Source organism: Galendromus occidentalis, unplaced genomic scaffold (assembly GCF_000255335.2).
Source record: "Galendromus occidentalis unplaced genomic scaffold, Mocc_1.1 scf7180000077514, whole genome shotgun sequence".
Classification (NCBI taxonomy): domain Eukaryota; kingdom Metazoa; phylum Arthropoda; class Arachnida; order Mesostigmata; family Phytoseiidae; genus Galendromus; species Galendromus occidentalis.
The window spans coordinates 227504-295911 of record NW_003805502.1 but is presented as its reverse complement, the minus strand read 5'-3'; the positions used below and the strand labels follow the sequence as shown (position 1 = coordinate 295911).

Genomic DNA, 68408 nt, shown 5'->3' with positions numbered 1-68408 from the left:
GTTGACGAATGACATCAAAATCTACTTATTACTCAACCGACAAACTTCAATCGGATATACGGTCCGATATCTGCACCGAGTGCGGCGTCGTTTTCCGCTTGGCAACCCGCAATTCGGACGGCAACCGGTTCATGACCGAGTGCCACGCTTCCTCGTGGAGGATATAAGGATTAAAGAACATCGCGACTATGCGTATGGAACCATGACCATGTCCGCCTAGGAGAAACGCTGCTACATGATCTGCTCTCTCGATGAGATCTCATATTGCCGATCCCAAGGAACAATCATTGCATGTCCGATGGAGGATTTTTGGAGTATCGCGAGGCCGCGCATCCGCATCTAGACGATGATGGGGATGAATTAGTTGAAGACGAATAAAATGAGGTTCTTAATGGAATGTCGAAACCTTAGAATGATCATGATTCGGCATTGTAAGGATGGCTTCCCTTATCCTCCTTTTCGAGACCATCACTGGGCGGCGGCACTCGAAAAAGAGAGCTCTTCATTCTGGAATGATTTGTCCCAACGCCGGACGACAGCACCGTCTAAAAAGTTTATCGTTGGGTGAACCACTCCCTCCCAATCGTCCGCTAAGCCGTACGGCCCGCCGTGGCTAGATTCTCTAAGCACCACGTTGCGTCCTGCCTGACAGGTGATTTCCTGAGGACCACTTCGGTTGAACTGAACTACGACTTCTCGCCCTTGTTTGCTACGGGAATCTGCTTCTTATCGCTTGTCTGAACACTGTTCGTTTTCTTATGTCGGGATTATGGCTGACGATGTATTAGGCGCAACTCGTTCTTTTTTCTTCACGGAGTCCGGCATCCTTAGCTTGCTAGTCAGAAGGTTCTCCGCCGGTGTCCTTCCACGACCATCGACATCGACCAATGAGGGAAGGAAACGCACGAATGTAGTAGCCAAGGCTAGAATGAACGACGAGAGTCCATTCTCATAAGAGGAGATATGAAAAATGAAGAACGCGCGCACATCGTTTTCGCTGTCATTGTACAACCTCAACCGGAGGTGTTAGTTGTCTTCAACATCATCGCAGGGTGGAGGGAGAATCGAGGAAAGTTTCAACGATTAATTTAGCAAAAACTGAGGCGATCCTGAAGAAATAGATCCATCTCTAGCGGAGGAGAGATTCTCCGCCAAATATATGTTTAAAATCAGAAACAGGGAATTTCTGGGTCCATCAATGGACATAGCGTTTCCAGAACAGTTGATTAGGACTAATCAAGGTATGCTGAGGGTTTCTTGCCCTCAGTTTTTTCAGCCTCCGAGTCTTCGTTCCGACGTTCTGCGAGAACGAGCCTACTTCTTGGCCTGTATTTTATGAAATAATCAAGATAAGGGGGAAATTGATTAGCATGAACGGTGCCTCATTCTCAGCCGGACATATTCAGCCATCACCATTTTCATTGTCAAACGCTCTGTTTCAGAGAAATAAGCTCGACAAGTTTGTTACACGGGTGACTCGCATGGAAAAAGTGCGTAAGCCTCTAGCAGACGGCCCCAGCACATACGCATGCTATCTCCGAGATTCGAATTTTTTCGAGCTTTGGCCCCCCAATACTCCCCATTGAAGTTGGTGCCCGTTACCGGGGGCTATAGCGTAGTTCTACGCTAAAATGAAACAGGATTGATCGAAATCAGCAGAATCTACGAAGTACGAGGGAAACTGGGTGGCGACAAATCGGAATTAACGAGATAATCAAAACACACGTCAGAATACACCAGCGCATCCAATCCGCGCGCTGACAAGATGTTCCTCACGCCGTTCCGTGTTCGACATCTCCACCTCTCGCTCTGCTAATGAATAGCTTTCGAATCCCTCTCTTCGAGAAGCCTCAACTCGACTAGACTTCGAAAAGAGCGGCTCGATCACTCATGTGCGAGTCTTCAGCGAGCGGACGCATTCGGAGATAGCTCACAAATCACAATTGAACGCCAACGATCGTAACCCGGTCGTCGTGTCGTACATCGATCGATCGCGAGATCGATCGTAATCCGTTGCTGCCGATCGCCGAGTAAGACCTCAAGAGCTACGAGGGATATCTGAAACCACCTGGGTTCCACTGTTGCTACCCAGCTCCGCTAATTGGCGCAATCTCGCGCTTGGTCTAGGAACATCGTTCTTCACACAATGAGGAATTCGGGAGCGGATCTCGAGAATGATTCTCATGGAAAAAGTCACCGGGGCAAGTTCCCCAACGGACCGACGCGAAGTAACGACAGGCTCGTATCATACGTCTTCTGGTATACGCAACAAGACGATCCACCCGCGAGGGATCCACTGAGAGCGCTCTGGATCCCCGACGACGGGTTCCGTGAAGGTCCCAGAGACGGCGACGAAAGCGTCTGGGAGACGATTCCCACACGTTTCGGAGAAGAACCCGGATGAAAACGGCTGGAAGACCCACGAGGCCCTCAATTCCGTAGAGCAAGACACATACATGTGAATTAGCAGCTGAGCGTAGTTAGACCGATTTAGCTTCACCCCTACGAAATTCCGAGTTCTTCCGAAGCGATTCTAGCCTTCTTCGGAGGTTAGCAGTGACCTCACAGGGGCTTTGCCGCGGACTCGCTCTGCGTTGAGCCTCCGAAGTCAGGGCGCTTTCTCTCGTGACTCGCTTAGGATTGCGGGTGTGGAATGTTGTCTCATAACCTCTGAATGGGAACAGAGGATGAATGAACGGATTTGGGTCTCTCGTTTGTCCGTTCGTCCGGTTGCCCGGTTGCCAGCGCGCTATTGTTTGCGAGTTATTATTTTTTTCCCGCTGTTTACTCGAGCCATCGAGCGGCGTCCAACTAAGCACTTCGCGAGATGACGACGACACAGACCTCCATACCTCCCCGTGGGACCCCATCGTTAGTCGCACATAAGTACATACATATGTATATATATATACACTTACATGCATATGAATACATATATGCCTATATTTACGCATAAATACATATACGCGCGTATATAATACACGCGTCTGCGGAAACGTCCGCCCAACGTTTGCACTACGCGCGTACGCCGCTCGCGTAGAGCCGACAGGAGGAGGCCCGCTCGTGGAGCGCGCTAGAACGGCTTTTACGGCGCTGGCAACGACAGCCACGAAAGCTGATCCTGTCACTGCTGTTCGCAATTAAAGAGCCGGAAGAGCCGATATCTCATAACCCGTAGTGTTGTCAGAGCCATCAGTCGGTCACTGAGTCGCGTGCGGAACGCTTACAGTCACGAATCGGAGCGTCACATATGGGTGAGTTCCATTCTCCGAAGTGTACTCCAATAATAATAGCTCACGGTCGTAGTCTCCCAAGAAAAGAGTCGTGACCCGGGACCGCGCTTCTCCGGGCAATTATTTCCCGGAGATGTCGGGAATAGATTAATTCGGGCGTGGTGAACGGAGACTTGCTGTCTGAAATTTACGCATTCACCCTCCGAGATCCACGGGCCCGCTGTCTGGAAGGGCAATTACTTCCCTGGAATGAAAAATGCGCGGTCCATACGCAGGGAGCGTTCAGCGGAGAATCATCAAATTTCCAAATTCAATTTGCGCGATCGTTTCCAGTGCGAGTGACAAATGATCGACTCTCGTTCTGATGATTTGATTCGTTTCCCTCTTTCTTTCTCTCGGTCCGATATGATATTTGCGCTTGTAATTGACCGCAGCTCAAAGAGAATTCAGCTCAAAGTGGATCGCCCGATGAATTCTCTTCTCTTAGCCGCTCCCTGCTAAAAATAGTGTCGATCGGTTTCAATTATTCACCAACGCTGAGGGATCCGCCAAACAGCTGCGTGGTGAAGAGCTCATCCGAGAACTCGAGTTTGCGTAGGCAACTAGGTATGCTCTGCCTATGGTGGTCGTAATCGTTGCCCCTCTAACGCGATGCTTCTCGAACGGCGGTCCCGTTCGAAACATCGCTTGGATCTCGCGAGCCCTGGCAGAACCCAGGAGCCGGGTCGATGTCACCCACTGCCCAGTACCCACCTCGATCTGACCCATTATCAGTCCTCAGGATCGGGAGAGAGATTCTCCGGATCGAGCCCCCCCCCCCCCAGAGGGACAGTCGATCTCGGCGCTTGAATTGTCTGAACGCGGTAACGGTTCCCGTTCGCATCGCGGACCGCTCCGTCACGCGATGCAGTACATTCGTGGTTGTTGAGGACCTTAGGTGATCATCATGAGAAGCCAAGTCGTTTCCTTATCCTCGCCCTCAATCTACATTCATGTCGGCCGCCCCGTCCTTGGCATCATCATCTCTGCCGTCGTCATCGCCGTCCTTATCTTCTTCTGCCCACAGGCCGGCCCTCGACATCACAGGGGAACGGATCCCTCAGAGCCGCGGGCTAGAGCACGCACGAAATCTTCGTCGTGAAAGTTTTCCGACGCGTTTAACCTTCGCGGTAATCTGCGTTACTGCTTCTCGGCCGTTCGGTAGCAACTTGCTCTTCGCGGAGAGACTAGAAAAAAAACAGCACGAACGTACGACCGTAAACTTCGCTATTCGTGGGAACAGCTCCGAGATCCGTACGGTGGCTCCTTGGGTCTCGAACGCGAGTATTTCCCTTCTAAGGAGAGCGCGCGTGGCATGGAAACGCCCATTTTAATTCGTCCGAATTTCGGGCGCAGAATTCCTCCCGGGCTCGGCGAATTCATCCCCGCTCCGGGTGCTCAGGTGGCTCCCGATCGCGAGAATGGGGCTCAGAGCTCATCGTTCCCGACACTGAATTCATGATTGAATTGCTTAATCGGAAATCGTGAGTTTCCGGGATTCCTCGCGCGGGGGGGGCGGTCGCTGCTTCCCCCTCGCTACGCCACTGGTGCCGAAATCGAGCTGAGAATCCAGCTGAGCGCAGAAGGGAGTCACTGAACGACAGAGATTCCCACAAATGCTCGATTCCTCAGCCGAGATCCTCCGCGCATCGGCGACTTATCGTATCGGAAGTTCTGCTAGAAGGCCACGAGTCAGTGAGAGCCGCACGCACTTGCGACCTGCTGTTGCCGTCATCGCACAGCAGTTTGCGACCGCCGAGGACTACGAGAACGACAGAGAGGAGAGAAACGAGAATAGGAATGAGAACGAGGAGAAAGAGGTATATTTATACACTACTATTAATATCCGAAGCAGATAACGCACGAACGGCCGGGAGACCAACCCACTGAACGAACGCCCGCTCGCTCGCCCATTCCCTAGTTTATCCACGCCAACGGGCTTCCAAGTGAGCAAACCAGCCCGCGGGGGATGCGGGGCTCGCGACAGATAGGGGACATTGAGCCAGGCCATTCGGCCGCGTATCCACGCGAAGGACTAGATGCCGACATTAGTTGCAAAGAGGAGCTTGACAACGGCAACAATGTCGCTGAACATTGCTTGTCTCTGGAAGGGGTAAACCCGTTGGTCAATCAGAGAGAATCTGTTCGTTGATCGTTGATACGCTCGTCGATGATTGTTGATAATTATTTAGTGGATCTCAAAGTTGAACTCGTGATCGTATTCCTCTCCCGCGCACTTTCTCTCAATCTCTAACTCTTTGGCGTTATCCCGAGCTATCAGAAGCAGGAATGGGATCAGGAGATCGTCGACATAGTCACCAGCGATACCCGAGTTGAAGTTCGGCCTTCTTTCTGACATACGATGAAAAATTAAAATCGCCAAACTTACACACTAATTGAGTAACTCGGGAAAGTAGAAGCCATTTCGGTGCCTGTGTGGAGTTTTCCTGCGGAGAAGGCGCTCTGCGGTGAGCGGCAGAACTGTTCGCTCAGGTCGGCGTCGAGGCGACAGGGATAGCGTCCAACTTTTATAATTGGTCTCTGCACCTCTCTTCTGTCGCGGACGATGGACCGAAAGCAGCTTCCCCCTCCTTGCCTTCTCTCCCGCGCTAAAGGTATGGTATGACGACCTCCTGCCTCGAGCCTTCGTTTTTTTCGGGCCTTTCGGGCCACCACGGGGTGAAAAATGAGTGTTTCAGAGAAGCCAGAATGTTCGGTGCCGCAGAATGTTGCCTCCTCTAAGCATTCGATTTATCGCATATACGTGCGGGCGACTTCGAATGGGCAGGGTAGTTGACGTATCGCAGACCAGCTCCAAGAGTCCGGAAGAGTCCAAGAGTCGTGGTACGTCGCTAATCGAGGAGTCCGGTGGGGATGGAGCTAGGGCCGGCATTGCTCCTGGATGCAACAGAAGAGTATTCTTCCCGCGGGATGGGAACGGGATGTTTTGAGCAAGGGAGTTGATTATGGTAAGACCCGTTCCGGAGGAAAAGACTGACGGAGTCCCTTTCGCATTCCTCATTTGATTCCCACGGATGCATTCAGCGCGTAGGAGGATCATTCACCTCGAGTCGAGTTCATCCCGAGTATTCCGAACGTGGAGGGGATCCCACATGATGATACATTTCCGACTCGGATTCCGCGCTCGAGAGGGAGGAGCCCTCGCTTGGCACCAGACCGGCTTCGAATAATTCCCTCGCATCAGGTGGTCGGAGGCTCCCTCGATTCAGAGTCATGCTGGGAAGGTTCTCATGCTTCGCTCATAGCTCTATCCTCTGAGGGCCGCCTTATCTGGACAACACTCTGGCAGAAACAGCAATAGCGGCGACAGAGCCCGTCCCGTGTGTTCGTGTTCCGGCGTCAGAGTCCTGAGTAGTGCGGGATTCTCTTGGGTGCTGTTGGGTTTCGCTCAGTCTCCCAGAAGAGCAGAGAGTCGACTGGCCGACAATGTCTCGTAGAGCCGGCTCTCGGTACGGCGAGGACCTCGGGAGAAATCAATTCCTCGCTTCTACATAGATGCCTTCGTTCAAACGCTTCGTTCGTCCGGTGCGGGAATGTCTCTGACTGACCGTCTATGTATGTACAAGAGGGTCGGCCGAGGACTAGACTGCAACAATCCGACGTCTCACCACACAGATACCAGGTATCGAGGAATTCGATACAGTATGATATAACGCCCTCAGAATTCATCAGTCACGCCGTGAGCCGGGCACGCGCGGACTAAGTGACTGGCGGTTTCCAAGGCAGCCACCGCCGCCAGGTGAGCTGCTTGCTCACTGACGACAAGTCGATGTTAACGTTACGGCTGAGAGTGAAAATGATGTAGGATATTTCGGTTGGGCAAGGAGGGAGAGGAGCTGGCAGACAAGCGGGTGGGCTTCTCGCTCGGAGAGTAGGCAGGCTGTCAAGCTGGCCGGTTAGCTATCGGTGGCTCTGTGGAGTTGGGAGATCGAGGAGGTTGTTTCCCTCTCTCCGATGAGAAATGCTTCTTCTCCAGAGTGTCTGACTGAGCGGGACGAACATCCAAGCAACGAGTCCGTCGGTTGCCCGCTCGCCCTCGCGAATTCGCTCACGTACGGCGACCTACCCGTCCGCCGTCGGAAAATCTCAACTTCCCGCGAACCCGTCGGAAACGGTCTGACAGACCCGCGTCGAAGCTTAACCCGGGAAGTTTGACAGCTAGTCCTCGGCGGTGGGTTTTTCGATCGCAAGGATTCCCTCTCGATTCGAGACCCGTTTGCCAAGTGATTCTCAGAACTGATTGACCGACTGACCGTCATTCGCTCGGTCCGTCCATCCATTCGTCCGTCCGACGATTTTGATTCCGATTCAGCCTCTGTCGTACGTTCGGATGTTCTCCCCAAGCCTGACTCCCCTCCTGAGCTTGCGGGATATCTGCCCGGTGCGCTCTCCAACGAGAGCAGTCACGATCATGGAAGCTATCGCCCGCCCCATTGACGCCAATGGACTCCAACGGTGGAACGAGCTGTAAAGAGTCCTCTAGCGTCGCGTTGCCTCCAGTCTGTCAGTGAATGAGTGAGGGTTATGGTGAGTGAGTGAGTTAGTGAGTGAGCGAGCGCGGGAGCGAGTGAAGGAGCAAACGGATAACGACTTAGAGACGAATCGAGCCGCTACAGTTCAACTGGGAAGCGTACGGACATTCAATCGGCTAGTCGGCCACCCCAAGCTGACGGCAGGTCAGTCAGTCGGTCGGTCGGTCGGTCAGTCACTGAGAGATCAGCGAGGTCAGACGGTCCTTCATTCGATCGAACGGCTATCAAACCGTCGCTGAGCCAGCCTGTCCACACGTTAGTCGCGAGCAAGAGCCGAGGCTTGCTTGATCGGTCCGACAGTCAGCTCCTCATCTCGTCTGAGCTGTCAGACCTCTGAGGCCAACGGCTGCAGCAGATTCGGCCAGTCCCGGTGGCGGTCCCTCCGTCATCCGGGGAGACCGCTCGATTGGATGGCGGCGATGGCGCGTCGCGACAAAAAGCACCGCGGCAGCAGTGACAGCCAATATAGTCTAAAGTTGCAAAGCGTGCAAACTTCGCTGAGGAGAACTCCGACTCTCATTTTCGCCATTCATTACCAACCTTGGATTGTGTTCCACAAAATCCATCGCCATCATGAAGAAGTCATCAAACAGGTATGGTGATTCGTCCGTTTTTTTTTCGTAGTTTCGTTCTTCTGTCCCTCCGGCTGGACTCGTATGTTCGGCGTGCGTTCAGAGCGCGGCTTCGGTGTTTATTCTGTCCGGAGAACAATGACGCGCAATAACATTCCGTTCTCGCGACATAACGGCAATGACAGCAGTGACCGCATCGGCAATAGAGGCAACGTCCGCTGCTGCAAACGAGCAAATGAGGGGCACTGATGTCAGTGAGCGATATAGCGCTCCTGGAGATATGTCATCCCATCCCATAATGATGGAGTGCGTCTGCAACGAGCGTAACCTATCAAATCGGCAATGACGGAAAGGGCAGATGGAATGCGGATGCTAAAGTCAATGATGATGGAGAGGAAGATAATTGAATGTCTCCGCTGGTGAGATGCGAGCTAACGACTGTGCAGCGCTCGATTTCGAATTCTGATTCACGAACTTGGTCACCTCGCCGGAGAACAAGCCGATCGCTCGGCACGCGTCTCGTGATGTTCCTTCAATTGTGCGAGACCACGAATCTATCGATGACCACCGCGGAACGATCGACATCGCCGAATATCTCGGTCTCCCGATCGGGTATCCGGCGGAGCCATCATCTTATGTATCGGAGCTCGAAACAATGTTTCCAATCGATGATAATCCAGGCGGGAATATTCTTGCAGTTTCATCCTTCCCTCAACCATGAATTGATCCGTCGGCTTGACAACCATTGATGCGACCGATGAGAGGCTTCCGCTCGCTCGATTCGCCTATCGAGCGAGTACATAATGCACGACCGGAATCCTCAGATTTGCTTTCCTACCGCTAGTGAAATTATCAGTCGGCGATTCCCGAAATCTCGTGTCCCGCAGAGGACCCCGAGGAATATGAGGAGACGCGGCAGGAGGTCCGAGACACGAGTCCTCGAACCCGCCGTTGATCTGGGAGTCGGAGACAAGAATCTGAACGCTCATATTCATACATGTGAGCTTTCGCTTTGCTCTCGCTTTCCATCGTCTGCGTAGAGTCGTCCCTTCAGTGTCAGCGAGGGTTTCGAAATCGTGCGAGAAGCCAGTCCGTCGGCACGCTTGGGAGAACCCTCCTTGCACATGACGATTTGCCCTTCCTGACCGGGAATCGCGAACGACCTCGGTGAGGAACGTCTGAACGAGGAAGGTCTTGCGTCGCCTGGAATTGGCACTTTCCGGGATAAAGAGATGACATGCACATGAGCCATGCTTTCCCTCCATCGATTCCCGCTCCCTCGAGGTGCGGCACGTAATTTGTGCATCCCATATATTCTTTCCTTCCCGCTTCTATGATTTCCACATCTAATTCCGCTGAGACTCATCGGGATGATGTCATCGCCTCAGAGGAGTGAAGTCGCGCTCATTCGTGTGCCGTCAAGAGCCAGCGGAATCCAAGTCAACCAACGCCCAGAATTGTCCCAGGACTCCGACGCTGCTGTGGATCCTGGGCGCGTTTCTCACGCGTCGACACGTCGCCAGATCCGTTCCGAGCATCCCTGTATGCTGAGCGGGAATAGTGAAAGCAACGTGGAGGAATCATACACCATCTCAGTGTAGAATCGATTCCTCGACTGACGAATGTTTCTCTTGAGAGACGATGGTCTCGGGGAGAACGTCGTGAACTTCGGCGGACCACTCGACGATTTGTTTATTAAATCGATTGATAAGTGCTAGGTGAGCGGGTAGGCCGGCGTTGACGCGGGTAGCTGAGGCCTAGAGAACGGCAGGATTCGCGGTGAGTCCTCGCCGAGCCTTCCCGGACGAGAGAGCGAACAAACAAACAAATAAACAAAGCGAGCGAACGAGTGAACGGTATGGCTCAATCGGCGCCTTGACTATATAGGCCATCGACGTCTGGGCGCAGGCGGCGGACGGAAAGTCGGCCGGCGGCGGGCTGGCAGGCACACCGACCGCCCGGCCGACCAGCCAGCGTTGAGCATAATGACTATTCGTCGGATAACTCATCTGTCCATCGGCACGTCTTCGAGATCACGTCGAAAGTTCCGATAAACACGGTATAGGAGCCGTATCGCCCCTCATCGCCCCCCCCTGTCGACGAGTCGCGATTGCTATTCGCCGCGAGGGGACTCTAAGCTCCCAGCTACGCGGGAGAATCGGATGAAATCCGAGCGAGCGATCTTGAAGCTCTTCGAAGGAAACCGTGGAGCCTAGACTTTCATCGGCTGAGTGAGTGACATTGCCTTTCCGCGATTCTGGAGAGAATATGGCTCGGGAGAGGCTTTGGAAGAAGTGTGAGGATGCTGTGGAAAGAATTCGCTCTCCACGAACTTTGGAAAAGGAGCTTCGTTTCCTCTTCAATCAATATAGTTACTCATCTCCCGACCCTCCCTCCTCCGATCTGTTCCGCTCGCTTTGGGTTCGTATTGTTTTATTGCTGCATCTGAAGTGTTGGAGACCACTGAACCGAAATGGAAAACGAGGAGCAGCGCTCAGACAGGAAAAGCCCGCGACGGAAAGAGGGAGGATGAACGCAAACCACGCTCGAGGCGATGTGGAGACTTGCAGTGCCGGCAGAAGCCAAAGCAGCAGCATCATCGTTTTTAGCGGAGGCGGCGGTGGCGGCAGGAGAAGCGGCAGGAGAAGCGGCAAACTCTGAGGGCTAGCTAGTTTGGTCCCGAACTCGAATTGTCTCCATTTTCCTCCCGCTCGCGACTCGGAATGCTGAGATTCTCTCTCGCAGTTCGGAATTTTCCTCAGGCATCGCTCGCTCGCGGAACGCCGCACCGCCGTCCAATCGTTTCCCCTTGCGTTTTCCGCTCGGGGAAACTACCTTCGCACCGAAGCTCTTGCTCCCATGACTTACCCCATATTTCGTTATTCTCCTCCCCGCCTCCCGCCAGCTAACCAGATTCGCAAAGAATTCGCGATGTCAAGACTCCTTACCTCCGGGGCTCTGTTTTCATCCTCGATTCTCTGCGTTCCTCCTTCAAATAGTTTCGTCCCTCTCCGGTCGTCCCTGGAAGAAATTTCGCTCCGTGGACTCTGGCCCCTATGCGCCCTCTCCTCCTGACCTGTCCTCGGCATCTCCCCCGTTTCCGTTATCCTGCTCTGCCCCTTTTCCTCCTAATTCTCGAGTCTCATCATCATCATGGCCGTCCGCTTTCTTCCTCTCGTATTTCGTCGGTTTTCCCGATTCCGCGCCGTGTCAGCAGTTTCGGCTAAATGAGCCTTGGATAAACTTTCGAACGAGAACGTTTGCGTAATTTCCGCCGGATCAGCCTATGCAGGTTCTTCTAGGATGACGAACAAAGATATCATGAAGGAGCGACCGAGAACAACAAACGGCCCGGGGCGCTCTCTGTTCGAGGAGCCTCTTCAGGAACGCGGATGCACATGCGTGCGCTAATGGCGATAGTCGCAGACTGACAAACTTGCAAGCTGACTGGCCCGCTCCACGCTCTTTCGAGACGTGTTCGGAACAAGGAGCGTGTTTTTGACGCTCCCCTCAACTCCCAGCGCTTGGCGTTCTTCGGTCCCGTCTGCTCGGCCCATCCGAAGCCAGCGACAAAGCCCCGAGCGAGCGATCGACAAGGAAAGTCTCGACTCATCGAGGGAAGCTTGTGTCGGGGCTAGAAGGAGAATGATATCAACGTGAAGTTCATGTTGGAGGACGAGCACCGGAATGAAATCGAGCGGCATCGCTCCCTCATCGGCGCTCCGATGTCATCCGACGGCATGGACTTGATCGAGGAGCACCTCGAGCCGAGGAGTAGTTTTCGCAGTCGAACACTAATCATCAATCACGCTGCTCTCGCATGATTGCCCATCTATCAGCTCATTATCTCGTGCATCTGTCTCGTTCCGTTGGTGGCGCGTTCGGCATTCGATTAGTGGATCTCGTGGATCGGTTACAGCCATTTGACCTCGCTCGTTCCCTTATGCACTGAGCAAGGGTCTTCGAGATTTCAGACCGGTGTGTCGGGACCAGCTCGAGAACTCGCTGATATGAGCGCCGCCGTAACGGAATCGGCGACGCAGAGCTCATGGAGCCGAACTCGAACGGGAGATTGCTTTTCGAATGAGTGCCGATTTCTCATATGGGTCTTGTCTTCGGTGCTGGAGTGGGCTCCCTCCCCTTTTCCTCCCGAGGCGGATCTCCGATGGCACAGCTCGTAGAAAGGAGCCCGTTTCTTCCTGGATCGCAGCTCGTTGACTGGCCGAGGAAGCCTCGATCGGCACTACGTGTTGATTTCTCTCTTGAAAGCGGAGATGTGGGCGAAACCGTGGAGAGCACTCCGCCATCGACATTCGTGACCGTTCCCGCGCTCCGAACGCGAGCTTCGGAAATGTTCTCTGTCTGGGATTCCAGCGGAGCTGGAGCTCAACTAGGGCACCGGATCTAGGATCCCGGATATACTGACTGAGTGAGAGAGCCCGATGTCAATGAGAGCAGCGATTCCTCAGTTCGCAGGCAGCTCTTAGAAATTGATCTGTCGGATGGGCCTGATGAAGTTGCCGTAATGAAGTGTACGTCGGTAGCTGCTCGAATCGCTGGCTGCAAGAGTGACGAGTCGAACGATCGGTGGATGATGCTCACAGAGTCTCGCTCGGCGAAAAGTCGCACTCACCGTCGTTGCCGACGCCTCACGCTTTTACCTCCGCTCTGCAGCGAGGAAATTATCAGTGAACACATTCTGCGGGACTCCGATGGATGCCTCGATTCCTCACTCGGACTCGACAGCTCCGGATAGGTTCCCCGAGCGCACGATCCCGTCCCAGCGGACTGCGCATCGGAGACTAGGGTCCGACTCGTCAGCGTTTTCGGGCTCGCGCGGCGTGAAGGCACCCAGTCCTAATTTTTTCCTCTTTCTGTCCAGAATTTCAATTAGGCCCCTCGGTATAGCACGATTTGGAGCTGGGACAATTTCGGAACGAGCGAAGATCCGCTGATCGGAATCGTAGTCCGTTCCGTCGGTTGATCGGTTCAGCCGACTCTGAGTGAGTGAGTGAGTCTCATTTAAAGACAAACGGAGCGAGGAAAAGTCTGATCGGATAATCGAGCGTTGAGGATCGGGTCATAAGATTGGCTAGGCAAATATTTGGTATTGGGTAGCGGCATAGTCGCTGGGAGCAGCTACGTCGGTCGTCGGCATTAGCCGACGGAGCGGTAACGTTTTGGACTAGCCCCTCGCGTCGCTCTACCGGCCAGAGCGAAATCAGCCGCCTCAAACTTTGCTTTGAAAAGCTCATGATTGAGAGCAGCTTGCGGAAAAGGCCGGAGCGAGAGCGTAAACACCGAGTGTGTTTAAGAATTCTCGCCCGTCGCGACAGCTCGAATTCTCGCCGCTTCCGGGGAATGAAGTAGGCGATATTTTCCTCAATTGACCTCTGTTCCGATGATCGAGGGTAGAGATGAGGACAGCTCTTCAACACCAGAGTTCAAATCCGTAGGTACCTGATATGCGGAATCCCCCAGACCCCGCTCCGTTTGGCTGAGTGTCTCCTCAAGGCACGGGGAAATACGGCGGCGAGTATGTCCTGAGGAAACGTCTCGATATTCGGGCGTTCCGATTGCGTTTCGAGTCGATCGAGACTCGGCTCCTAATATCACGAATCCCCGCTAAACCTCCCTCTGCGGGACCGATATTGCAGAAAAGTCGTTTCCGAGAAAAATAAGGAGCGAAATCTTTTTATCGCTCCGTATAAGGAAACAGTTCCCTCCGATTTAAATGTCTATAGCGCTCCTTATTCCGTAGTGGCATCTTTTTGTCGTTCGTAAAACTGAGCTCTCGACCCGGCCGCTGAGCCTGGGAGTGAGAGAGGCTGGCCTTGACCCAGAAGCTCGCATGGCCGCCGGTTTGCCCTCATTCTCCTGGGCCGCTCGGCTGAGGACCTGCTCCGTTCGCCAGAGGATGGAGGGAAGAAGGAACTGCATCGTCATCATTCCTGTTGCTTCTTCTTCCTTCTCTTCCCGCGCAATATTCTTCTTGCAGTTGTCGACTTCGTTGTAGACAATGTCGGCGCCGCCGTGGCAGCTCCGAATGTTGTTCACTCGGCCCTCGTCGAATTAGGCGCAATGCGATCAACGTCGATTAGAAGGAAATCTCATTAATTGCACCGTCTTCTCTCTTCGCGTTCCGATTGAGACAGCAATAACAACTATTCATTCGGATGAGACAACGGACAATATGACTGTGTATCAAAGCCCTCGAAGCCATTTTCCCTGTCTGGAAAGCTTGTGCCATGAGTTCGGCATTGACCTCGGAAACGAGGATGAATGAGAGGGCTATCTGATTCGGTAGCTCGACCGTCCGCCTGCCCGCCCGCCCGGCGGCCGCCCGGCCGTCGGTCGACCGAAGGCTCCATCGCCAGGTACAACGACTTCCGTCGACGATCTCGGTCGACTTAGTTCGTGCGGTAATCGGCGGCGTTGTTGGCGCTGGTTGTCGCCGTCGTCGGGGACGACGACAGCGCTTTGGAGCGCCGCAGCGGAGCCTTGAATACGGGAACTTATCGTTCTGTAAAAGCGCAAGGATGACAGGAAGACGGCTGTTTGACGATAGTGCCGCTGCGGACGACGATAGCGTCTGTGTGCGATACCGGAGCGAAGCGGTCCAGGACTTCCGAAAGGCGGTCTGTCAAGCATCCGGAGGAGTAGTCAGCTTGCGCGCCCCCCCCCCCGCCTCTTTTCCCTTAGTTTACTCAGCTTGCCCGCCCTGTTCTACCAACAACAGGAACGAGCCTACTACGATTCAGAGCGAGGCGGGAAGGGATCGGGGTCGAGACGAGGAGGAACCGAGGAAAACAAAGGGATACAGCTCACAATCGGAAACAACCAAAGGAATCCCAACTCTCTGCGCGGGAATTTATCTTCGGGAACAAGTTAACCGGAAACCAGTACTGGCTGGCAGAAAGAACCGAGAGGAACGACCCGGAGACCGACGAACGAGAAAACGGTCGCCTGTTCCCCGCATGCGTCGGGTACTCAACGCCAGCGCTCTCTCCTTCTCCGCGCTACGCGTTCGCCCGCCGGTCCCTGCTTCTCGAATCGAACGGCAATCCTGCCGGCGGGATTGCTGCTCTCGTCGACGTCGCCGTCAACAAAGACAAATACGCATGACATTTCCGCGTCGCAAGGACGACTCGCTGTGCGCATGCGTCATCGGCCGCCGCGGCGGCAGCATAGTGTGCGCAGTCTGTGAGAGAGCGCGCACGGTGTTTTGGTGGCGGGGGCGGCGGCGGCAGCGACATGGCGATGATGATGATGTTGATGATGACGACGTCGACGGCGATGAGGTAGATAGCGGCGGCGGCGGCGGCGGTCGAAGCCGAAGGTAGGAGGCTGTCGACAGGATCGGCAGCAGCAGCAGCGGCAGGATCGGGAGGAGCGGCGGCGGCGGCGGGAAGAGCGGAATCTGCTGCTGTTGGCGAGCTTCTTGCCACAACTCCACCGCTGCTGCCAACAGTGCAACGACGGCAGCAGCCGGCTTTCCAGCATATAGGGGATGTGTGCGGCGGCGGCGGGCGCCGACACCGCTATGCGCGAGAAGGCAGCAGGAAGAGAGGGAGCAGCGCTGGCGTTAACGCTGGCGGTAGTGCTGGCGGCGGCGGCAGCCAGGCTCAGCGGACAAGACCGCTGCGCCGATCGAGGGGAAGGGAACAACGAGTGGAAGCCGCCGCCGCTGCCGCCGCCGCTGAAGCTCGTTCGCCCTGACTGGACGTTCCTTGGCTGGGTTGCTCGCTCCCATTCGTTCAGTTGCTCGCTGAGTCCTGTGATCGGTGGTGGTGGTGGCGGTGGTGGCTGGCTGTGGCCTCCCCATTTGATTTGCTCCTTTTCCTCCTGAATTATCCTTCGAAAATTGGATGTAAAGTTGTCTAACGAGAGAGCGTCGACGCTTTTGCGTTAGAAGCCTACGGGCTGCTGCCTTGGGCGGCATGACGGGGTCCTCAGCCGGTGGTTACGGTGGTGGTGAAGATGGCGGTGGCAACAACGCAACAGCAGCAGCAACTCGCAATCACCGTCAACGAGAACAAGCACCACTAGATCGACGACAATTACAACGAGAAGAGATCCAACAACAGCGACAGAATTATCAACACCAGCAGCAACATCAACCGCCGCCGCCGCCGCCGCAGCAGCAGAATCAACAGCAGCGACAACTCGAGCACTTCCAGCAACAGCAATTGTTTGCGGGAAGTGGCAGCAGGGCGGACTCTGGCGCATCCGTTTCTGAAGACTATAAACTTGTGTGGCGTCGACGACAGAGCGAGAATCCGTCAACCGAGGGTTCGTTGAGGGCGCTTCTGAATAAACTCGCTCCGTCTCGTGTACTGGGTCGACTTGCGACTCAGGTGGCCGACCATTTGGTGGATGACGACGCACCGGATCACTTGGCTCGACAGCTCGTCGAGCGAGCTCAGGCGGAATGCCTGTTCGCGCCAACGTACGCCAAGCTGTGCTCTAATCTGGTCAGGGCCCGGAGCGGTTTCGTTTTCTACAAGCACCTCATGACGAGATGTCGATCGACGTTTTCGTCGAAGGTCCGACTCCTCATCGTCGAGGCGACGGAGCTCGAGGAGCCGTCGAGCTCCGCAGTTGCTGTGTCTGCGAATCAAACGCAGCTTTCGAAAAACTCTTCCGCATTGGATGTTGATCGCCACCGGCTGAATGCGCTCGTGATCTTCCTCTGTCACCTGTTCTTGGAAGAACTGCTCTCGTTCGACCAGCTGCACCAGGACTACCTTCGCCAGTTGGATTGTCAGCTGCCCGACCGCATCGCGCTCGAATGTCTCTGTTCGGCTCTCAAAGTGGCCGGCCGCAGATTGGAAGAGCAGCGCCCCCATTGGGTTCTGGACATAATTCGACAGGCTCAGGACGCTGTTAACGGACTTCAGCAGGAGCGTAATCTCCGACTGACCTTTATGGTCAGGGACCTCGTCGAGCTGCACCAACGAAACTGGCAGCAGCGGGAACCTCAGATTCCCAACCCGCCCATCGAGCACGCGGAACCTTGAGACCCGTACTCCGCCGCGTCCAAAGGGTCATCCCTCCTCTCACCATTGTGCTAACGGATCCTATTTTCAAGCCCTTCCCCACTTCTTCCCTGCCCCCGTGAACCAACCTCTTCCGAAAGGGAATGACAGGACCTATAGAGAGCTTTCCCGTCCGCTCACATCATTGCGAAGCCGCGGCTTCGGTTTGATACAGAAAAACGATTTCCGTCTCCGCGAGGACGCCAGACGAGAGCTGGGCAAAAGATCGGATTCCGGGATCGCGGGACGCGTCAATCGTTCCAGGATGTAACCCGATGGACGTCGGTGCCTTGTTGGCCCTTTCTATCCCGGGGACAAATACTTCGATACGAAGACGAATACAGAGACCACGTGTCCCTGAAATTCGATTGGAGTTCCGACCTCCTTCGAGAATCGCTTGGAGCTTCGAGAAACTTGTGAGAAATGAAGAACTCGTTGCGACTATTGTATTCGTACTGTACATTAATCTTTCGTTTAGGCGGTGTTTATCGATGTTCTACGTACTGAACGGAATCGGTTTTGTTGCAATAAATTATTTCGTTGGAAGCCGTGAAACTCGATTGTTCTCTTCTTCGCAAACAGGTTCCTGTAGTCGGGTAGCCTCGACCCCTGAACCGCTAGCCACGGTGGGACATTTCGTGAGTTCCGACGAACCGAATTCGGTTATCTCGATGTATGTCGACTGGAAGGTCCGTAGGAGCGAATGGGTGGTCCTTGTGAAGTTCCCCCGACATCACGATCCGCTAGGGAATCAACCTCATTACCGTAAGCGAAGCTTTCAGGAGCGTATCTCGTTCCTCCCCGTTGAAGTCCTCGGCAGTCCTCTGGTATCCTCTTACGGCCGTCCTCAGTGCCCCTGGCGGGAAATGGGGGATTCGCCCTGACCCTGAACGCATGCGATTCACTTCCCGATCGTGTCGCAATCACAAGCAGGGCGGGTAAGGAGTGCCGACTTTTACAGTGCTTCCAATCATTCGGGACGAACGCGATGCTTTCCCCGCGGAAAACCGACTCGGGGAATCTTTCGAGACGTGACTGAATATGCCTAAATTTCCTCGAGTCGTCGGTGTTGCTCTCATCGCTGACATACATTCCTAACATACATTAGATGCTCAAGAACCTGTCGTACTCGGAGCCAAGATCACTCTATGCTATCTCTCTTCGGGAGGTGCCCAGACTGAGCTCGAACAGAAAACCTCAGCCGTCAGAAGCAGCGGTCCGAATTTCCGACGTCGATTCGAGCTCGTCCGTGACGGCGCGAGAGCATGTTAACCCGACGGGCTACATTCCGTTAAGTACTGCGCGAATGGGCTACCGACAGGCTGTTCGCAGAGAGTTGCGAAGTGGAGCGCTCATTCGAGTCCAGCATCGAATAACAATAATCCGGTGGCAGACTCGCTGCTCGGCACGGAGAAGCCACTAAATCAGCGGTAGCGGGGAACTCAGCCAACGTCGTAGTTCCCCGCGCGGACGGAGATATCGGGACGCTATTTCAGCCGCTTCATGAACGAATCGCTACTGATACAGGAACGGGCTCTCATTGTGCTTATCGAGTTGTCCGAGAAATGCCTCCAAAGCCCAACGAGGCTCCTGTGAACATTTCCGCCTGGATCTGGGCTTCGAGTTCCAAGAGATATTGCAAACGAGCGTCATCGAGAAGCGAAAGCAGAGCACTCCGAAGACGTGCCTCAAAAAGCAGATCGCATTGGAGGTATGATGGAGTGGATTCGCTGGAAAAGACCGTCTCTCCCTCACGAGCCCGTTCGTCAGGAACAATGAATCGGGTGTCGAATTCTGGAGCGTAAATCTCCATGAGATCCTCAGGAATGGTTCGATCTGGATCATTTTGATGCCACTCGTTCCCCCAAGAATTGTCGCGGGCGAGCCCGTGTTTGTGGCCTTGATTCGACGTTTCCAAGGAAACAGGGGGGCAGTGCGAGTGTACGGTCGTCGTAACGACCGCCTGCAACTCAGACAGGACTCGAAGATAGACAGGAAAATATCGATGAAGATCCCCGTCGAGACTGATGGTTTCGAGCTATCCACGATCAAAGTCATTAGATAAGGCGGCTGATGAGGGACGGTCTCAACCCATGTAGCGCTCAGCCGCAAAGACATGGTCAGTGACAAGTAACACGTTCTTTAAAGAGCGTTTTTTTCCCAACTCAAATCGACAGATGCTCGGTCGTCGGAAACACTCTCCCGAAGCTTCCCTCACAAGCGTTTTCTCCTTTTCCGCAGATGTCCAATAAGCGCGAACTGCAGCCAGAAACTTCTAGCGGAAAGCCATGTGCCAAAAAATGTCTCTCTGAAAAGGGAGCCCACGAATTTAAGGAGCCGCCAGCTGGAACGGTTCCCGTGACGATCACCATCACCGGAACGAACAGCGATCCCGCGTTGTCTGCGAGTCCCCCCTGTGGCGGCAGTCCGCCCCCGCCCACCAGCGACGAAGACATTGCTCAGCTTCCGCAGGGAGCGAGTGAAGGCCCGCCTGAAGAAACTCAACCCGGAAGCAACAACAACCTCAATAACAAGAGCTGTTGCTTCTGTTGGTGTTGCTGTTGCTCTTGCTCATGGTAAGTGCACTTATCCTCCGCAAGCTTTCCCGCAGCTTTTTTCCGCAGAAAACGTAGAGACATGAACGGGGAGCGAGAGGCGGGATTTCCTGAAAAAAAAACACTCCTCCAGAACCATCAGCGGACCATTTCGAGAGGAGGCTCGGCACGTACGTCATTCGGAGCTAGGTCTGATTTACGAACTCAGTCTCTCGTTACATTCGACGTTTTTCATTCCTCTTGAGCCTTGATGGCAATGACGACGTTTTTTCCTGCCAAAGAATGCTCCTCTTCTCCCCTTCCCACGTGTTTCCCTCGCCGTGGAGACAATACCTGAGAACTCATCCCGATGCGCCTGCTCCCAATCGAACATCCGGTTTGACCGGGTGTCGGGAGCCGAACGAGGAAAACTAGTCGGAAAGGTTCTGTCCATGACTTTACCGGGAGGCAGGCGTTGAAATACCCACAAGCCATGCGTGAGAGCGAGGAAGTTGAGGGAGCGCATCGAACAAATCCATTCCGACCGCACGGCGACGCAGGATTTCCCAAACTCTCAATCTAGCCATGCTCCGAGTCTGCCAACATCGGAGATCTCCAACTCGCAGAACACAGTTTCCCAAGAACGTTCTCCTCTAATTTGACTCACTGAACCGAAGGAATGATAGCTGCCGCACTACCCCGTCGAGCTCGTGTGTCGGTCGGGTCCCGTTGGCCAAGATAATCCGTTTTTGGCGAATTGTCTGCCGAGGTGACCGCCCGCTCCTCTTTATCGACTCTGTCTTGGCACGGGCAAGTTCACGGCTGAACAACGTCGAATTAAACCGTGTGCCTTTTCCGAGTGCGACGACGACTATTTCCCGGCTTCCCACCTCTACCAGAAGTGTCAGAATTGACGTGGTGTCCTGAGAGACGAGGCGGAATTCACGATGAGCTCGTCAATGATGGAATGCCGCTCGTTACCTACTATGATATCCGAACTCGGGACCAAAACATTCGGGGCGAACGAACTCATGACCTTCGACAATCGAAAAACTTGTCAAGGTCGAGTTTTGCGTAAAAAAAGGTCCCCCTCGACGGGTGCGTCCTTTTTCGGTGAGGGTCCTGCAAGGTGATCGGGCGTTCGTCGCACTAGCGCCTCTCTCGTGTTGTTTGTGATATGTACGAACAGCGATCGTGAACGTATGATACAATAGAATCTCACACGGGAGCTTGTCGAAGCCGGTGTTCGAGAACACTTGACAGAGTCTCTCGGATGTTGCACGGAACGACCTCTCCAAGCATGCTGCCGTCTTCTCCGCCGCCGCCGTTGTCGACGACGAAGGCAACGGGTCCTCCTGCTGCTGCACTCGCCCCAATGACGTCGGCAGCACCTCGTCCGTGGCGGCAGGAGAGGGTGAGCGCTAACCCCACGGCTGGCAAGCGAGTGCTATGGCCAAAACGGCTAGTGCAAGAATAGGACGACGTAGCTGACAGACAGCCTGTTCGGCAAGCCCACTCGAGACCGGGAAAGGCGCAGCTCGCTCAGACGGGCTGAGCTTCGGACTTCGTACGAGCTCGACTGGCGTCTTCATCGCGCATGGATCATGGTTCGAAGAGCTGTCCACGGCAACTCCGTCGGGAGGGTTCTCGGTGAAACGCCGCGCCGTGCCGACTGACAGCAGTGTTCCTAAACTGAAGCTTCGACACACCTGTTGGAAAGCGTGCGGTGAAAACTGTCAACGTTTTCCGTCGTTTCGAGTGCCACCGAGTCCGACTCCGTCTGAGTTCCCCGCAAGTCCACGCGAACTGTGACAAAGGCATTTGATTTTCTCGAAATCAATCGCAGTTGCCTTGCTCCACGAGCGTCACCATGAAAAATTCATAGATAAGGTCTCGCGTCTGAGAATTCGTCGAGCAGAATCGCAGACCTCACCTTCAGCTAATTTCCGGACTGGTGTGGCTGCTTGCGCAGATGGTGAATTCTTTCGCGCGGAAGCGAAACGCCTTTTTCGACTCTATTTGTTCCTGGCGCCAATACCGCAATCTGGATCGTGTCGATTGGCTCTTTTGCCCGAAACGAAGCCTAGGCGTAGCCTTGGAATTAGCTCCTCGATGCGTTCTGTTTATTTTCGTATAGACAACGGGCGAGCAGGCGCGAGCCAGCTGTCGCGGCGCTACCTGCTTCCGTCTTGCATCTGTAGCGCTGAATTGTGTTGCAATGGATTCGAGCCGGATTGTGCTGCTGCTGGTGGGAATCGCCAGCAGCGCGCTATTTCGTGAATGACCCGGTGGCGGGCTGTGCTGCCGCCAACACCGCCGCCTCCGATGCAGTTTCTATACGGTCGAGTCGACCGTGGCTAGAAGACTACCGACTTGGTTCGAAGCCATCTATATCTGTCCCTTGTTGATTCTCTCACGACGACGGACGTCGGTCTGTTGAACGTATCGATCTCGGCGTGTCCTTCGGCTGTTCGGTGAGCGTTGACTGCGCTCTTCACTCGCTGGGGCAGCCTTTTCAGGCGACGAGTTTCGCCGCGAATTCTTCGGTTTAGCTTCGGACTACCCCTTCGAGAGCATCCCGAGTTCTCCGAGTTAGCTTCGAACGACCTCTGAATCATCGGCGTTCGCTCCCACCTGATAAACAAGCACCGTCAAGGAGATGCTCGGAAGGGGACATGGCGGCCCAAAGCTCCTCGCGACCGCATTCCGGCGAAGTTCCCAAGAGCAGGAGACTTTGGTCACGACTTACAAACGCAATGGGTTCGATGTCTTTCAGTAATAACGGGAACATGCGTACCGATCATCATTCGAACAGCGAATCTCATCAACAACTGTCCGGATCTGACATATGGGGAGACCACACGCCGTAAGTCCTCGGGTATTCCTCACCCGTATGTAAATTCGAATAGATAAAAAAAATGCATAATATCTCACTCGCTGTATCGGTGTCATCCTCTCTGTCTCCTATGAGACGACTTGCATTCGGATCATCCGAGCAGTCAGAGTCGAATCTAAGCGGAACCTCAATCTGCAGACCGTCGTTGGGAGAAATCATGGAGTGGAGTGAATCTTTCGACAAACTCATGAAGCATCCAGGTGAGTGCGCATCCGGTTTGAAAGTTTCGATCATCATGGTCATCTCCGTGCTGATAACGCGCGCGTCAGAAAACCAGTCACCAAGTATCGAGCATCAGCGACCGATTCATTCTCCTAAAAAAGTTCCGAACACCGTATCGGCGAGCTCGGAGGGAGGGGGGAGGGGCTATGCTCGGGAGAGCTTGTTTGCGTCTGTGCGCTCCGCTCTATGTTGAGCGCGCGGAATAGTCCCCCGGCGGAAGTTGGCCGCTGCACAAGGTCCTGCTTTAAAAATTATCTCCGATCTATTCCCGTCCCTCATTGGGCATCGAAGATCACGTTGTCGAGCAGGGAAGCACTTCCGTTCGGCCATCCTTCTTGTCCGCGTGCCGGATTCATAGGGCCGAGTCCGCACGACCGGCCGGCGGCTCATTGCATTCGCAGCACGGACCGGGGATCAATCAACGCCAATAGAGCTCCGAGGGAGAACAACCGTATATGGGGTCTCGGCTGGTTGGATTCAATGTGAATCGGATGATTCTTGCGCGAAACAGGTGTTGCAGTCGAATCTCGACTTTCTGCCATCAGGAATGCGATGTCTCTGCCTACGCTTGACCTTTCGTTAGCCCGCTCCAGATCGATGCCCTTCAATTTAATACGAACAACAGGAGTATAATGGATGAAAAACGGATACATTCCCCCTAAAAGCTCCTTTGGCGAGACATTCGGCTTATCATAGTTTCAGCGGGCTGAAGCTCGCGAAGCGTCCCATGGTCCGACTTCTTCAAGAATAAAAAAATTCATTGCAGCTGGTCGCAAAGTCTTCAGGGATTTCCTGCGATGCGAATACAGTGAAGAAAATATTCTTTTTTGGACGGCCTGCGAAGAACTCAAGAAAGAGAGCGAAACTCCTGTGATAGAAGAGAAGGCCCGACTGATCTACGAGGATTACATCTCGATCTTGTCACCCAAAGAAGTGAGTTCTACCTCCGAGCGCTTACTCGATGTAGACACCCTGAGCTTCGGATAAATGGAAGAGGACACCATCTTATGGGATTCCAGTTCGAGGTGTCGGCTCAGGAATTAAGTCGGGAGCTCGTTGCAGGTGTCCCTCGATTCACGCGTCCGGGATCAGATAAACAAGAATATGGTTAGCGGACCTTCGGCAGAGACGTTTGCAGAAGCGCAGCTGCAAATCTACACTCTCATGCACCGAGATTCCTACCCGCGCTTCGTGAACAGCGACGCCTACCGGAAAATTGCCCAACTTAGTCCTCAGACCCCTTCGCGCAAAGGGAGCTCTGCCTAGTCCTTCAACGTATAAGTCAAGCCGAACGAGAAAATAATGCAATGAGAGACACCTTCGGGTGACGGAGCCAGCGAACGAGCCGATGAATCTGGAGGCGAACAATTGGAAACTCTAGGATCCGGAACAAATTTCCCGTCTGACGCTTGACGTTCATGCAATAATTGATCCTGTCATGAGTACAGCAGTAGTGATACGGTCGCTGCTCAGAGTAGAATTTACCGGTGAGCGTCTGCCGGCCTTTCCCCGTGATCAGAGACCCTTGCGGCGCAATAAGACGAAGCAGAAACCATGGTTTGTACCTGAAATCCAGAGCACTCCTTCAATCGTCCGGAGGCCAGCGTGTGCAGAGCGTTCTCGATCCTGGAACGACGATAACTCCGGACGGGAATCCCTCGATACAGGGATTGAGCCGAAATACAAGGAAACCGAGATTTGAGTAGTCGAGATGTGGCTGCGAACAGACTTGGTGACGCAATCGTATTCCCCCACGTGCGGCCGATCTTGTTCATCAGAAATAATCTCCTCACCGAGGCATCGATTCATCTTTTTTTCTGACTCTTCAACAAATTGATGCATACAGTCGTCCTCAATTTGGAGGGAGGAATCAGAACCCCAGTATTCTGTTCGAGAGACGGACGAGAATCTCGTGATTCCTCGAATCCGGGAATGCAACGGGTCCACGAGAACGTCGGAGATGTCTCTTCTTCGACACAGAAGGCGGCGTGCGCAGGAAACTAGTCGCACCGCTTGGGTCTCCTCGCATAATAAATGACGAGGAGGATCTACCAGTATTCACGATTTCCCTCAATATCCTGAATTGGAGATAAGATTTTCGATGAGTATGTTTCAAGGGATCGGAGCATTTCCGTGATTGAAGGCCATTGATCTTTGTCATGAGAGATCTCGATGAGATGAACGGCTGGGGAATTCATCATGATCTCGACCGAGGAGAGTATTTATCCACGAACACAGACCCCTAGAGGCAGTAACCTGCCGTGGATGTTACCTGCATTACAATTGCTCTCGTCGATGCTTTGTCCATCGCGTTTGAGACGACGTCGGAAGGGTCTCTTCCCTCTGTCCCCACTATAACCACTTACTAAACTACTGACCACGAGGGTCGTTACGTCTGTTGTATAAGCAGGTGAACCACTACCTATTAATCCTTTTTCTACAAGGCTCTGTCTTATTGTTGGAATTCGTTCTCGTCGGACACCTTCTAGCGGAGTCGCCGAGCTCGCCGGACGACAAGGACTGCGCCTGTCATTTTCACTTTCGCAGCATCCAGTCGGACTCAGCGAACATACTTGTTGATGTAGGTATTCCACTACGAGTACCTTGAGTGTACGGAAGCGTGACGCTGAGAGATCGTGACTTGTACGAAATGAATACCATGGAACGGTTCGCGACGGATCCTAAGGCATGCGGAGAAAAAAATCGGGGCGAACGGAAAAACTACCACGGTGTAGGATGGGTCGAGGCGCATTAGGAATCGACTCAGAATCCGCAAACCCAAGCTCCGGTACAATGCCTGCAGAGACTCCGAGTCCCAACATAGAATTCGTGTTGAAATACATAAATGAAGCGATGGAGAGCTGAGAGATGAATGGTTGATGCCGCAGACGAAAACAGAATCACGTAAACTACGCGTGAACACAAATACAGGCAAACAAGATGGCACTGGGGAGGGAAGAGGAAAGGAAAATTTCGTGTCGTCATCGAATGATCTCGGAGAGTTTTGACAGGCGAGTTTGTTCGTTGGAAAGATCCTTTCTGAATGTTTGAATGCAATTGAGATTCGAGGCGCGTTTGATCGAATAATCAATGTATGCGTGGTGGATAGTTCACGGTTGGTTGGTTGATTGATTGATTGACCGATTAATGGATCGATCGATCGAATGGTTGATTTATTATACACAAATAGTATATATGCATACATATATATTACGATGTTGATGAACAGTGTACTGATGAATGCGAGAGCGAGTGCTGACCAAGTGCTAAGCAAAATCAATCGGAACTTAATCCCGCATCCACTGTTGAATGCTTGACCACTTAGTGGTCGACGATTGGAGAATAAAATCTCAAAGCGGGATCACAAACTGCCACCTCACGATCAAAAACAATACCGAAGCTCCGAGCTCCCGGGAATATTCCGACATTTGACGCCAAGGGTACTGAGCAGATGCATGTGGACAACTATCCTCGAGCCTTCAAAATACTATTTCTCCTTTCGGAGGATCAGTCTCAATCAACAGCGGACTAAAGGCTGCTCCCGCTTTATCCTCGGAGTTTCGGAATCCTTTGTAGATAGATAGGTGCTAGATGCTCTGCTCGTAAGGCTACCTTGTTATCCAATACTGATTACCACGGTGATGATACTGTAAATATATTTATTACTAGAAACCATAACAAATTATCCGCATTGAGCATCGCTGCCCCAAAAGCGAATCGTTCGTCGTTTGTATCTGATCTGACTTGACCGACTGGAACTCAACCTGGGAGAGATTGGACGCCCTAAGAGCATAGACTGTTTTGTTTCTGTCCCACGAGGGGAGGGATTATGCGAAGGAAGGACTCCACACAGAGGAGGCGGGAGGAACTTTGAATGTATTTGTTACAATGGACGCATGAGCCGGGCATAATAAATAGCAACAGTCACATATCTACCTGCAAAGAGCTCGTTTTCGAAGCCATAGGAATTGAAACATCATTCGAATGGAATTCCGTCACGGAGATTCATGGCCGCCGTCTTCCTGCTCCATTCGATCTGAGTCGATTGGACGGTCGATAGTGTCGAGAAGAAGGGGTCTACCTCTTCTCGCCTGGGAATCGACCGACTCATCCTCGTCGGGACTTCGCGGTATGCTCCGAATTCTATTTTGCAATATATCTCGTCAGCGGGATCGATGAATCTCGGCACCGCGTGTGAACCTCTTTGGCGGGCATCGATTTGCAGCCAGATTCCAAGGTTGACGAATGAATGCTGGTGCCCTTTCCAGACCAGGTTCGCCTGATCATTACCCGATAGCGAGTCGCAGGCTCCGACTCGGAGTATCGTGATCGGATTCATGAGCATGGCAACAACACTGACTGAGTCATGCGGCCTGTCCAAAATTAGATCCCACGAGTTGCATCGATCCGCTTGTCACGGCTTGCTGGAAGTGCACGTGAATTTTCGACAATCTCAAATGACGCATATCGCAATCGAAAAATCCTCCCCTCGAAATCCATCGTCGGAAAGAATCAGGCGCCTCTCAGAGAATTCGTACGTACTAGTTCTCGGTCTCGTCGTGGATTTCATAATTCGAATCGACCGTGGAACCCAACGCAACTCGTCGACCTAGCCCGCCGTCATCATCCCCGAGGTTCCAACCCTCGGAGTGTGTGCGAGGTTCAAGGATATGAATCCGGATCGAGCACGGGAAGATGTCATGCTACCCATCACTGGCCGCGTCCGTGACCTAGACACTGTCCTACAGGCATGAGAGAAAATGAAACTATCCAGAATCAACAATTCTCCTTGAGTTTCCATGAATTTCTTTACTATAACTACTCAAGGTTTCACAAATCGATATTTTTGGCGCCATGAGCGATGCCGAGCAGAGTTGCGTCCGCTTCCAATAAAGAAAGGTCCTGCTCCGCTCCCAGGAACCGTGAAGCAATTTCCATGTCGAGGAGACGTATCCGCACGAAAGTTCCAGGAACGATGTCTCTGGAAAAAATGAAATCGTATTCGCTCGCTGATATCAATGAGATCCGCCAGCAAGAATCAGAGGGAGGGAACGGCGCCCATGTGGTTGTATTTATCCCATTGCAGGTTCCTGCATCGGAGAGTCTGTCGGTGGAACTCACATTGCGCTTCTTGCGGGCCGTTTGCATATAGCGGGGAACTTCCCACCGAAATCGACATATATATCGTTTTCAAAGACGTTGTAGACTTTGCCGACTAAGATCTTCTTCTCCGGGTTTCCGAGCTTGACGAACTTCGAGTTCCGCAGCAGAGTTGCGAACGGTGGCTCCTTCTCCTTCTTAGGTTCACTATTGATTTCTCTGAATGATTCCAGCTTCTTGAAAGCTTCGCCGAAACTGGCGATCTTTCCGGCCTCCGTTTCCTCGGCATCTTCTGCAACGCAAACGAGCGGAATATTCAGACAATTCTGTCGTGAACGGACATTAGTTTAGGGGAAGGCTGATCGGTACAAGCCTTGATCGGTCCGGGGAGACCGTCGCTTCTTCGCGCAGCTCACCGACGATATCCGAATGGTCTCATACCTGATGGCGTCCGGGAGCAAGACCTCGAATTAGCAACTGTGCGCAGCACCGGCGAGAGTCGACATCTAATCATGTCTCGGCTCGTCGGATACAACAGAGAACTTCACAATATCCTCCCAATGTTTCCGTGGATTCGATTTGGTAGCAGCTATCGCCGCAACACCACTCTGAAAGCATGAGCAGAGCAGACGACGGCGACTCGATGTAAACAAGAATTCGAGGAGCTGTGATCGCGGTCCGCAGGCTGCGCGAGAGATCGGTTCGAGATTAAGCATCGGACCTCCTCAGGAGCCTCATTGCCACGGTAGTTTTGACCTCTTTTCCGTTCCCCCTCTTCGTCCCAACCCGGGCATATCCAACCGTGGCAGCCTTGGCGCATCCCAATGTATCAGGCAGAATTTTCTTAACTTTCTGATTGAGCTCACTGTAGACAGCCCACCCTGCTCCGGCGAAATCCTGCGTTTGACAGATCAGCATGAATCCCGCTGATCTCGAGCTCACGTGGGGAGTCTTTCGGAGCTCCACCCGAGTTACGGGGTTTTTCTGGGTCTCCGGGAATGTCCTTATGTTGACTTTGTGATACGACACATTTTCAAGTATCTCCCGGATAGTTCCTAAGCCTCCAAGCCGTAGCCAGGAACCTGGCAAGCCGTCGTGGTTCTAGTTCCCCGTCCGGAAGATTCTGTCCAATAAGACTGATTGACTCATACTCGACGGCATTCATGCAGATGTCGTGCGGCAAGATTAGATGCAAGATCGGTCCCTCGATACTGAATTCTGATCTCTCGTCGCTCCACGAGGAATCTCAGAAGCTTTTGAGTTGCGGTGCGGATTACCTACATTTGGACGTCATGGACGGCCACTTCGTGCCGAATCTCACCTTCGGTCATCCCGTCGTCAAATGTCTCCGCTCGAGAATACCGAAGGTATTTCATTATATCGGGTTTCTTCCCCAGTATTTGAGGTATCCTCCTCGATAGGACTGAGATGGTTTATTCTCTTGCAAATTAATCCCAATACATCCTCCAAACGATTCCCCAGGCTTTCTTTGACATGCATATGATGGTCGCCCGTCCGGAGCAATGGGTGGAACCCATGGCCGACGCCGGAGCGGATCAGTACACTTTTCATTTGGAGGCAACGGATGATGCAAGCACTCTCATCAGGAAAATCAAGGAAGCAGGAATGAAGGTCTGATATCCTGAAGTAGCCTATGCTCGTCGGAGTGTTTTGATTTTGTCTAATGGACACGGTCTGGGAGATATGTCTACATCGGCTTGACGAGAGATGCCGTTGATGACTTTCAGGCTGGTGTAGGAATAAAACCCGGGACGCCTGTCGAGCTCCTCTCGGCCGTCTTGCCGGAAGTAGACATGGCGCTCATTATGACTGTCGAGCCCGGTTTCGGTGGTCAGAGTTTCATGGGCGACATGATGCCGAAGGTGAGACTATTACGGCTTCTGCTTCGAATTTCACAACATGCAAGAGCTTGCTCGATACATTGGAATGCACCGAAGCCGGCACGGGTAGATCTCTAGGTGGAAATGCGAGGAGAAATGGAGATGGATCAAGAAATGGAAAGCTACAAAGTCCTCTAATTTTTGTCCCGATTTCCTCGAACTCAAGGTTGAATACATCCGGAGGAATTTCCCCCAACTCGATATCGAGGTCGACGGCGGCGTCGGGTTAGCCACAATCGAGGCTTGCGCTAAAGCCGGAGCCAACATGATCGTATCTGGCACTGCTATCACCAAGAGTCACCAGCCGAAGGAAGTCATCGATCAACTCAGATCCACCGTTGTGAAATACTTGTGATATGATCAATTCCCTTCCTAGACCGAACGTTTTATGAGAGTGCACTTGGCATCGACCGCTCGATTGGGACAAGCGCCGAGCCGGTGCAATAAATTCGGATGGACGAGGCTATTTTTCGAACGAAAACCGAAACGTTTATTCGCGGATACTTTGCAGAGGGGATCACAAAAGCTGTACAGGACTCTTCAGAAACTTCATGATACTTACAATTATACATCGGCGCTTCTCAATCGTTGAAAGCGTTACAGGAATCTATCAGCGTCGCATAGTGTTCACTGCGGAGCCCGGTGGAGTGCTCGGCATGGACGGGGGCAAGATGGGTTGGAGCGCGCTCTGAGGGACGTTCATGTGAATCGGTTTGATGACGGCGCTCGAAACTCGTCGCTCGTGTGGGAACTTTGGTCTCTCCATGTGCTTCGGCAGAGGGGTCGCTGGGATGAGATTAGTCACCGGAGGACCGTACTTGTGGTTGTTCGGGTTCTGATCTATTTCGGCAACGGTGCTCGGTCGGCGTGACGTTCCAGGAGCACTGGGAGGTTGTAGGAACAGATTCCTCCGCGATAGCTCGGTGGAGAACTTCGGAGTTAAGGGACAGGGCGTAGGTTCCCGGTGCGAGCGATCTTCCGGCATTGCCAACGCCGGCAGATCTTTCGCGGAACTCACGAGCACTCCCGCCGACCGCATCGCTCGGTGTCTCGGGTCCCGGTGAGTGATTTCATCGAGGAACAGCCAAAACCCTGTCGGGTTCAAAGCTGTCCTCAAAGTCAGCCATAGACCTTGGGAGCCGTAGAGGACGCTGAACATGATCCATCCCTCCTTGATCTGCATGTCTACCGCCATGAAAACGGACGTCCAGGTCGCGAAACACAGAATCAGGAAGCCGGCTAGGGTGTAAAAATGGCTTCGGTTCGTATATGTCACGCCTTCCACGCCTTGACTGCGTCCGTGAACGTGAATACGCACGGGTGTCCTAGCTCGGCAGAGAACTCTTTTCAGGCAGAACATAATCCCCACGAGGTCAGCGATCCCAACGAGGATCAAAGGAATGAAGAAAAAGAGTACGAATCCGACTCCTGTTGATATGAAACACAGGGGCTTCCCAACCCGGGCTCCTATGCCGAACTCGGCGCCCCATTTATCGCTCCACGAGGACAACACCGCGAAGAGCAGCGATAAACCCCACGAGAACATTCCGAATTTCTTGGTTCCCGGACCCTGACCCCGACGTTTTCTCGGCAGCTTGTTGAAAAGAGCCCGGTACGCGTCGAGAATCCCAGCAGACGCCCAAAAGAACATGGATAAGTGGAAGAAGATCATCGCGAGACCCGTCGTGTAGCAATCGCTAGAGAACGGTCGCTTGTGGAGAGCGCAAGCGAATGAAATGTTTGCGCCCAACGAAGCAACGGCGAGCATCTGGATGTTCTTGCCCCATTGACTGCTCCGCAACTCGTGGACGACGACATGCAGAACGAAGACGCAGAAAACGCCGCATATGCTCAGATACAAGAGAATATTGAAGATGTACAATTCGCGGCTCTCCAGCTGGAACGACAACCATTCAGGCTCGCAGTAATAAATGTAGTCCGCTGTCCCGTTTTCATCCTTCGTCATGAAGTAGTCGCTCGGCTTCAGGACCTTGCCGGTGTGGTTCAATTTGATTTCTTTGTGGCGTAAATCGGTGACCCAATCATATGGAATTTTCTGGGTCACGCATTGATACGTGAGATTCTCGTTGCTGTATGGATCCGGGAGCGTGTCGAGGATATTCAGGCACTGCCGCTCTTCCTCCACCCAGACGTACTGTTCGGGACATCCTATGTAAACGCAGACGTGTAGAAGATCATCGTAGAGCTCGTTCTGAGCGCATTTGTCGGCGTGCAGTCCATTTCGGTCATTGAACCAGGGCCACAGGTCGACACTTATAATCTTAGGCAGGGCGGTCCGGGTGACCATGAACACATTCCAGTTCTGGGTATTGCTGTACGCTCCGCAGCGGATGTTCCACAGTTTGACACCGTCGCACAGCGCGCAGTGATAATTCTTGTAGTTCCGTGCGGTGATTTTATCGTGTACGTACGAAGTGTACGAGGTGCATTTGTGCGCTAGATCCTGGTCTTCTTTCGAGAAGAACGTCTTCTGACACACAGTAATCGACTCGATGCACTTCCTGGAAAATCGAAAGGAACTCATTCCCGAATCTCAATCGATTGCGATTAAGGGATGGTGCTGCGCCAGAGCGTGAAAAGGAGCGGGGCGGCTGGGAACGAATGAGAATCGATCCGAGATCAGAAGCGTGCATTCGTCTGCCGAGTCCAAACCTGAGAACGTTGGTTTTAATGAAGTCGATGTCTCGAAACTCCGGGATATCGAGGATGCAATCATGTTGGAATTTTCCGTTGTGAAGGATGAACTCCTCGGTGTTCACGTTGTAAGTGAGGTTCCCCTTAGCGACCAGCTCTTCCACATACTCTGCGTCGAAACGGACGATATGCTCGCCCGGTTTCAAACGGTCTTCAAAGCCAGTTTGATTGTAGAGTCCTGGATTGGGGGAAGACATGGGGGATGATCGGGAGATGATCTAAGAAAACCCTGTCGGTATCATGTAGGATCTGCACCTCGACCTCTTGGTGGGATCGAAGGTGCCGCCTCACCTTCGTTCGTGCATACGAGCCGCGATCGGCGCCAAGGTCTTATCAAGTCAGTTTTACGATTGCAGATCGCACAGAAGACATTCCAGAACATGAGTCCGGATTTCTGTTCCAGGAGCGGGAGCTGATTCAAATACGTCACGGTCATATTCAGTTTTTCGGGATCTTCCTCGCATCGATGACGTACCTGAATGGGAACACGAAACAGTTCTTCATCGTGAGGTCTACAATTTCAGGAGCGATCACGTACCTACATCGTAGATCGTATACAGGGAAAATCGTAGGAGCGAGATCCGTAGATTTCTCAGTTACCCTGTCGTTCGGCCACGAGTTCGGGCACGCTCTAATGACATAGAATCCACCTCTCTCGTAGCAGGTCCATTTCCTATCGACAGGATGTATACTGCGGTTGTCGATGCAGCAATCATCGTATTCTCCACAAGCGTAATCACATTTACATCTCTCCCTTGAAATGGAGAAAGGACGCGTTCGGTATCCGGTTCTTTTGCTGAGCCAAGATCGATGATTTCTTGAATCCATGACCTATTTAGGCTCCCACTCACCTGTGGATCTCCGGTATACTTGTTGAACAAAGATCCTGATCGCCGTCGAGGATACAGACCTTGGCCCTCAGCCTCTCGTCGCGCAAGGGGAGACTGCTGTGCAGAATCGCGACGTCTACGAAGGGTGCAGCAGAGCGGTTGCTTTCGCCCAGATCGCCGTTACCGCGGCCCGCAAATGCAGCGGCCTCGCCTGCCCAATGAGAAACCGATGGGCGTATTGGCCCGTAGTGTGGGGGGCGAGAGCCTTCTTCTGGACTCCATTCCGCTCCCAGTCGATCTGCACACCTTGTCGAAGATTTTCCCAAAAACTCATTCCAGGGAGACGCTAACACCAACACCCGCACGACAAAGGCTAACATATTTCCACTCGTCTCATTCCGGGAGCGTCAAACTCGCTCAAACGTCGATGAAAACCGGAGAACTGTCCAAAACACCTCTTATTGGCAGCTATTCCAAGCAACCAAGTAATGAAATCGGTTGCGTGTGTGACTCACGAATCTCGGTCTTTGTGGTATTCTCGGCACCAGGGAGATCTTCGAGGGCGAGGACACAGAGAAGAGACCGCCGACCAGGGCCTGCCCGCTCACCGAGAGTCTCGCACACATTCATACGAGCTCTTCCGGAGAATCAAGCGCTAGCGACGGCATCGGAGGATCAGTGTATGTATTGTGTTTCGTTGTAGGGTGATCTACGCGAGCTTCGCGATCGCCTTGCGATCCCGTGGTCTGGCTCGAATCATTTCCTCGGGTTTTCGGCCGATGGCCTCGCGGATCGCCGCCGCAGAGGAAAATGAAGGCCTCCTCCTCCACGAGACGAAAATCAGCTCCATGCTTAGCGCTGCGAACTTTCATTGTGGCAGCTCTCCGTCCGGAGGAGCAGTTTTTTTCCAGCCATCGACATCGGCCATGGAACCGTGGGTTCTCGGATGGAGAAGCGAGAGACTTCCCGGAACTTCCAGACGATAATCAGAGGAACATTCTCGGGACCTCCTCCCCTCCGATGAGAAGCCAGGAGAGGATCGCAAATCTCCCGTCGAGTTGACGGAAGATTTGGAACAAGTTCGAAAAAAAATCCTCATAGAGCATGCCTTCCCTCGTCGTCCCCGACGAGCGGAACTCCCGAGGAAGCCCACAAGATCTCGGAGACGAGGGAGCCGATCAATTGACCGCGCGATGCTCAAAGACTGTGGCGATCCTATCATGATTGCAATCGAGTGCCTAGATCGAATTTATTTCTAGAAAAATTATTCCAACATTCAAGCTGTCTTTCTCCCCATGGCTCTTTTTTCCTCCTCGAGCTCTGCTCTCGCTTCTTTGAGCAGGGCCTCCACGTTCTTCTCATTCCTAGCGTGCTCTTCCGCCTCCCAAACCGCCAGCTGATCCAAGTGAATTTGGTATCGCATCGAGGCAAAATCTTCACCGTAGCTATCGAGCACCCTGACGGTAGCAGCGCCCGCGAGCAGACTCAGGAAGCCTCCTGAAACACCATGATTTCCGTGAGCTTCGTTTTGATAGACTCCGCGATCGGACTTTCACTCTGCGATCATTGCGGATCGTGGCGCATGAACATTCTGATCTTCCATTAGAGGGTTTGACCCACCGAGAGCTCCTCCGACAACAACACCGCCTAAACCGACTTTCGACTGCCACAGAGACCCGGTGACGACTCCCGCCGCAGCGTATTCCCTCATGGACAGGCGGTTATTGTACATGGCGAACGTAGTAGTGACCAGGCAGTACAATCCGGTGAAGAAGCCTAAACGAGCTCCCGCTCTCAAGCCTTGTTTCGAACAAGTTCTCATCTGTCAACGATGAGTTTGAGTGAATTCGATGATTGATTCCCATCATTTTCCACGCAGACATCGCTTTTGAATGAACGAACCTGGTGCCGACTCAGCGCGCGGTTGAAATAGAACTGGGAGAGGAATTTCGTTTCCATGTTGAGGCGCATGAACTCGTCCTTCGCTGGGACCCAAGCACCGATTGCGCCAGCCATGAATCCCATTATGGCGCTCAGTTGCGTGGCAGAAGCTAGTCGTACCCGAAAGCACAGTAAGAAACGAGATACGAGAACGCTCCCCAGTGTGTAGACCCCAAAAATATTACCAGAGTACTACTCCATCGGTGGTCACGGCGGGATGCTCCGTACTTACACACGATCCTCATCTCCGGAGAGATATCTCTGTTTTTGAAAGAGTACATTTCACGTACTCGATCCCAACCTGTTTCCGTCTCGGGTCTATTCCGGAAGGCCTCTATGGCAGCCTGTCTGTCGAGCTCCGTGGGGAAACTCTTGTCCCGACTTCCCCTTAATGGTCCGAGTTCAGACATATTTGCTCGTTCGATGCGTGCTTCGAGGGTTTGGAAAATATACCGCCAGAATCCGAGATATCAGTTGTTGATCATCAATCCATATCCGAGCCAAGCGAGGAATCCGAACACGAACGCCACGGGAACCGTCAGGGGTAACAATAACGCGTAGTAGAGGAGATCTTCATTCATTGGTTGATCAGTCGCCTGAAAGAATCGGAAGGCTCTTGGTCCTCATCTTCGTCATTTACGCCGGTCTCGATCCGTCCTCCCACATTCATAGTGATCAATCTGAGATATTATATTTTCGCGTCCGGAATCCCCTTAGTCGACTTAAACTCGGAACCGTGATGAATGAAATTACGCGGGGTAACGTCGTGATTTTTTTATTGAACAGAATACTTGGCGTCCTCGCAGATTTTTTTCATTTTCCTTTGGAATGTCAGACATGAATTCCCCGAAGGGCTCTGAACTAGGGGGTGCCGCTCTCATTCAGAGTTTCCTCAGAACTCTGTACCGGTACTGGATCCCGTTCTCCTCCTGTATGTCACGCGGAAAGGCAGGATCGATACTGTCTTCTTCTTGGAATTGCCGCTCATCGATCTCGAGGAAGGTGTCGCATTCGAAATCCGTGTTGATGTCTGTGAGGTAAACTGTGCTCAAATCAGGGTGTTTCAAGGCATCCTGGTAGAGTTGAGCCCCGCCGATGACCATCACTCGCTCGACGTTTTCTTTTCGGGAGACTTCGAGTGCTTCTTCCAGCGAGCGGACTACGAAAACCCCGTTCGCCTGGTCTGAGGGTTGAAGAGTCGCGCTGACAATTATGTTCACTCTGTTCGGCAGAGGCCGTCGTTTGTCCGGGATGCTCTCCCAGGTTTTACGTCCCATCACGACCGAATTGAGTTTACCGGCTTCCTTCGTTTCGGTTGTAACTCGGGCGAAATGTTTCATTTCATTGGGGAGTTTACGACCCCAGGGAAGATCGCCCCGGAAGCCGATACCCCTCGACGCTTTACAGGCGGCCACTACAGCACACAACGGAATCATCTGAAATTAGAGCGGTTCGAAGGTCGATGTTCGGCGGTTGCGGATCCGTTCGGAAAAACCTTTCTCATCGATCGGCGTCGACGGCGATTTCTCTCGCGCGGAACATTGCGGACTCTCTGAACTTGTCGCAGAGTTACCGGACTCGAATGTGACCGACAAAAAAATAGCACTTGCGGAAAATCGCGAGGTGGTGGAGATCTCCGATTTCCACTCGGGAAACGAGCGTCAAAGGTCTGAGCGGTGCGGCGCTCCAGTTTCCAGACGCGGGAGGGCGTTTCCGAATCATCCCGGGGGTCCTCTGAATACCGACTTGCGAGGAGCGACACGGCGCGCGGAGCACGTTTCGAAACGAAGAAATTATACCACTTCGAGAGCTGAATGCGAGACTTCACTGATCGAGCGAACTGGTAGCTCGGTGAACACGATCTTTTTGGATTTCCAAACGATGATCGAGCCCTCGAAATAGCTTCCGACCGGTGCCGGTATTCCGAAACAGTCCATCATCAGCTATCCCGCGCGGAAAAAGCCCGGGAGCCGGAATCCTTTCCCGAGAAATTCAAGAGTTGAGTAGGAACTTACATCGAATGAGACTCCGGATAGGTAGTCGTACAAGGTTGAGGAAAGACAATTCTTGACTGCTGGGTTCGACTTATGCAGAAAGTCGATGAAGTTCCACGAAACCGGGTTCGATCATCAAGAACTACAGGGATCGGGTGAGCACGGTCACACGTCTCTCCTCCGAACCACACCGCTCTCCCCAACAACAGACATGGCCGCTGTTTCGGAGGGCCTTCCCACTGTGAATCGTACCACATCGACACCTGCCGTGGGCTAGTGCCTTGATTCTGACGATCAAGAGTGCTCCAGTCTCGGCGCGGCATGATTAGGAGATAGGATATAGAAGAGAAAACCTCGCGAGCTCACACGAAAGCGGACCATGAGTCATGATAGGCTCGGCCTCGGACTACTCAGCGAGTGATTCCAAATCGCATGGCGCGAACATTTGAGTATCGTGCAACTATCTCAATGGCCGGAATAGTCCTGGAACTGAAACGCTCAACAGGATGCTCGGAGTAACTTTTCGACCCGACCCTCGACCTCGACCCGACCCAAGCTGCATAATTGTTCGTGCCATTCTCTCCATCCGCACTGCCCTCTCGCTTGCGTAAGCGACGAGCGAGAATGTCGTTGACGTCAGGGGACGCGCAAACGAGAATCTCCTTAGACATGAATCAGCTCCTTGGTCTTTCCTGTTTGCTTCGAATCCCGAGAAAATCGTAGCTTAGTGCCGAATCAGAACGAAGCAGATTACCACGTTAGCTGCACAGATTCGCAATCTTGGCATCGGGAACTCAGCCGTGGTTTCGACAGTCATTGGGGAAGACTCTTTATGGTTTCGTCGCTGAACTGAGCTTGTTTCTCCTTATGCCAGGATAGGAGAACTTCTCAATGAAATTTTCGAAGAGAAGCAGAGGATCACTCTGGTTGTTCGTCGCTCGAGCTCCAGGTCAGGGACCTCGTTGTTGGAGCCTCTCTCTGGGAGCGGCCCCTTATTGAGTGAAGTCGATCAGCGGGTAGATGATTTTCGCCCGCTTCTCCTGGAGCTTGCGAAGGGAACGTAGACGATGAAGCGGCAGCGAGAAATCTATTCAGGACGAGCGCATTGATTGTCGATCTTGAAGAACCTCTCCGTAGAACAGTGAACGGAGTGGTCGGTTCTCCGAAGAAAAGACCGAATAGCCTCCAATGAAGAACACAGGAGACCTCAGACTGTTTCTCGATTCACGATTGGAGGCGCCGGCGTCTTCGGAAGGAGGACACCTAGCCGGAGCAGAAACCATCGGAGCTAGCGAAGATGTGCGAGGGCTCTAGTAGTAACGCCGGCAACCCGGAAGATGTTCCCATGTTACATGTTCCTCGATAGCAATTACGGAGGTCCTCCGCGAGGCTGCTCCATGCACCCCTCGGCTTGTTCAGCTGAGCATGCCATAACTGAGGTTTTCCCATGCTCCTTCATGGGTATGCGAAACGTTGATACAGCCAGCGGCATGGCGCTCGACAGTGGATGTGGCTCTCGAGACCAGATTTCTCCCTTCCTTCACCTTAAAATCGCAGAAGATGCTCGACAGCGGCCAACTGCTTCATCCGCCTCTCTTCCGGGGGGGTAGGAAATCTTCCGTGAAACACTCATTCTCGTCGGTCTAACTCACAATCAGGAGTAGATTCCCCGGGCTAGCGCTTATCGAACTGGGCTTCACGGAGCCTCAAGGGTCCGCCACCTGCAGGTCGGCGGCCAGGGAATCCCCTCCAGTCTAATTAGCTCATTCAACTGCTCCTACGAACCGGGAGCAGAGGATTGGGAGTTTTCCAGAGAGAGTGATAACACAGCTCGACAGCCAAATCGTTACAAAGAAAGTGATAGCTATTTCGGGGTAAACCGGGGGCGCTGAATCCGAATTTCGTAACAGATTTTCTCCATCAGGTCTAGTTTTTCCGAAATTTCAATTTTTCGATTTTTTGCCATTTTTCGTCTTCAAAAAATTCTAGCTCCGCCCCTGAGTGGACTAGATCGATGAAACTTTGGTGGCGGATAGACCTCGGTTGGGGCTATACCTGGCCGAGTTTTGGTGCGATTCGTAGCAGTGGTCTCTGAGCTAGAGCCATCGGAAACTAAAAAAAAGAAGAAAAAAGTGGGAGAGGGACCTCTTAGAAAGCACTTGACGGAAAAACTAGGACCTTTGAAGCGGTCTGACCTCGACAATTCGATAGGGGAGGCTTTTACGAGCATTTTGAGACCAAGCAGAGCAAAATCGGTCGATCCGTTCACTTTTTATTCGCAAAAACATTGAAAAGGGTCTCGCAGGAAATGTGCCCCTTTTTGGAAATCGCTTCGGCGACCAACTTCAGAGAGCTGTATCTCCGGAACGGTTCGTCGTAGAGCGACGATCGAAGGCGCGTTGGAAAGCTGAGTCTGAGAGCTTTCATTTGCGCTAGTCAGATCGGAAAAGGGATTAGTTGGGACGGAGATATATGACGATTTTCACAGATCGAAAACTATATCGACGATTTCGCTGATTTTTTTTCTGCGGACTGTTTTCCGCGAAAAAGGACTATGTGCGAAGTTTCAGACTGGCTGCTCAACTGTAAGTATGTTTAAGTACCCGAAAACCCTTTTTTCATTGAATAAGCCCAATTGGATTCTACCATCATTCGGCTTGCGGAGGCTCCATCTAGAGGACGGTATGGAGAGGCGTCAGAGTACCCGGGGACGATCATTCCAGATATCTGGCGACTTACTCATGGATTTCGGTTAAGCATCCGAAGCAGGGCTCCGGAATGCTCATCAGTGGGCTAGTTTCTGCGAGCCTCGAATAAGTAGAGTCCATGATACCATGACTCCACTGCGTAGTGGAGTCCCCATTACGCAGAAATTCCTTATCGTGCTAGGGTCCGATGCTGGGACGAATCGCTGAGCCCGTGTCCGCGGTCTACCCATGCTCATGTGATTACATCATTGCGGTGATTCATCGGCTACACAGCGGCTTTCTTCGGCTCCGTACGACCAATGGTACCTCCCTTGGAGGTACCATTCTCTAGATGGAGACCTCCGCAAGCTGGATGGTGGTAGAATCCAATTGGGCTTATTCAATGGAAATCGTCATATATCTCCGTCCCAACTAATCCTTTTTCCGATCTGACTAGCGCAAATGAAAGCTCTCAGACTCAGCTTTCCAACGCGCCTTCGATCGTCGCTCTACGACGAACCGTTCCGGAGATACAGCTCTCTGAAGTTGGTCGCCGAAGCGATTTTCAAAAAGGGGCACATTTCCTGCGAGACCCTTTTCAATGTTTTTGCGAATAAAAACTGAACGGATCGACCGATTTTGCTCTGCTTGGTCTCAAAATGCTCGTAAAAGCCTCCTCTATCGAATTGTCGAGGTCAGACCGCTTCAAAGGTCCTAGTTTTTCCGTCAAGTGCTTTCTAAGAGGTCCCTCTCCCACTTTTTTTCTCTTTTTTTTAGTTTCCGATGGCTCTAGCTCAGAGACCACTGCTACGAATCGCACCAAAACTCGGCCAGGTATAGCTCCGACCGAGGTCTATCCGCCACCAAAGTTTCATCGATCTAGTCCACTCAGGGGCGGAGCTAGAATTTTTTGAAGACGAAAAATGGCAAAAAATCGAAAAATTGAAATTTCGGAAAAACTAGACCTGATGGAGAAAATCTGTTAAGAAATTCGGATTCAGCGCCCCCGATTTACCCCGAAATAGCTTTCACTTTCTTTGTAACGCGAAAAAAGTTTTTTTTTGTCGAGCTGTGTAATGATGGAATATCCGGAGAATAGGCGCATAGAGGTTCCGCATGATCCCGTCAGGATTCCGCGACCGAGAAATTAGAGGATCTCCGCCCTAGGCTACGGTCGACCGAACTCAAAGTCCCGACCTCCGCGCAACAGGTCCCGAAGGCCTTCTGCGGTAGGGTGGGAAGGAGGTATGAGTAGAGAAGGACGATGTTTTTGAGACAAAGCCGCCAGGACTTCCCCTTAGCCCCCCATGCGGAGCGCCCCTGGATTATTCCCTCGGCGAAATTTCAGTTGGAAAACTATTCCTTTCCCTTGGACCAACCCCGACGCGACGGAGTTTGGTTCGGAGGACTCAAGGCCCTGATTTATTCTCGTCGAAAGCTTCGCCGACTAGAGCTCAACTTAGAAATAGCACCCTCCCGGTTTCGAATCGTCGCTCCCGCGAGCCTCTAGATGCACTGACTTACGCGCGGGTGAGCCGCTGGGAATAACCGGAGCAGAAATCGAGCGCGATCCTCGCTTCAGGGGAGAAGCAGCTTCGGATTGATCTGACAAGGTCGACGGACAGGCTCGGAGGACTACGTCTCCGGGGTCGAATATCGTCGAAGATCGTTCCTCCACTCCACATGATCTCGCTGCCCGAATGTAAATACAGCATCTAGTCGACAGTCATGTCAGCATTAATACAAAGTATTGTACGGCAAGCGAAAATTACGTTTTTAAAGAAACCATGCAACGAAACAGAAGTCAACAAGCTTTACAAACTAGTGCAACAACTGACGGCAGCAGACGTGGGCATCGGAGACGCGCTGTTCAAGCGCCTGCCCCAATATCCAGCACCAGTGCTTTTCATCCCTGTCTACGACCATGAAGATTTCACGATCACAATTTTTGTGCTCAAACAGGGCCGGAGAATCCCGATGCACAACCATCCAGGTGAATCCACGGCATTGTGCCGAAAGATTTGACGATTTTTCGAATATTCCTCCCGGTACCAGAATTCAATACCGGTCATTTCCATCAATCGACTGACGCTCGGAATGTCTTGCAGGAATGACGGGGATCCTCAAAGTTCTCCTTGGTACCGCGCGGGTGGAGTCCTTCTCCCCGATCCCTCCACCTTCGCAGAGTGCGTTCTCCTATTTTTTCGGAAAGAAACCTAAACCCGGGACCTATGCTCTGCGGCACGATCCGATCTCAGTGTCGGCGTCCGACGACCCATGCAGACTCGCTCCGGAACGAGGGAATATCCATGAGGTGAGCGCGCGTTGATACGATTTCCTCCCTCGATAGACGAAACATCAATCGGACTTTTCCATGAAGTCTAGGAGTGAGAATCGCTCTCCGCGAGACACCGCAGAGCTCGCATTGCTGCGGGCTCTGTGGGTTTTCGTGCCGATGACGTTGGCTTCATTTGACACGCCCTGCATACCTACTCGACTGACCTCTGATATCGATTGCAGGTTTTAGCTGGTGATGGTCCGGTGGCTTTCCTAGACGTTCTCGCACCGCCTTACCACAACGGTGAAAGAGACTGTGTATACTTCAAATTACTGCCAGATGACGAGAATTCGCCGAACGAGAAGTGCTTTCTCCGGGAGATACCCGCCCCAGAAGACTTCTGGTGCAACACACTGTCGTACGAGGGCCCCACCATCGAGGAGAACTAGTATTGTACATTTCTTTGAAGACTCTAGGGTTGGGAAGTCTCGCTGCACGTACTTCGAGAATTCCGCCCCCGAGATGCTACAAACCTCGATGAAGCTTCCTCAAGCCGGATAAACGTGACGTCTACGCAATTGAGGTCAGAGAGCGTTGATCCAGGTGTTTCCTTCCCGAAAAATAGAATCGAACGAAAGCTCGAACCTAAGACCCGGTTCGGAGTTGACTCAAGATTTTCAGTAAGCGACCTGTTTGTTCATATTCGCCGACGACTGTGTCGAATCGATGAACGACTCCGCGCGGTAACGCTCAAGGAGGAGCTTGTGATACAAAATGTATGTCTGTATGTATCGTGAAAGAAATTATCCAATAAAACCGAAAGTTTAATATTTTCCCACACCATTGACGCACGGAGCCTTCGATTCCCGTAATGATTGACATGAATTCTCGTCGGTCGTCGGAGCCACCGTACGGAGCGTTCGCGATCGAATTCCCGCTCCCCACGGATCGCATCGGCAACTTCTTGAAATTAGGCGGTAGGGCACCCAGGGAGCAGCGCTTCGTCGCCGCAAGATCTTGGCCGAGTCACGAAGGCACGCGCGTGCCAGGACTGGGAAATGGCTGACGGGTATGTAGAGGGATGGACCGCAGCCAGTGGCGACGCGTGCACCTGTTCAATATCGGTGCCAGGAATGCAAAGAGTGAAAAGCTTCATAAGGGTCTCGAGCCGCCCAGGGCCCGAAGTGGACGTTTGACGGGAACAATGGGGCCGTCCCGCACCGTTTCGCTCGCATAAAAATGGTACAGCACGGATTACGCGATGTAGTAGATGACCGTCGCTGAAATCTCTACTCCGCTCCTCGAAAGCCCAGCTCTCGTTGCGGAGCATTAGGTGACATTTTCGAAACGCGCTGGGTGATCTCGTGAAAGAAGTCATAGCGGATTGAGTCGGATTCGCGAGAGGGAAAAAACAAATGAGAATGACACCTTCCCCGCTGGACCAGCTCCGAGTGTAATTAGCTCACCAATGTCACCATAAAAATGACGGTCGTCTCGGCTGGTTTCACCCCTAATTGTCGTTTTTTCGTGGGTCCGTGGTCAAACATCCAGTTAGCGGGATAGATGAGCAGCAAGATTCTCCGAATTTCCACGGAGCCGACCGCTGCCGAGAGTCGAGGGGGAAAACTGTCAACACGGCCGTGCGGGGAAGAGGAGGGGGTCCGAGGCTCGTGCGCGACTCTTCCTCATATTCTCCGTTACATTCGCGCTTGGAATTCGTGGGTAAAAGTCTCCTCATGATTCGACGCGAAGCAGCTGGAGCGTTCGGTCACGCATAAACATGGACGAGCGAGACTGCGGGGCTCGATTTTTATGGAGAAACAATTCCGATAGGGAAAAGAGGGTGATAGCGAGGCTCGAGTGACTTCATGCGTTTCCGCATCTCGACTGAAGGATTATGTTGGTCTAAGGGGAGCTTTCGTTCGCGCTAAACTGCAGGGTACCTAGGGAGACATTTATTGACGACGCACACGAGCGATTCGAGGTTTCCCGGCCCCTTTCCTTACCTCCTGCCTCCTCGTCGGCTCAACTGCTACACGAACCGTTCTGCCAAGTCTTGCTCAACGATAAACAATGCAGTGATGGCCGCGCCAAGAGATCGCCTCTCATATCCTTGCTCCCATCTCCGTTGGTGCAGCTAATATCCGCTGGGACGCTGGATGCAAGACAAACTGACCATTGAAGCCTAACCCGCCTGTGATCGCATCGGGATTCCCTCCCGAAGAAAGCAGCATCGAGGCAATACACCCCCCCCCCCGCGCTTGGCTCTCATAGCGATGCCATCGCATGATAACCGACGAGTAAAATCCAGCTGGGGGTGAAGACTCGCATGGAGGTAAAGATCGGTCGGTTGAAGCCCCGAATAGATGAAAAGAGCTTGATCATCAATTTCCTTAAGCGGGGGGGCAGAAGCGAATATTTCCAATCATCTCTGAAAGGAATAGGATGGATCGGAAATTCTCGCCGCGAATCGATTCGGCAATCTCCAGAGCGAGAACATCGCTCTCTGGAATATGCTTTATTCAGCAGCATTCGTATAAGGGGAACGAGGCGTTCTCGAACGAAATAGTGCAGTCCACCCGAACGTCTAAGAGCGTTGCGGAATATCGAGGACTTCCCGAACACTACAGCGCCCGCGGAATCGGCTCTTCAACTTTTCTCCGGAAACGGTCAGTTTTACGAGAAAAAAGTGTGATGAATGGTTCCCGGCGGAATCCGAGGATACATCTTCCAGTCGCCTCTGTTCCCCTCCAGCTTTTATGGCTATCGAGGAACTGGTCGCAGCTCACCGGTCCCGAGTTTCCGGCACATCACATAAACTTCATGATGTATCTATTTAAGGCGAGCCTTTATTTCCGACGACAGACTTCCCGAACAATGGAGAGGGGCGCTTTTCCGTTAATTCGATATCATTATTTGGGAGCATGCCTACAAAGATAGGGAGAGCTTGCCCGAACGATCCGCTGAGGGAACGCCTTCAGACGAATGTGTGGCAATTTATTCATTTGAGTTCCCGTACGTCTTAATGAAGGAGACTCAATAAAGCGGAGGCAACAAGCTTCGATTAGAGCAAGTCATCCGGACTTCAGGGAGCGCCGCAGAGCGCTATCATGCCATTCCGACTCATGTATGGTATGAGCCCAATCTTCGCGTGGGAATGGAACCGGGTGCGTTCCGGGAAGAGACGGGGTTGCGCACGAGTCCCGGAAGTGCGAGCTCACCCGAGAACGGAGACCGCATGGAGCGGTTTCATCTTTGCTTGAACTTGTCTGCAGAGGCGTGGGAAACGCGTCGAGTCGGAAAGACGCCAGCGGGATATTCCAACTCTTCGGAAGCCATGAACAAAAGAAGAACATTCTCAGGGAGCATTGCACGGGCAATGAAGTAGTCTCTCTCAGTCACGAAAATCTTCGTATCCGCGCTTCCTCTGCTCTAATCCCTAGCAAACATCCTGGGAATATTCTGCCTGATCAGACCTAAATCTCGCAGACCGAGTTTGGTGGTCAGTCCCACTGAATATAATTGTTCCGATAGTTCAGTTTTCTCCAGGATGGAGGTTGTGCATATTTCTTTCTGGAAAAATCGAAACTGAATATTCCTGGGATAGAATGCTTTTCGCTAGAGCCTACATCCTGCATTACGGTCGAAAATTGATTCATCATTAATGCATAACTGATGTATCCCACAGAAAGGATGATAACATTCCGGAACAAGGTATTTCTTCTCAACTACGCTCCACGAGGAAAGAGGGAAATCGAGAAGGCTTCGTCGCATGCTCTCCTGCCCGTTCGATATTGAGAAGTCTCGAATTATCTCGCGTTTAAGAAGCGCTACCTTGTCATGGGAGCGATCGACGATGAGACGCGAGAAGTCGGAGCATTGCGGCGGCGCGGAATTCGAACGATTGAATGACTTCTCGATCAAAGGGGTTGTCGCTCACCGACTACGTTTGGCGGCAGGAGCGGGAGCTCCGCGTAGCTCGTGTCAATCCCCGCTCGCGTCGAAGGTTGACTGCATGATTAGTCGAGAATGAGAGAAACGTTTCTGTCCTCGCGTTGAGATTGGTTTCCAGAGCCACCGTCTTGGTAATTTTGTGGCAACCCAGGCTCTCTTGTTAGCTTTCCGAAGCCCGCCAATCCGCTCCGTCCTGACGTTAGGAGCCGCGCGGATTGAGAGATTCCCATACGCGCTTTGGTCGGAATCTCTCTCCGGCGAGAGTACAGCATACGAACCTCTCTCCGGCTGTTTCGCCGCCGCGGTAGGCCACGCCATTCTCCGCCAGCGATTCATCGGGTAGAGAGCGGGAGAACAAACCTGTTCTATCCATATTGAAAAGATCTTGCGGGCTGAAGGCTCCAATCAAGTCGGGAAGTCCTTCTAATCCAGCTGTCTACAACGTTTCCGTTTTGTTCCCCCTAGAAAGCGTCTGCATACGATGTTGTCTCGACGTCGGAAACTTCCCAAGCACCGATTGTTGCCGGAGGAACCTTCGATGGCGGACTCAGCCGCCAGCAGTCCAACTTCGTCTCAGATCCTGTTCCCTGTCACAAGGATGCGCTTCTCTGTGGCGGACCGGATGCATCCCGCGGTAGGTTCGTCCAACTCTTGATTTCTGGGCCTCGGCAAACGCTTCGCATCCCACATCGACGGAAAACTCGACCATTCTCCTGCGGAAGATCTTATCCTGGCCCAGATCCTCTGAATTTGCGTTTCGCTGTCGCTTTTCTCAGTCAAAGGCAAGTTTTCTTCGACTGGTCCCGCGCTTGACTTTGTCCAAGACTCCAAAACTTCCCTTCGAGCCTAGGTCTTCAAGCGGCCTCCCTCAAGGCTCCTTCCGAGATGCAGAAAGAGAGGTCGGTCTTTTTTCCCTGTATAGAGTTTATCCCTCCGAGGCAAGAATCGTCGGAAGTAAAGCACCATTACGAGTAACGGTGGCTCCGACTTCATTGGCGGAGAGAAAACTGGAGAAGGGCTGGTAAGCCCAAAGCGATAGGATGTGCTCCTTGGGACAAGCTGAAGCTTCCGCGATATTCCCCCAATCGCTGATAGTTTCGACTGATTGTTCCTTTGTTCTTCTCCTTCCGCCTTTTCTATCCTATGCTCGGGCTGGCTTTCTGACTTGACTTTCTGCGGGGACGCACTGGAATCTCGCAGCTGCGTGCGGGGACCCCCTAAACGATCGAATGATCAACGCACCTAGGTCTTCGCACGGCTCTATCAAAGCCGCCGAAACAAGGATACGATCCCTCCCGGGATTATTTGATTTCTGGGAGGTCTTGAGGCAAGGTTCACCTTCCCAGTAAAATCTCGACGATTGACCTGCGATTCGTATAGGGCCCCGTAATAGCTCGAGTCAGGCGTTCCTGCCCTGGGATACCGAATATGAAAATGCAGGCTATTACGCAGGAGAGGGCACGGAGTGATCTACCGAGAGACTCGGGAGACATTTGATGCTGCAGAAAAGTTGACCATCGCTGCTCCGCCGTTTAAAGTTATTTATTGTCAGTTACTTGGAGTAAGGTCTCGCGAGTAAGGCTCTACGAGCGGAATTTCAGATGGAGTTGTCATGAACTCGTTGCGCCTACTAGTCCACTCCTCGACGACGTCCCAAGTTCCTGCAGGTCGTAGATAAGCCTTTTATTGATCGGAGAGATTCTGCAGAAGGAGTTCCCCAACGTGTAGGATAGCTCCGATCCGCCGAACACAGCCTGCCGCAACATGCGTAGGATGGAGGATCGGTGAGCAGTGGGGATTTTACGGGAGCCGAACATATATAATAGAATCGATCAGGACAGAAAACTCTCTTCCGGGTCGCATTCGAATACTTATTTGTGCCTCGGAGTCGTCTCGCGGACTTTTCAGACACATTATCTCGAGCAGCGTCGTCGTAATGAATATCCATTTGCAATATCGCCTGTGCGGTACTAATGGTTGTATCGAAGACGACAACGACAGTAGCGCTGTCGGCAGTACGAGTGTTCTATTGATTCTCCGGCTTGAGTTCGGAATTCGATCTCGGCGCGACGGACGGGCGGAGGAGAGAAAGGCAGTTCGCGCCGAGCGCCGGCGTTCTATGCACTAGACGAGGGGAGGTCGTTGTCCTGCACATAAGCAAAATATTACCGAATCCGGCCCACAAACATTTCCCGATTTTTCGGGCCTGTTTCGGAAGATTATGTGTACCAGGAGCCCGCTGTGAAGGCAATCACTCAGTCATGTCTCAAAGAAAAGCGGAAATTCCCACAATCAGATGCTTCATGGCGAATTCTCTGGATGGCACCAGGGTCTCCCGCCTTGACTCTGATCAGGCGCAGCCGTTGCGGTATTGGGACGTCTTACGTCCCCAACTCGCGAGAGTATCGCTTATTCGACGGCACGGGTTATGCTAATCGCCACTCAATCAAGTTAGGCTTCCATGGGATTCCGGTCGTGCGCGGATTGCTCCTACCCGTGGTCGGTGGCTCCGGTCAATATAGAGAAGCAATCTCTCGGAAACGAATCCGGTTTTTCTCCCCTTCGTTCTCCTTTGTGTTCTTCTCATGTCTTGTTATCACTGTTGATATTGCCGTTCCTCTTTTCATGACAGTATTGTAAACGCGGCCTTCCCGCCTGCGATGGCGACGCGCGTCCGGGGGAACCCTGGAGCGACAAGCATTGTCGACAAGAGTTTATGTTTTCGACTTTTCAAAATAAATGCGGCGTTCTCGGGCCGTCGCAGCTCGGGCAAAGGAATTCCGACTTCCACCGAGGTATCCGGAACCTCTATATCGAGAGCTGAGGACGTTCTCCGGTTGCGGATTCCCGCGAAATGGAACCTCCGTCGGGACCTGGTGGGATTTTTGGTTTCGCACCGGAGAACCGGTGCAGGTTTTCGCATGAGAGCCGCCCGTTGGCAGAGGGAGAATCCCCCGCGGAATCCTCGTAGCTTTCACTCGGCTTCTCCCTCTATCTGAAACTTGAGACGGAAAAATTACGGTGTTTTGCAAGGATCGCCCAAGAGGATCTTCATAATAGTCCTTCCAATAGTTTCGAAACTTTCCCCGGGCTCCGACGACGCGACGTGTGGTTCCGAACGTCGGTCCGGAGAGGAGAAATAGGGGAAGCTCACCGAACACCTTGCGTATTTTCCGCTGGTGGCTCCTCGTCCTCAATATATACATATCGGAAACCTAAACCTCAGTCTCATACATAGGCGAAAGACCTTTGGCAGCGAATGAGAAATGGCTTGCAAAGTCCTCTCGGTCGAAGGTACGGCGCGTCATGGATTCACGAGGGCGTGAGAATCGGCGTAACCGTTTTTCATTCCGAGAGGAATTTTCCCGACTTTCCTCAAACCCATGACCTCGCCTTGTCCCTCCCACATCCTCGGGCTGAGCGTGCCAGGTCACGCGTCAATCGGATCTCTCGAAGAGCTTTTTGACGGTTCATATTTCACACCGTATCGAATCAAACTCAACCTCGTTTCGGATCGGAATCTCCTTGTTAGCCATTCACGGGTTCGACTGACTCGCGCCCTTTGATGCCCGGTCCAAAGACACAGGGGCTCTGACGCATGTCGAAGGATTCGAGTTCAACTGAGCCCGCCAGGAATTCTCATCTTGGAATAGAAGTCTCCGATTCGTGCTCCGTCTTCATCCGATTTGCCGGGTGACAAAGATGAAATTCCGGAGATATTTGACGCGTGCTCCTCGAGTCGCTCTTTACGACTGTCGGAGTTGGTAATTCGTGCAGTCGCCACCTCGCCTCCCAGTGCCTCCCACGCCGATGTTCCCTCGAGGAACTCTTTGTTGGATCTGAAGGCTCCATTATCCAAGTCTGAGAAGTCTCTCATGCATTTAGAGCCGGGTTACACCGTGATGGCGTTTGGGCTCTTGAGAATCCCTCCTTCCTCATGTGGGATAGGTACACTAGCAAATTCTAATGTGTTCCTCGCAACTGACGACAATCCAGCTACTTCCGAACAATGTAGAGAAGAGCTCTGCACTGGAGAGTGATGGCCTGACAGCCGACAGGCGAATGTGCGAGTTTTCCGACTTGGATCGAGAAAGACACACTGCGTTGGACTAGAAGCCTATCGCTCGTTCGAGGACAGCCGCGCGGCACCTCTAATAATTTATCGTTTTTATCGCGACCGTCGGCCAATTGAGCAATTTTCCGCGCACGAGCTCACCGTAGTCCTCGGTCAGAACAATGATGTGATGTAGGAATGAAGAAATACAGGAATGGAGAATTGGATCGTCGATAGGCCGGAACGGGCCCGCTCGAACCTCACTTTCCGTCGGCAGGCTGCACCCCGTACTCTCGCATCTCTCAAGGCCTTCATCACAGCGGCTGGTCGAATTGGGGACGAGCTCGTATGTCGTGTTATCAATCGAAACTAGTAGAACCTTAGAGAGCTGTGCATGTCCCGCACCAGGTGTTCCCGTGCCAGACAGACGGACGTATCCAAACGGGAGGAGGCCGAACGTGGTCATAGACGAGGCCAGGCTCCTAGGAGATGTGGAAAAGTACGGGCAACAACGAGTTGAACGCGCAAACCTCGATGACGAAGAGGTGCATCGATGCTGAAGCGGAGGAGAAATGAGCTGAGAGAAAATTCCGAGCGTTCCAAGACGACCTCAAAGCTTCACGAGCGTGTAAGCGAATTGTTTGCGTTCAACATATATTTAACGAATTCGAATAATCATCCGAGTCGCTATTGAGATTCCTCCGTATACAAATCGCGAGGGAGATTTCATATCAACGCAAATATTAAAACCCCCCATCCGAACCGCACCTCTCCGGCCACACCGAGCTGCTCCCGGGTGGCCATAATTCTCCCGGAAAGCGGCGCACGACCAGGACATCTCAACAACGAGCTGATCCGCCGTACGTCGGACCGTCACATACATACACGCATCGCTATGAGCAAGACGACCGAGCAGTCAGAAGTTCCTTGGCGGAAGTCCACTAATCAAATTTGACGTAATCCCACCACATCACAATGAGGATCTACATAATGGGGTTTTAGTGTCTGTGGGGGTCGCTGTCATCCATCCATCCTCGCGCCTGCGTTTTGGCGCGAAAATCTCCGTCCGCCATCCCGCGGCGCCCGAGGTCACAAAAACGAGAAAAACGACGTCCAATGACAGGCGAATTTCATGTAACGGAGCGCCGGACGTCGCGTGAAACTCAGGTATCATGGTCGGTATTACGATCGCGTTCGACATCGCGGGAAAAAGGATCCGCTCCACCGGCCCGAAAAGCTATCAACGTTCCGTTTTCGTGCGCAGCTGAAGAGTCAGCCTGGACACCCTCGGCCCTGGGTCGGAAGGGTACCTGCTCGCCTAATTGGCTGAAGGCTATCCCGCTAAGTCCGGCAGATCGTGTTTCGGGCACGTTATAGTGTCAGCAGCACGACAAGCTTATTTAGCAGCCTCCTCATTCGCGTTGTCAAGACGCTCTGGGATACGTATGTAACGTTTGAAGGGACCTGCAGACGCAGCTCGTAGGATAACAGCTTCTCGTTGGCTGTATCGGTGTGGAAGTCTCTTCTCTCCCCCTCCACGCCCCCCCCCTCGGTCCTAAACCCCCCGTCGAGCCGAAGCAAGTATGTCACCAGTAAAGTCTGTGACTTCATTGGCCTCCTCCCAGCGGACAAGCTCTGTTCCCATCCGCCTGCTGACTAGGAAGAAGTTTTTCGTAAAAGTCAGCCTCGTCTTTTGGCCCGAGTTCACTGACTGAAGTGTCCCCCTGTGAATTTCGTCTGAACTCAGTCAGCGGGCCCTCGTTCGCCGGCCCGTCCGACCGCCCGCCCGCCGGCTGCTCCCACTATAAAACTTCAGTTGACCATCCCTTGGCGGGAGTTATTCGGTCACTTAAGTGGCCGGCTGGCGGTCTCCTCCGCCGGTCGGATTGATCGAGGGCGGAAGACGACGGCGCAGCAGCAATTTTTGTCCGCTTTCACACTACGCTAATCGAACATCGAATAAGTGCTGCGGATCGAGATTGTTGATCCGTTCAGAGCCCTCGCAGCCAGCGACCCGAAGTGGCTCGAGCCTTCAACGCGGCGGTGTAACGCTGCCCTTCTGCTTGACGGACGGGCAGACGGAGTGTAGGGGAACGATTCCATTTGGGCTGAGGGAAAGGAAGAAGAATCACCATGTTGAATTCTCTTCTCTGTGTTTCGTTCCTTCCGTCTTGCTCCTGAAAGAAACTCTTCCCTCTCAGTCCGGAGCCCGACTGTGAACGGGATAAAAACGCTGACCGCTGTAGGCCGAAATCGGGAGCTCGCTTGGCGCTCCGAGGTATCTCGGAACCCTTCCTCCACCTAGGGTGTTTCGTTTGCAATTTATAAGCATAAGCTGCGATCGTGATGTTTCCGGTGCGTTTGCGAAGATTTGTCCGTAGAATACGTCGAGAGAGCTGGGAGAGCGTCGCCGCCCGCAAAACGAAGTCTGGTCCTCCGGGGAGCGCTCCCATCAGGGCACCAGGAAAAACGGGAGTCGCACGGAATTCCCCGTCAAAACTCAGCGCTACCACCGTATGCTCTCAGCATAAACAGACTCGAGCCGTGTAGACAGGAATATGTGCCGAGGAAACTCCTTATAGCTTCGAATACGTCGCTTCTCGGGATGAGCGTCAACCAGCGCGGCGCCAGCAGATATACTTTCCCTTCTATTCTCAACCCTTGAGATGATATCCGACGAGTATCGCCTGAAAGGGACGATCGGAGCCATTGGAGAATAGAACACTGAACGCTCGACTCGGAAAGCGACTCGGATACTTGACCAAATCCAGTTTGAGTCGTCTTAGAACGGCTCAGGAATGTCCCCTGCGAGATCAAAAGAGGAATTTATTCGCGAAAGCGGTGGGAAGACAGCTGGACTCACGAGAGGCGGGAGCATTATTTTGCTGCGGAGCACGTGCACATGCCAGTTCGGCAATACGACGAAGGATGGCCTTCTGGAACTCCAATCATGCGAGAGCGGCATTGTATCCCCACGGGAACCGAAAGCGGAACAATCAGGCGTATGAAGGAGGGAGCGACGTCGACGCTGTGACCTCCGTCGAAAACACGGAACTCGCCGAGAGAGGCCGAGCACTCGAGGCAGCTGGAGGCATGGATCTCTTACTACATATTTGAGAAAAATCACTACCGGTACGTGTTTTGCCTCGCTCTCCTGGCGCTTAGCTTCCCGATATTGATTGCGCTGCTGGACAAACTTGCTCCGGGAACTCGATTCGGAATTCCCTCTTTTCATCTGGCTCCGATCACCCTGATCAAGCGCACCCGGGCTCGGCAGCTGCGCAATGACTGAACTTCCGAGGGCGTCTCCGAAATTGCAGAGGTGGAGCGGGGCACCTTTTTCCCGGTCGACTCTGTACGCGATTCTCAGGCTGTCTGGGGGAACGTCGTCGGAGCTTTCCAAGCTCGTTCCGGACAGGGCGAAGCCGTGGTCGAACTCTTGGGCAGAACGAACAGATAGTCGCAGCAGTATTTACTTCGGAATGTTGCTCATTTCCCCGATGTAAACGGAACCTCCGATAGTTTCGAGGGCGGGACGTCCCTCATCGCTGTGTACCGTGTCGAAGAGCCGCTGCGGAGCTAGCTCGCCCACGTCAGGCATTCGTTGCATCCGGTAACATACACAGCCGACCGTCGCAAGTTCCGTCGGGGTTCCACAGTAGGGTTTTCACGTCCCATCGATCACTCATCTCGCACACCTTCCGTTACGTGGGCGCCGCGCCGTGCGTACATCTACGAGCTCATACGTCCTTGAGAGCTCCTCTCACGGAGCCTCTGAGCAGGAAAGAGACAGACTTATATTTTTCCTTTTTTTTATTCCATTTTTTTCCCCTCTAACTTTTTTTTTCGTTTTTTTCTTTCAAAATCGCTGTGAGGCTGCTTCGAACATCGATGTGAATCTCAGGCCGGCTCAGCCAGGGGAAAGACATCGAGAGAGCCTGAGGGAAAAATCGATTCGTGTATGACGTGGTCGGGGAAACAAGGGAAGCTCGTCAGATTCCCCCGTTCCTGGAGCACTGCTCATCGAGGACTATGCATCGACTCGAATCCAAAGATCCGCCCTCGGTTGATTCCACAATTCATCTTCACTTCGAATACCTACTTGGGAATCAGAAGTTTGAAAAGACTTGCACACCTTGCTGCTAGTTTCGGAACGAGTCGCTGAAGGTGCTACTCCGCGCTCACCGATGGCCTCGAGCTCCGCAACGATGCGGATACGGAAGGTGCGTGCGAGAAACGTCCAAGCGAAAGAATCACGAAAAATAGACCTGATACGCACCAACGTCGTGCGAGAAATGTGAATTGAAGGAACCCGGAGGGAGCTCGAGCGAGAACCATCAGGCACGGCAGCGCGCCAGACTTCGATAACTTTGAATATCATGTTCCCGAGAAGCTCTCCGGGACGCATCACAAACTGAGCAACACAGTGCAGGTCAGGGCGCGCGGGGTGAAAGTTTGAAACCAAATGAGGACATATTACACTCTGGGGAGTTCGTGTATACCCTGCTTTTGTCTGGAACTATGTATTGCCGGGATCACGCCGCGCCGTCGAAGCCTTGTACGTTCGCTCACACACTCACTCGCTCGCCCGCCCGCCCACCCCAGCATTTGTCTGCCCCTGTCCTATTCCCTACCGTGGCGGTGCGCTCTCGATGCTGAGAGCGACGCGGAGGTGCAGGCGAAGTCGAGTTTCTTTGCCGGGGATCTCAAAATTCCACGGAAGCCGGAGAAAGCAGCGAGCGCTGTCGGAAGATGCGGGATCCACCATTTGTCAGAGTTTTGTCTATCCATGAAAAACACACATCACGGGAAATTAAAATAGATTCTCTTCCATCGACACAGCTCCCCCGAGAGCGCATCCAGCCCCCGCGGACTTCTCTGTTGCGGCGGCTCGGCGCGAAGGTACACGGTGGCGCGAGCAACAAAATCGTTGCAAATACGAAAGTCACCGCTCCGGATAATTCGAGTTTTCGGATATCCCCGATCGATTCAAATCTATCCGAAGAAGCGGATGAAGAGAAGCACTCCTCAGCAAATTGGCAGTTTTCCAAAGAATTTGAGCCCGTGTTCCGAAATCATGGAGGAACAGAGCGTTTGAGAGGAAGCAAACCATCATCTGGCCTGATCCGACCTCACCCCATTTAACTTCGCGTCGCCGATCCCGCAGTGGAGACTTGTGCTTTTGGCTTCCATGCAGAAAGGTACACCCGGTTTTGGAGGCTGGAGCATGGACATCGGAAGACTCTCCTGTTTCTTAATCAGTCGGATACTCAGATTGGAATCTTGAGGGTCCATCAAATCGATTTTCTTGCTTTCCCCAGCAAAGAGATCCGAGCCGTCCGGATACTTCGGGATCCCACGAAACTTCCGGGGGGTGGGGAATACGGCCCTGAAATATTATATTCAGTCATTCAACATTCCTGATCGACTGATCGATCAAATCCTCCATTCGATTTTCTCATCGATTCGCCGCGCGCCCACTCGATATCGGCGGGCTCGCAATCAGCTCCAAACAGGATCCCTGCAAGGAGGCAGCGGAATCGGAGATCGGTGAATTATGGATGACCGTTCTAGAATCGCGAGGGAGGAGAAAATTGAAGAATGAAACAAGGCGGACGCTAGCGGAGGAATGACTCGACAAGCGCAAGAAAACGCTCTTGCTCCGTATGCCAGACTTCCAGAAGCCACTCCTGTCGTAGAGGAATCGTTGTGGCGCCGCTAATGCCACCGTGTTTCCAAGCGGAATCGAAGCTCCGATCGCTCCGGTCGCCGGCCGCAGCGGTGGTCAAGAGTAGATGATTCTGTGCGCGGAGGGTCACGTACGCCATAAAAGAGGAAACCTGCAACTCAGCACTTAGGACCAACGCGGAGCTTGGCAGCATAGCAACAAGTCAATCGATTTGCCCCTGTTCAAAGAAAGCTGGAACGGAGAAGAAAAAAAAACAAGCACGCTCGGGAGGAGCGAAGGTGAACAAATCTCAGTCACCGCCGTTGCGGCATCCGGGCAACGCGAGAACACGCCGGCAGATACGCCAGACAGGAGCGACGATCCTTTTCGAGTGGAGACGAGCGGCTCTTTCAGGAAGACAGCGATGACTTTTCTCTATTGCCTCCGAGTCGTCCGATGTTGTCGTGTCGATTCGCTCAAAAGACACGATTCTTTCTCCGGAAAATTCCGAACTCCAGCATCGCGGCCGACGTCGGCGACGCATCGTCGACTCGTCGGGACGTCACCGGAAGCGAAATCCTCGTCAGGCTATCACTCAATCTGGTCGACCGAGTGCCCACCCGCTCGTCATCGACAGCTCATCCGTATCACGAGGCGTCGTCATAGATCACTGCCAGAGTTCGATAAGCGTCCGAGATTCCGAGTCCTGGGCGGCGGGCGATGCGAACACTAGTTGTTCGAGCCGGAACTTTCCAACCAGTCCGAGTATTGGTATATCATATTTTCTGAAGTTGCGTGTCGTCGTGCCGCCGAGGCCCGATCGCGCGGAACCGCGGAGGAGATGCGGATTCCGCGCAGAGAACGTTCGAAGCTGTGACAGCGAGGGAATACTCGAATCCTCGTTCGTTGGTGTCGTCTCCTCCGTTCCGCCGACTTCGTTCGGTCGCCCGATGAGAGGTTTAGTCCTTTCTCTCTTTACAGTGTCCGAGCGTGCCATGGCTGATTGCTTTTTCTATTGTCTTTCGCGTTCCCAGTACGTACAATCTACTCTGTTGTAATGTCGTTGTCATCATCATCGTCGTCATATGTCATGACGACTGGTATTGTTGTTATATCCCTCCCTGCTTGCTCCAGACTCCGGACTAGATCAGGACGTCTAAAAATACCGGAGGGACTCCGCAGCCGAATCGGAACGGCTGCGCGCGTTCACAACGATCGGTCCCCACGCATCGAACGACCGCACCGTCACGACAACTAGAGACGATGTGAATTCCACTCGGAACAGCGTAGAGGAGCGAGTTCGGGGCCATTTCGGAAATTGAGCTGTCGAGCAGACAATCGATGTCGCACAAAGGAAGAAAGCGCTTCGTGAACGGATCCTGTTGGCTTCTCGTGGAGCGCCGCATCGCCCGCCCTAATGAGCTGACTGAGCGAAAATGTTTAGGGACGCACTCCAACAAAGAGCTCGAGAGCCGATTAGTTCCCTTTACACACAGCTCCTCCTTCACAGCTTGTTGAAACGTTGCTGCGAGCGGCGCCGCCGAGCACAATGGATGGAATCCGCAAGAACAACACCGAAGGCGCATACCAAGCGAGTCTGGTACACAGGTAACGGAATCGTCGGACGAACGAACTCTTCCGAAGGGGAGTGCGTCCGTAAACAGGTTGAGCGGCCAGAAAATACAATAGACGTTAACGAGAGCTGACTGTTCGAGGGATGAGCTTGAACAAGCGAAAATGAGAGTGGGTTCGGAACGATCGGAACAGCTCCGCGAGCCCTCGATCGGAACTCATTCGAACTGGGAACAGAGGGAAGCCGATCGTCGACCGCCTTCCTCACGGGTGCGAGCGAATCGAATGAGAGAACTCCGAAAACCGAACAACGAAGGTTTTGTGACCTCGAACTCCGCGAAATTCGATGCGGAGGGTCTTCTAATTTCCTGAATCCGACCGCTCTCAAATCACGGTGGTCGAGAGCACTTTTCCCCTTGAAGAGTTGCGCTCGCTCGAGACCTAGACAACAGGTAGAGAAGATATCGTCATTCGTAGGGCGAAGGATTGAGTTCCGAATCGGAGTCGGAAGACCGTCCGGAGAAACTTCCACAGGGAGAGTTCGATGTCAGGTTCCTTCATAAGAAAAAAAGAGAACTTTTTCCTCGGCGATCTGCTGAGGTACGTGCAGCTGAGGAGGAGCCGCGTCCGCGGGTCCGAGTTGAGACTTTCCCGCATCGATCGGATCCGATATGGAATCGATCGGAGACCCGAGGCGCCAGGGAACTCGCAAACGACCCGACGGATATCGCTGTTTCAGAAAGAGTAATCAGCAGGGATCGGTTCGTGCATATCCTCGTCGCTCGAATATATTCATATATCCTCCCAACCCTCCCTGCGAGTCACGGCACGTAAGACGGGAAATACAGACTAGGACAATAGGTACTAGGCGATGTCTGCTCTCAGTAACGCGGATTTACTCCTGAGATGGTATCCTCAATCACACGAGCTCGACCGGGGAAAACACATGTCTTGGAGAGGTACGCGACACCGCGAACGACTCTGAAAATCCAATACAGCCTCCGAGACTCTGCTATAAGACCTTATATTCCTAATGAAAATTAGCATGCATCCGCTCATTAGTGGAGAGGCATACATTGATGATTATGCCTCAGACAGATATCTTGCCGCCAGGGAACGAAGCAGCAGAATATTCGGAACAGGATGAGCTCGGTGGACTTTTTCATAAACTCGCTCATTTATCACCTAGACAACATGCCAAGGTCAGGCACTATCCGGGCAGAAGAAGAGGGAACAAACGATTGCTTGATGAGGCTCGTTAAAGTTATCAGACTCTCCGGTGGAGCGAATCGACCTTCGGCTGGCCGTTGACTTTCCGAGACACGATTCTGCGCCGGCTGAGGCTATTTGTTGTCGAAGTTGTTGCCTCTGGCGAGTCCGGCCGCAGCTTCGAAATCCGTATGTACGCACGTCCTAAGACTTCTTGAGCGTATCAAATAGTAATTAGCATTCGTTTATCTGAAGCAACGAGGAGGAACATTGATAGGCAGAGCGGTGGAGGGGGCGGCGGGCACCACCAGTGCTTCCCCAGTGAAAGCCAGCCGGGAAGGAGAAGCGTCACAGTCGAGCCACTGGGGCGGAGAGGAATAAGACACGGATTTTCTCAGAGTCCCAAAGGCGAGTTCCCTGATCCCGAAACCCGCAGAGCACAATGCGAGCGGGCTATCGTCTTGGAACCCTTTGCAAAAGCTCACTCAGCTAGAGTTACGCCACGATTCCTCGAGCGGCTTGCTCGGGTCTGCCCGCGTTGCCCAAGAGGAGCGCCGCAAGGCCGCGCAAGGTTGCTACTGCGCAAAATTGGGCGGCGTGTCAGCTAACAAGATTACGCATTCGCTTGCAACATGCGCGCTGTCCACGCACCAGTCACAGCCACACCTCCTGCGTCGTCATCAGCGAGGCAGCCTGCATTTTGCTTTCCGTCAACTGAGAGGACTCACGAGCTCATTGAGTCGCTCGGGCGACTGCTGCTCTCAGAGCCGCCGCTGCTGCTGCTGCTGCTCGTCTTGCCCGTTGTTTCGAGAAAGAGCAGAAAAGCGTCGAGCTTGGAGCCGCACTCAATATTTCGAGTTCCCCGTTCGGCGGGCGACGTGGTCTACACCGGCGACGTTGACGTGAGACATCGGCCGACTCGCCCAGCACACATCGACCCGGATCGTCGCTGACGGCGCCAGATCGGATCACATAATGAAATCCTCATGCTCTGAGTGAGCGAGAATTCCCATGTCGGCGTGTCAAGAGGAGACTACACAATTAAAACTTGTTGAAAGTTTCCCGGAAACTTTCCATGCAAGCTCGCCTGATCCCTCCCCGTTGCATCCTGGTAGAGCGTCCGGAGTCAAGGTCCCTGGCCCCGGACCCGTCGCCCTCTTGCCGGGAGGGCCCCTGGGAGCGGGGAAGACGCAGAGGAACGAACAAGCACGGCCGTTGCTTACAGCGGTTTAATGAGCGAAGAACCTCCAGACGGAGACCGCCAATAAAGCTACGTATCATAGAGTCGTGCGCTAGAGCCTGGCAATAAAACGGCTTTCGCTGTCACTCTACCTTTGCCTCGGCTCATTCAGAGGACATGCTCGAAGCGTCCAAAGATAGACTTGCTGATTCGCTCTGACTTGTTGCCATGAGATCAGGGAGCCATGTCATGAGCGCTGCCACGTTATCTTCACTATATCAGAAGGCGAACGAGCGGAGCGGGCAGGCGGGCTGGGCCAACGTTGGTGTCGATGGCGACAGGAGGCTGCTCGGATCAGAATATACCGGGACGTAGAGGGTATGCTATTCAGGCACGTCGACTATCACTTGGTCCGTGGAGATTTTGTGATGAATTCCGTTCTGCAACGCCTATCCGTCTTCATTAGTTCATACACTTGCCACGTACGTACATGAAATCATCCCCGAAGAGTCTGCCGTCTGTGGGCGATGGAGGGCTTTGATTCAACATGCCGCCGAGCTGCCTGCTGCCAGAATTATTATCTCTGCGGGAAGTCTCGTCGCTGACCAAGCGGCGCTCGGCGGATCAATTTCCTGAAAATCAAACTATCCCAATAGCACATGGTTCGGGTCGCCGTCGGCGAGCGTGTGCCGCTCTGCGGAACCATCGCACCTCTTCCGGAAAGGAATTTCCATCCAGGGAGCCCTTGCCCGGGAATTTCCATTCAATTTCGAACCTCATTTTTGATATTCCTCCCTAAGCGGGGTCGCCGATAGACCCGCTCTGAGGATGACCTTTCGCTAGCTAATGCCCAATCTTTCAAATTACGAACCTTAGCACTGAGGCACTGGGCGCTGGATCCCGAATGGCGGCGGCTCAAAATGTGTCAACGTTCTGCTCGAATCGGGTCTGTCTTCGTTCGGCAGTGGAAGAAAAACGAGCGCTGGAGAGCGCAGAGACGATTTCTCCATTTCGAGAGAACACAGAGCTGATCCTGTCCGGCCGAATGACGTCGGAACGAACGACTTTTGCGCTCAGACACGACCTTGACATCAATGAGGCCTCAGGGTCTATTTCCTCTTCTCCCATCGACACTTGCTCCGAGTGATGAGCGTTCTGGAAGATTACCGTGAACTCATTGTTTTTTTTAACTTTGAGAGCTCGGTGTACATATTTCCCGGGACTCGGAGCATTTTTCATAGATACTCGGCGTTCCTGATGATCGACAGTTTTCATGGGAATATTTCCCCGCACTCACGGGCGTTCCGCTGCGGACGGGCTCTCCATACGGTGCATCTCATGATTTCCTCTCTGTGGTCCGGACGAAGGCTTAGCTGACTCGAGTCAAGAGGATCCGTTGCTCGGAAACCCGAGACATAACGTACGTATCCGAGTCGCGCGAGTTGAATCCAGACGCATATGCGGTGGAGCTCTTGTGGCGAATGACAGGAGGGGCAACCGCATGTGAATTATTCGTGTGAGCCGCGACTTAGGAACAAACAACACGGTGCAAACGCAAACGACAGCGAGGATGATCCAGGATGAAGGGAGCAAGACCTAGACGAGGCTGAAGGTGTTGGAGATCCCGGATGTCTTGCGGGAAACCCCGCCCGAGAAACTTCGTCGCGTCAGTTTACTCTGGATCCGGGGCCGTTTCAGAGGATTTACCTCAGCTATGGCGCTCGGTGCGTGCATACGCTTGATCACCTGCTAGAGCCGTTTGAGCCACCGAGGGGTTGACGTTCTGAAGTGGATCAGCAAATGGTTCCGTTTGTTCGGTCGATCGTCGAATAGATCCGCGGTCTATTGCGTGGATCAGCGGAGAGCCGGAATTCTCGACCTGGGCGCAGTGAATAGTCCGACGGCCGACTGAGCTTTGATCCAATTTTCTCGACCGATGGTTTGCTGAATAAAACTCCGGAAAAACGAAACGCAGTCGTCGCTGCGGTGCTCGTCGACAGCACGGCGTTCGCTCCGGAGAGGTACGGTGTCAGAAGAGAAGCACGGAACTCCGAGCAGGAGAGCTCAATTTCTTCTGTTCTTGTGGATGTTTTAGCCTGGAACGCCAACTAACCGCAATGTCATCCATCTTGCGCGCCGTGTTCCGGAGTTTGCATTGCAGAGTTTGCAGTTCGTTGGTCGAGCGGACGGTTCGTTCGTTCGTTCGTGGGGTGGTGGGTCCGTTCATCATTCTTTTTTGGTGCTTGAGCAGGTTACACCAACGTCGGTCGCCTCTATTTGTAGAGCGACTTTCGTTGAATATTAAATGTCTGGCTGTCGTGCGTAAGAGGTTGCAATCGGACGGACTGCGTGACATGGACGATTTGTGACTGCAGGAAAAAAAGAGGGGCATTCTCGTGCCGTACCGCCATTTGCTTCCGTTACTACTTGCCGCGTGGCGCGACGGAAGCCCAGGCGACATTTGCGGCTCCAGAGCGTGGGTATACTCCGTATATGTTTTTGGGCTCGCTCCGTGGAACAATAACGCTTCGAATAAAACCCACAAAGACGACATACGTATGCGTAACTGTTCTTGCGGCGCAAATGGATATGCTCTTATGGAAAAATTCCCTCCATTTGAAGGTGATCGAGAGAATCGGGACACGCGTCATTCATGTTATGGTGCATGAGAAATACTTTGATTTTTTTCGTATATGCAAACGGGGGAAAGGGGAAATGAAGCGCTTTCCCCGTACAGTGAAGAAAGAAACCTCTTTCCCATCCGTGAACAGAAAACAGAAGTTGGCTCAAGGCGGTCCGAGGCATATTTTGCTCCTTACGACAGATACGTCACTTCTGGTTTCGGGACAGAAGTCCGACCCCGCTTGAATAGAAGCAAGCTCGAGTGTACGGAAGAGTCGCTTACTATTTGTTCCATGCACGGGACGTACGGGCAATACCTCGGTACAATAGGGATCTCTGCATCACCCGTCAATCACGTACCTAGCCCACGGTTGACGTGATGAGCTTCTGTCGGCTTCGTGGACGGCTTCTCTACCGAACACAACCGCATGTCCGCGACCACACCGGTGCTCTAGCGAGAGAGCTAGCGAGGGAACTCTCTGAGATTTCCCAAGGAATAGCATGGAGATGACTATGATCGATCGCTCCGGAATGAAGTTACTGCTATTTGCATTTGAAATTCTCAGAGCCTAGGGAAAACCGGATCGTCTCAGGCGGGTTGGAGCACCCAGTGAAAGGAATTTTTGTGCCGTCCAGCCGGTCGCATATTTTTAGGACTTAGACACTCATCGAACTCTAACGAGCAGGCTGTTATTCCAGTTAGCTGTTTCCGAACGCCGAAGAGGATTTGCAGAAGCCCGTGGGATTTGAACCGGAGTGCTCCGGGACACAGACACGTACCGGGCGATGGAAAAGACGCTCTGGTCTTTTTAGCGTTGCCTTACGGCGGCGGAAGCCGCAGCTGTACCGGCACGGCGGTAGCTCTGTCCGCCATTATCAGCGAAATCCCCGTCTATCTCGAGTGTACAGCTCCTCCCGAATACAAATAGACGCAAGCCTCTCCAGCGTTTTCAAAACAAGGGAAAAAACGGTGGAACTCGCATCAACAATGCCAGCTAGGGATCAGCAACAATGATGGCTGCGGCATGGACATCAACAAGAACAGGAACGACATTTTCAGAGAGGAATCGGACAACGCACGTAATGCACGTACAGAAGTATCAGCAGCGAAAGTAAGAGCGAGGGCGCAACTGATGAAAAACTTCGGAGCCACACACCTCTGCGGCGAACGACATGTGCACGTTTCCCTCTGTGCCATACGCACTATCTGAGTGAGCTTGTCACGAACCTCCGCTCGTTCGTTCTTATGCGGATAACAGCTCTGGTGTCGCCCTGCGAGTGACTATTTTTTTCCTCTCCTCTCGTTCGAGGCATTCCCGCCGAAGCCACTCCCCCGGCCCGCTGGCTTCCCGGTTTTATCTCGCTGCAGGGAAGGTTAGCATCCTCGCCGACACCTCGAGAACGCCTGGATGTGTTGAGATACACAGGCAACAATGTCATCCATTGGTAGCAGAGACGACTCAATGTGCAAACATCAGCGAGCCGTCGTCGTCGCTGAATGGGAGTAAGCTCCTCCGGAAAGCAAGGGCAACATGGAGATTCGACCGACCGCTCCATCCGCTCGTTGAGAGGACGGCTCGCTGACCGATTGGTCAGGAAACCGACCGACTCAGGGGACAAGTGGGACCTACCTGGGATCGCGAATTCGCTTCTCCTACTCAACTGATTCCCAGCCGGTGGATGATGCGCAGAGGAGACGACATCCCACGATGTTCCTCCAGAAATGAAATACCACTTCTTGGGTCGTCTTGAAGAAATAGGATTCTCCTGGCGACTTCAATCGGAGCAGGACGAGGACTCGGATCGCAAGGAACGAAATTCAAGGATATTTTTCGCTGGCTCTCGAGGAGAGAGACTGATCGTCCCTCACGCATAAAACGACGGCCTCGCCGTCGCATGCGGCCACTAGGATCATTCCAGGTTTTCGGCTGACCAGAGTCTTGTGACGATGATCGCGGGGAGATTGATTCGATTTCGAATGAATGGACCAAGACGCTCGAATGGTGCGTTCGGGAAATCGATAACCTTCCTAGATTTAGACAAGTTAGATGCCGAGTTTTATTTACTTAGACCTCTCTAGATGAAGAGTCCTACAATGCAGAGAAGTGCGAGAGATTGTTGAATAAGCCGGTCCTATGGAGGTTTCTAGGAACGGGCTTTGGCTACTCAAGCGTCAAAACTTTCCCTGTTGACGATCTGATTCAGATGTAATATCATCGTATGGATGGATATCCGCATTCGCGGTGATTTAATCAGAGGTAATCGAGCGGGAAGTATTACGGTGTCAAGAGAGCGAAGAATCCGAGATAGTGCTTCGAGCATGATATCCTCCCAGATTGGCTTAGATCCCTATCGATCTGACCGGCGGATGTCCCACTCCATCGGGGGAGAGTCGCTGGCGATATCCTCCTCGGGGATCGAACTCGGCCGAGCTCGATCGATTCCCGCTGGAATGCTGCATGCGGAGAGATGAATATTTCGAAGCTATCGCAGATCGTGGTCCCTCGACGTGGCACATTGTTTTTCGCAGGGGGACCGCTTTTTTGGCGTAGAACTACGTCTTCATGGACGCTGTCCAGGAAAATGTAAGGGATCTTGTGACGAGTGCACGAATAGTTCCGGATTGAAAATTTCTAAATTGCGGAAGGTTCTTCAGGCGACATCTGGCAAGGGAAAACTGTCAGAGAGGCTATTGAGCTTCCCGCGACTACGTCTCCAGAAAACTACCTCTGGAACCTTTGAATCACCTCACTTATTGAGGATCATTGAACATTGAAACCAAACGTGGTGCAGAATGGATTGTGGTACTCAAAGGTGCCGGAGCAAAGGATCGTGCCACTGAGCTGACGATCGTTTTACGAGAGCGACAAGCACATATCGGGGTATCGCGGTATCGGTATCAGCACATCGTCTACCATGTATCGCTGAAGACGAGTCGAATTGTCGGCGCGCCCGACACATCGCGCGTACATTCGCATACGCGCCGCCGCTTGGCCACCTCACGACCGAAATGTATAATCCTGATCATAAAAACCACATGGACAGGATCCGGCTTCGGATCCGATTCAAAGCCGGAGAGCTGAATCTCAGCCATGCAGGATTTGTACGCCGAAGAGGATTCGATACAGCCAGCGGCTCGCAATTTCGACTTCCCTTTTTACTGTCGGCTGAGACTTTCTCAGACCCCTCATTGCCTCATCAGTGAGGCAAGGAACTCTTAAGGTTTCGAGCAAGGTAGTACTACATTCCTGATTCGCTGAACGAGGGCTCGAGACTCACATCCGGGTCTGAACCTTAATGCGATACGATTTCATCGAATAATTCACGGCTTCACTCGGAAGCGGCCGGATTTGATCGTTTGGATCGGGACTTCATGAGAATAGAAACACATCGTTGAAGACCCAGGATTCTCATGGGGGGCCAAACTTCATCGGCTCCTTGTGATGATACCTTGTGAGACTTGTGATGATAGGAACATATCATCGAGGATCAAGGATTTTGCATCCGGGATCGGGACCTAAGATGAGTTAAAACTCATCTTCGAAGACCCCAAGTCGGAATCCAGAATTAGAATTCATCGCGAAACGATATTCCCATTCCACTTTTCAGCTATCAAAAACTCGATCCCATATTCATAGATGGAGTTATGAGATTCCTATTTCGAATATATCATAGATAATAATCATAAATTGAAACGATGAATTTATCATCGATTTGCTCCATGGACTTCATGGCGCGCTTGCAATAGGTCCCCCGAGAACTTTGACGTAGTTCTACGCAACCCACAGGTTTGGCATCAAGCTAAACCTGGACTGAATTTTCTCGGGTGAGAACAAACCCAAACCTCTACCAGTTTTCTGCTTCTCAAGTTCCGAAGAAACTTTGGATGGGTACCCGACTCCGTTCGGAAGTCGCTGGGCGTGCTTCTTACTGTCGTACCGAGCGGCGACTCGCCGAGAGGGAGACGTGAGAGAAGAGCCCGTATCGATTTGTGCACACCGGGATCCGAAGTTGTCTCCTCCCATTCTCTGTGATCAGAGTTAGAGAGAGAGTACTCGACCCAGCTATCGTCGCTCCTAGGGCTTACGACACCCTCTGTCACTTGCTCCTTCGTTCCACTGTATCAGCCTTTCAGGTTTCACCCTTGAACTCGACTGTGACAGGCGGTGAGACCGTGAAAGAAGCCGTAGGCCGAGGATGGTCTCGTGGATTCTTCGAGAACATCACCCAATTTCCAATGTTGGTGTTGCCGAATTTCCGGAACGATTTCGAATTTTCCTGACCGTTCAAATTATAACTCCTCGAAAATTCTCGAATATCGATTTCGGCGTACCAGAACGAGATTCCAAGTTTATCTCAATGGCTATCTCACTCACAGCGTAATCGGAGAGTGTCTTCTTATTTCGCTGTTCATGCTGGACATTGCCCTTATGTTGAAGGGTGTCCGTATCAATGAGAAGAGAGGCCTTCAGATCCGAAATCCTCCCAGAACGTGCCCGTCTATCCGGTAGTGCCGTCAATAAAAGACTGTTCATGCATCAACGAGAACACCTGATTTCATTGACCTGATAATGATGGTTGGAATTCGCGAGGGCTTACTTTTGAGCATTTTTCAGTAGCACGGAATACAAGGGCTTTCCACGCACGAACATCCACAAACCTGCCAAGGTGATCGTTGCGGAAGATCACTCATTGTTCGGCGATTGACTGGATTCCGAAAGGTGTTCGAGGTATTGGCGAACTTCGACCGGAAGGCCGTCGATCATCACATTTATCGAATAGGGGATTCGCCGTCGATTGTCCGCCTATCGGCGAAGACGGCATCCGAATCCGGAGCGAAACGGCTGGAAATAGAGGTCCCTGAGGCGAACAAATCTCCGATCAATAGATGACGGGATAACCCGAATGGGTATCGAAAGACTGATGACACGTTTTCGAGACGGAACCAGGAGAAAGAGGGATTTTCGCCCGGCTTCCACCGCGCTGGCAAGCTCCTAAACGGAGCTCCGTCTCATCTCAGCGAATACAGAACGAATCCTCCACGAATCTCTCCGAGCACTGTTATCCGAACATCATGTCTGAACAATAGATTCTTGGCATAAGACTCGGAGAATTCTTTCATCAGGATTCTTGGTCAAACGAAACATTCATCCGTCTTGCGTCCAATTAGTAGTTATAAGAAGGTTGTTTCTCTTGTTGCAGCTGCCGCAAGTCCGTTTCAAGGGAATCCGTCTTGTCGGAGGTGACCGCGATCGGTCGCGCTGGCTCGCAAGAATGTGACCGCGGACCATGTCAGCTGGCAGGCCGGAAAGCAAAGCTCGTCTCCAGGTGAAGCCCCGTAAAGGCTGTCTCGAGGCTTTGTTTCACGGCCGACTATTATTTTCTTCTTCGTGACATTCAGCTCCAGCGTCTTCGTCAGGGAGTCATCGCAGTCGTCGGCTCATCCTGCTACCCACATGGCGCGTTCGTCGTGCGATTCGTTTTCTCTGTGTTGCACTCAACCTACGGGGCCACGTCTCAGACCCGTTTTTTCCGAGCCGCAACGAGGGCGCTTCACTTCGCAAAGGAACCGAGAGAGGAGCGTCCGTGAGCACTCAGCAAGCGCACGAGCATCGC

General features: G+C 52.7%; 7 protein-coding genes across 8 annotated transcripts; 3 read left to right on the top strand and 4 right to left on the bottom strand.

The window, feature by feature from the left end:
* The first annotated feature begins 8244 nt into the window (after positions 1-8244).
* LOC100904056 (regulator of G-protein signaling 17) lies at positions 8245-24353 on the top strand. The gene is made up of 6 exons (XM_029112551.1): positions 8245-8418; positions 19677-20011; positions 22746-22835; positions 23004-23065; positions 23854-24020; positions 24150-24353. The coding sequence occupies exons 1-6, from the start codon at positions 8245-8247 to the stop codon at positions 24351-24353; spliced, it is 1032 nt and encodes a 343-aa protein (XP_028968384.1).
* A 3526-nt stretch (positions 24354-27879) lies between these two features.
* Positions 27880-28805, bottom strand: mRpS28 (mitochondrial ribosomal protein S28). The gene is made up of 3 exons (XM_003747191.1): positions 28629-28805; positions 28209-28479; positions 27880-28068 (listed from the first exon to the last, which is right to left on the bottom strand). Exons 1-3 carry the CDS (start codon positions 28699-28701, stop codon positions 27918-27920), a joined length of 495 nt encoding a protein of 164 aa, XP_003747239.1. The 5' UTR covers positions 28702-28805; the 3' UTR covers positions 27880-27917.
* A 33-nt stretch (positions 28806-28838) lies between these two features.
* On the top strand, positions 28839-30574 carry Rpe (ribulose-phosphate 3-epimerase). 2 transcript variants are annotated; one of them, XM_003747190.2, is made up of 5 exons: positions 28839-28932; positions 29357-29554; positions 29670-29819; positions 29936-30070; positions 30255-30574. In XM_003747190.2, the coding sequence occupies exons 2-5, from the start codon at positions 29357-29359 to the stop codon at positions 30441-30443; spliced, it is 672 nt and encodes a 223-aa protein (XP_003747238.1). In that variant the 5' UTR covers positions 28839-28932; the 3' UTR covers positions 30444-30574. The 2 variants fall into 2 exon arrangements, with proteins under 2 accessions (XP_003747238.1, XP_018496477.1); XM_018640961.1 differs by having other exon boundaries at positions 28856-29554; positions 30255-30569.
* On the bottom strand, positions 30562-33967 carry LOC100903907 (uncharacterized). Its single transcript, XM_003747208.2, has 6 exons — positions 33940-33967; positions 33655-33844; positions 33404-33557; positions 33095-33278; positions 32762-32981; positions 30562-32610 (listed from the first exon to the last, which is right to left on the bottom strand). The coding sequence occupies exons 1-6, from the start codon at positions 33965-33967 to the stop codon at positions 30699-30701; spliced, it is 2688 nt and encodes an 895-aa protein (XP_003747256.1). The 3' UTR covers positions 30562-30698.
* Positions 33968-34872: 905 nt separating this feature from the next.
* On the bottom strand, positions 34873-37700 carry 140up (RPII140-upstream gene protein). The gene is made up of 5 exons (XM_018640963.1): positions 37590-37700; positions 35807-36170; positions 35536-35684; positions 35254-35455; positions 34873-35130 (listed from the first exon to the last, which is right to left on the bottom strand). Exons 2-5 carry the CDS (start codon positions 35982-35984, stop codon positions 34910-34912), a joined length of 750 nt encoding a protein of 249 aa, XP_018496479.1. The 5' UTR covers positions 35985-36170; positions 37590-37700; the 3' UTR covers positions 34873-34909.
* Dhfr (dihydrofolate reductase) lies at positions 36456-37511 on the bottom strand. The gene is made up of 2 exons (XM_029112549.1): positions 37374-37511; positions 36456-37010 (listed from the first exon to the last, which is right to left on the bottom strand). Exons 1-2 carry the CDS (start codon positions 37509-37511, stop codon positions 36456-36458), a joined length of 693 nt encoding a protein of 230 aa, XP_028968382.1.
* Positions 37701-41978: 4278 nt separating the features above from the next.
* On the top strand, positions 41979-43375 carry LOC100900895 (2-aminoethanethiol dioxygenase). Its single transcript, XM_003747189.2, has 3 exons — positions 41979-42248; positions 42364-42569; positions 42776-43375. The coding sequence occupies exons 1-3, from the start codon at positions 41984-41986 to the stop codon at positions 42980-42982; spliced, it is 678 nt and encodes a 225-aa protein (XP_003747237.1). The 5' UTR covers positions 41979-41983; the 3' UTR covers positions 42983-43375.
* The last annotated feature ends 25033 nt before the right edge of the window (positions 43376-68408 follow it).

Bases quoted from the DNA above. Each gene is read 5' to 3' on its own strand.
- Dhfr (XM_029112549.1), bottom strand. From the start codon at position 37,511: ATGGACTGTTTCGGAATACCGGCACCGGTCGGAAGCTATTTCGAGGGC. The intron at 37,011-37,373 runs GTATAATTTCTT...CTCTAATTTCAG, and splicing joins CGCATTCAGCTCTCGAAGTG to ATGATTCCGTTGTGTGCTGT.
- LOC100903907 (XM_003747208.2), bottom strand. From the start codon at position 33,967: ATGAGTTTTTGGGAAAATCTTCGACAAG. The intron at 32,982-33,094 runs GTGAGGCGGCAC...CCCCCAATCCAG, and splicing joins GCTCGTATGCACGAACGAAG to GACTCTACAATCAAACTGGC. The intron at 32,611-32,761 runs GTTTGGACTCGG...TCGATTTTCCAG, and splicing joins ATTAAAACCAACGTTCTCAG to GAAGTGCATCGAGTCGATTA.
- LOC100904056 (XM_029112551.1), top strand. From the start codon at position 8,245: ATGGCGCGTCGCGACAAAAAGCACCGCGGCAGCAGTGACAGCCAATAT. The intron at 22,836-23,003 runs GTAAGTCCTCGG...CTCAATCTGCAG, and splicing joins ATATGGGGAGACCACACGCC to ACCGTCGTTGGGAGAAATCA. The intron at 23,066-23,853 runs GTGAGTGCGCAT...AATTCATTGCAG, and splicing joins CAAACTCATGAAGCATCCAG to CTGGTCGCAAAGTCTTCAGG.
- Rpe (XM_018640961.1), top strand. From the start codon at position 29,351: ATGCAGATGTCGTGCGGCAAGATTAGATGCAAGATCGGTCCCTCGATA. The intron at 29,820-29,935 runs GTCTGATATCCT...GATGACTTTCAG, and splicing joins TCAAGGAAGCAGGAATGAAG to GCTGGTGTAGGAATAAAACC. The intron at 30,071-30,254 runs GTGAGACTATTA...CTCGAACTCAAG, and splicing joins TGGGCGACATGATGCCGAAG to GTTGAATACATCCGGAGGAA.
- LOC100900895 (XM_003747189.2), top strand. From the start codon at position 41,984: ATGTCAGCATTAATACAAAGTATTGTACGGCAAGCGAAAATTACGTTT. The intron at 42,249-42,363 runs GTGAATCCACGG...AATGTCTTGCAG, and splicing joins CCCGATGCACAACCATCCAG to GAATGACGGGGATCCTCAAA. The intron at 42,570-42,775 runs GTGAGCGCGCGT...TATCGATTGCAG, and splicing joins AACGAGGGAATATCCATGAG to GTTTTAGCTGGTGATGGTCC.
- mRpS28 (XM_003747191.1), bottom strand. From the start codon at position 28,701: ATGATTAGATGTCGACTCTCGCCGGTGCTGCGCACAGTTGCTAATTCG. The intron at 28,480-28,628 runs GTATGAGACCAT...TTTGCGTTGCAG, and splicing joins TTGCTCCCGGACGCCATCAG to AAGATGCCGAGGAAACGGAG. The intron at 28,069-28,208 runs GTGAGTTCCACC...CATTTTTTCCAG, and splicing joins CGGCCCGCAAGAAGCGCAAT to AGACATCGTTCCTGGAACTT.
- 140up (XM_018640963.1), bottom strand. From the start codon at position 35,984: ATGTCTGAACTCGGACCATTAAGGGGAAGTCGGGACAAGAGTTTCCCC. The intron at 35,456-35,535 runs GTTCGTTCATTC...CATCGTTGACAG, and splicing joins GCGCGCTGAGTCGGCACCAG to ATGAGAACTTGTTCGAAACA. The intron at 35,131-35,253 runs GTGGGTCAAACC...ATGGTGTTTCAG, and splicing joins TGTTGTCGGAGGAGCTCTCG to GAGGCTTCCTGAGTCTGCTC.